The sequence below is a fragment of the Ranitomeya imitator genome, chromosome 5 (assembly GCF_032444005.1).
Source record: "Ranitomeya imitator isolate aRanImi1 chromosome 5, aRanImi1.pri, whole genome shotgun sequence".
Taxonomy (NCBI): domain Eukaryota; kingdom Metazoa; phylum Chordata; class Amphibia; order Anura; family Dendrobatidae; genus Ranitomeya; species Ranitomeya imitator.
The window spans coordinates 573,750,189-573,822,277 of NC_091286.1; the positions used below are offsets into that span (position 1 = coordinate 573,750,189).

Genomic DNA, 72,089 nt, shown 5'->3' on the forward strand with positions numbered 1-72,089 from the left:
GTAATACACAGGGCCTGTTTTTTCCTGCAGTCTCCCCCCCCCCCCAAAAAAAAAGGGAGCTTTAAATTACCACTAAGTAGATCTACGTGAGTTCTGTTTGGCGTAAATCTGCCAGCCACGTTCTGCCTTGTACATTGTGTGGTGTAATACACAGGGCCTGTTTTTTCCTTCAGTCTCCCCCCCACAAAAAAGGAGCTTTAAATTGCCACTTAGTGGATCTACGTGAGTTCTGTTTGGCGTATATCTGCCAGCCACGTTCTGCCTTGTACATTGTGTTGTGTAATACACAGGGCCTGTTTTTTCCTGCAGTCTCCCCCCCCAAAAAAAACCGGAGCTTTAAATTGCCACTAAGTGGATCTACGTGAGTTCTGTTTGGCGTATATCTGCCAGCCACGTTCTGCCTTGTACATTGTGTGGTCTAATACACAGGGCCTGTTTTTTCCTGCAGTCTCCCCCCCCAAAAAAAGGTAGCTTTAAATTGCCACTAAGTGCATCTACGTGAGTTCTGTTTGGCGTACATCTGTGTTATGATCTGGTGGCCTTGGAGCAGCATGAGACGTACTCTGGAGAAGGTGGTCCCTGTACTGACCGCAAACCCTGAACCTAGCAGCGCAACTAGAAGCAGTCGTGGGGGGTACCTAACACTCCCTAGACCCCTCGACACAGCCTAAGATCTAACTACCCCTAAAGACAGAAACAGGAAACCTATCTTGCCTCAGAGAAAATCCCCAAAGGATAGATAGCCCCCCACAAATATTGACTGTGAGAGGAGAGGGAAAAAACATACGCAGATATGAAATCAGATTTTAGCATAGGATTGGGGGATCCTCTGTCATTCTTCCTGGCAGATCCTCTCCAGTTCCGTCAGGTTGGATGGTGAATGTTGGTGGACAGCCATTTTCAGGTCTCTCCAGAGATGCTCAATTGGGCTTAAATCAGGGCTCTGGCTGGGGCAGTCAAGAATGGTCAAAGAGTTGTTCTGAAGCCACTATTTTGTTTTAGCTGTGTGCTTAGGGTCATTGTTGTGCTGGAAGGTGAACCTTAGGCCAAGTATGAGGTCCAAAGCACTCTGGAAGAGGTTTTCATCTAGGATATCTCTGTACTTGGCCGCATTCAAGTTTCCTTCAATGATAACCCGCCTCTTGTCCCTGCAGCTGAAAAACACTCCCATATCAGCTGAAAAACACCCCATGCTGCCACCACCATGTTTCACTGTTGGGATTGTATTGGGCAGGTGATGAGCAGTGCCTGGTTTTCTCCACACATACCACTTAGAATTATCACCAAAAAGGTCTATCTTTATCTCATCAGAAAAGAGAATCTTATTTCTCATAGTCTTGGAGTCCTTCATGTGTTTTTTAGCAAACTCTGTGCGGGCTTTCATATGTCTTGCACTGAGGAGAGGCTGGCTGCCATAAAGCCCAACTGGTGGAGGGCTGCAGTGACAGTTGACGTTGTGGAACTTTCTCCCATCTCCCTACTGCATCTCTGGAGCTCAGCCACAGTGATCTTGGTTCTTCTTTAGATCGCTCACCAAAGCTCTGCTCCCACGATTTCTCAGTTTAGCTGGACGGTCAGGTCTAGGAAGACTTATGGTGGTCCCAAACTTCTTCCATTTAAGGATTAGGAAGCTTGAATACTGCAGACATTTTGTTGTAACCATGGCCAGATCTGTGCCTTGCTACAATTCTGTCTCTGAGCTCCTTGGCCAGTTCCTTTGACCTCAAGATTCTCATTTGTTCTGACATGCACTGAGAGCAGTGAGGTCTTATTTAGACAGGTGTGCGCCTTTTCAAATCAAGTCCTATCAGTTTAATTAAACACAGCTGTCCTCCAATGAAGGCATAGAACCTTCTCAAGGAGGATCAAAAGGAAATGGACAGCATGTGACTTAAATATGAGTGTCTGACAAAGGGTCTGAATACTTATGACCATGTGATATTTCAGTTTTTCTTTTTTATTTAATAAGTAAACTTTTCTACATTTCTGTTTGTTTCAGTCAAGATGGATGGGCTGCAGAGTGTACATTAATGTGAGAAAATGAACTTTTTTTTAATTTACCAAATGGCTGCAATGAAACAAAGAGTGAAAAATTTTAATGGGTCTGAATACTTTCAGTACCCACTGTATATACAGTGGGGAGCCATGTCATCTGCTATTATAGGTGCACTGTGTTTTTTCTGTTCAAATAATTTTTATTATAACTTTGAAATTTAATATTAGCATGTGGAAATAATCATATAGTCAGCTCGCAAGGGAATAAGGGTAAGGAGAGGGAGGGAGGTAGGGGAGATGGGTTTGGGGAATGGTAACCTGTGATCATACTTATTCAAATAATTTTATTATATCTTTGAAATTTAATATTAGCATGTGGAGTCAGCTCACAAGGGAATAGGGGAAGGAGAGGGAAGGAGGTGGGGAGGGTTTGGGGAAAGGTAAGAACAACATTGTGGACACACTGTCCATTTTAAACAAAATTTGATAATGATTAACAATTTTTAACAGATTAACATATAGTAACATATAATAGCATGTAATAATAGCAAAGAGCATATAATAAGTCGTAATAACCTCACAGGTATGTAGAAGCCATCATCTTTCCTTTAATGCGATAGATTGGAGTTTACCTCAACCCATCTCTTCCATTTCCTATCATGTTTCGTATAATTATTTACTATTGCGAAGTTTTCTTCGTATGTCTTGTGTAAGTTAATTTGGTCTATAATTTCAGTAAAAGCCGGTAAAGTCGGATTCTTCCAATGGAAAGCTATGATTTGTTTGACCACAAGGCAGATATGGATGATAAGAGATCTCACATTTGTGTCTATTTTTTCCCAGTTCAGGGACAACAAGGCCATTGCAGGGGTAACTATAATATTACCTGTTAATAATTTGTTAATTAATTTTATGGCTTGCCTCCATAAGGGTTTTACCCGGGGGCATGACCAAAACACATGTAGCAAACTTCCACGCTCTCCACATTCTCTCCAGCATAATGGAGATCCTCCTGACGGCAGATGAGAAAGGCGAGCCGGAGTATAGTACCATCTTGTTATTATTATATAATAGGCCTCTTTCAGTGTCATAGTAACATAGTAACATAGTTAGTAAGGCCGAAAAAAGACATTTGTCCATCCAGTTCAGCCTATATTCCATCATAATAAATCCCCAGATCTACGTCCTTCTACAGAACCTAATTGTATGATACAATATTGTTCTGCTCCAGGAAGACATCCAGGCCTCTCTTGAACCCCTCGACTGAGTTCGCCATCACCACCTCCTCAGGCAAGCAATTCCAGATTCTCACTGCCCTAACAGTAAAGAATCCTCTTCTATGTTGGTGGAAAAACCTTCTCTCCTCCAGACGCAAAGAATGCCCCCTTGTGCCCGTCACCTTCCTTGGTATAAACAGATCCTCAGCGAGATATTTGTATTGTCCCCTTATATACTTATACATGGTTATTAGATCGCCCCTCAGTCGTCTTTTTTCTAGACTAAATAATCCTAATTTCGCTAATCTATCTGGGTATTGTAGTTCTCCCATCCCCTTTATTAATTTTGTTGCCCTCCTTTGTACTCTCTCTAGTTCCATTATATCCTTCCTGAGCACCGGTGCCCAAAACTGGACACAGTACTCCATGTGCGGTCTAACTAGGGATTTGTACAGAGGCAGTATAATGCTCTCATCATGTGTATCCAGACCTCTTTTAATGCACCCCATGATCCTGTGTGCCTTGGCAGCTGCTGCCTGGCACTGGCTGCTCCAGGTAAGTTTATCATTAACTAGGATCCCCAAGTCCTTCTCCCTGTCAGATTTACCCAGTGGTTTCCCATTCAGTGTGTAATGGTGACATTGATTCCTTCTTCCCATGTGTATAACCTTACATTTATCATTGTTAAACCTCATCTGCCACCTTTCAGCCCAAGTTTCCAACTTATCCAGATCCATCTGTAGCAGAATACTATCTTCTCTTGTATTAACTGCTTTACATAGTTTTGTATCATCTGCAAATATCGATATTTTACTGTGTAAACCTTCTACCAGATCATTAATGAATATGTTGAAGAGAACAGGTCCCAATACCGACCCCTGCGGTACCCCACTGGTCACAGCGACCCAGTTAGAGACTATACCATTTATAACCACCCTCTGCTTTCTATCACTAAGCCAGTTACTAACCCATTTACACACAATTTCCCCCAGACCAAGCATTCTCATTTTGTGTACCAACCTCTTGTGCGGCACGGTATCAAACGCTTTGGAAAAATCGAGATATACCACGTCCAATGACTCACCGTGGTCCAGCCTATAGCTTACCTCTTCATAAAAACTGATTAGATTGGTTTGACAGGAGCGATTTCTCATAAACCCATGCTGATATGGAGTTAAACAGTTATTCTCATTGAGATAATCCAGAATAACATCCCTCAGAAACCCTTCAAATATTTTACCAACAATAGAGGTTAGACTTACTGGCCTATAATTTCCAGGTTCACTTTTAGAGCCCTTTTTGAATATTGGCACCACATTTGCTATGCGCCAATCCTGCGGAACAGACCCTGTCGCTATAGAGTCCCTAAAAATAAGAAATAATGGTTTATCTATTACATTACTTAGTTCTCTTAGTACTCGTGGGTGTATGCCATCCGGACCCGGAGATTTATCTATTTTAATCTTATTTAGACGGTTTCGCACCTCTTCTTGGGTTAGATTGGTGACCCTTAATATAGGGTTTTCATTGTTTCTTGGGATTTCACCTAGCATTTCATTTTCCACCGTGAATACCGTGGAGAAGAAGGTGTTTAATATGTTAGCTTTTTCCTTGTCATCTACAACCATTCTTTCCTCACTATTTTTTAAGGGGCCTACATTTTCAGTTTTTATTCTTTTACCATTGATATAGTTGAAGAACAGTTTGGGATTAGTTTTACTCTCCTTAGCAATGTGCTTCTCTGTTTCCTTTTTGGCAGCTTTAATTAGTTTTTTAGATAAAGTATTTTTCTCCCTATAGTTTTTTAGAGCTTCAATGGTGCCATCCTGCTTTAGTAGTGCAAATACTTTCTTTTTACTGTTAATTGCCTGTCTTACTTCTTTGTTTAGCCACATTGGGTTTTTCCTATTTCTAGTCCTTTTATTCCCACAAGGTATAAACCGCTTACACTGCCTATTTAGGATGTTCTTAAACATTTCCCATTTATTATCTGCATTCTTATTTCTGAGGATATTGTCCCAGTCTACCAGATTAAGGGCATCTCTAAGCTGGTCAAACTTTGCCTTCCTAAAGTTCAGTGTTTTTGTGACTCCCTGACAAGTCCCCCTAGTGAAAGACAGGTGAAACTGTACAACATTGTGGTCGCTATTTCCTAGATGCCCGACCACCTGCAGATTTGTTATTCTGTCAGGTCTATTAGATAGTATTAGGTCTAAAAGTGCTGCTCCTCTGGTTGGATTCTGCACCAATTGTGAAAGATAATTTTTCTTGGTTATTAGCAGAAACCTGTTGCCTTTATGGGTTTCACAGGTTTCTGTTTCCCAGTTAATATCCGGGTAGTTAAAGTCCCCCATAACCAGGACCTCATTATGGGTTGCAGCTTCATCTATCTGCTTTAGAAGTAGACTTTCCATGGTTTCTGTTATATTTGGGGGTTTGTAACAGACCCCAATGAGAATTTTGTTACCATTTTTCCCTCCATGAATTTCGACCCATATGGACTCGACATCCTCATTTCCTTCGCTAATATCCTCCCTTAAAGTGGACTTCAGACAAGACTTTACATAGAGACAAACCCCTCCTCCTCTCCGATTTTTACGATCCTTTCTAAACAGACTGTAACCCTGTAAGTTAACTGCCCAGTCATAGCTTTCATCTAACCATGTCTCGGTTATTCCCACTATGTCAAAGTTACCTGTAGATATTTCTGCTTCTAGTTCTTCCATCTTGTTTGTCAGGCTTCTGGCGTTTGCGAGCATGCAGTTTAGAGGATTTTGTTTTGTTCCAATCTCCTCGCTGTGGATTGTTTTAGAAATGTTCTTACCTCCCTTCTGAGTATGTTTTCCTGGATCTTCTTTGTTCAAGTCTAATGTTTTTCTTCCCGTCCCCTCTTCTTCTAGTTTAACGCCCTCCTGATGAGTGTAGCGAGTCTTCTGGCGAATGTGTGTTTCCCAGGTTTGTTGAGGTGTAGTCCGTCTCTGGCGAGGAGTCCATCGTACAAGTAATTCACACCGTGGTCCAGGAATCCGAATCCTTGTTGTCTGCACCATCGTCTTAGCCAGTTGTTTGCATCAAGGATCCTGTTCCATCTCCTGGTGCCATGCCCGTCTACTGGAAGGATAGAAGAAAAAACTACCTGTGCATCCAGTTCCTTTACTTTCTTCCCCAACTCTTCAAAGTCTTTGCAGATTGTCGGTAGGTCCTTTCTTGCCGTGTCATTGGTGCCAACATGTATCAGAAGAAATGGGAGTTGAAGAGCTTTGGTATCCTATCGGTCACATCCTTGATCATCGCACCTGGAAGGCAGCATACATGCAGATGTCATGCAGATGTTTGATGCATAAGTAAAGTGGATTGCATTTTCCCACTGTTCTGGAGTGAACGTTACATTCAGATCCCCTTCCCATTTTATCATATGAGCTAACTTATTGAATTGTATGTCATTGTTAAACCACCGATATATTTGCTTGTTATTCCAAAATAAATTGTGTGTGGGATTTTTTAGTAAATTAATAGTTGCTTCAGATATTTTTGGTTTGTTTGTAATGAATTTTTGAACTTGGTCCTTTAGTACCATGTAAGGGAAAAAGGCTGAGGAGGGTATTTTAAATTTTTGTCTAATAGAGCTGAAGGTGAGAAATTTAACCCCATCATGAATATCATTTAATTTTTGAATCCCATTGTCTCTCCATATGGGGGAGGGATTAATATTTTGGGTAAGCATGATAATCTCTATAGGGGTATTTTGGAGGAGGATTTTCCTGTTGGAGCCTCTCTTTCGTTTGGACAATTTATTCCAGGCATATATAATGGGAGAAAAGATTGGGTGATGGGCGTATGCCTTATAAGGTCTGTTGATAATATGGTCAAAAACCAATTCTTTGGGAGATTTCCTATGGTTAAGTTCAATTTCAAGGTCAAGCCAATTCGGAGGATCTTCTTTCATGAACCAATACTGGCTTTGTGTTATTAAATTCGATAGATATAAAGCTGTAATGTTTGGTAAGCCTATGCCCCCAAATTCCTTGCATTTATATAGAATGTTTGTGGAAATGGGAGCCCTTTTTTTATTCCAAATAAACGTATTTATTGTTGATTGGAAGCTAGTCAGGTAGGAAGTGTTGATTTTTAGGGGAAATGTTCTCAGTATATAAGAGATTTTTGGGACAATAAAAATTTTAGTTGCCAATACTCTGCCCCACCATGAGAGGTCTTTTGTACCGAGGAAACCCAGGTCTTTGTTTATATTTTCCAAGAGTTTGTTCAAGTTTTTCTTCATTAATGTGTCTAAGTTTTTTGAAATGATTATACCTAGATAGTCTAGGTCTCCTTCCGACCAACTGAATGAAACTATGACCTCAGGTTAGCATCCTCAATAATCAGAACCTCCCACTCCCGTCTCCAAGACTTTACACGTGCTGCGCCGATTCTTTGGAATGCACTACCTAGGTTAATACGATTAATCCCCAATCCCCACAGTTTTAAGCGTGCCCTAAAAACTCATTTGTTCAGACTGGCCTACCGCCTCAATGCATTAACCTAACGATCCCTGTGTGGCCTATTTATAATAAAAAAAAAAAAAAAAAAAAAAAGGTTCCTCGCATCATGTTCTCATACACTTTATGCAGTATTAGCCCTCTGTGTCTGTACTGCTACATACTTAGGCAGGTAACTGGTTCATGCAGCTTTACATGAACACCTGAGCCTTACACTATAGCTGGTCCGAATAACTAAAGCAATTGTTACCATCCACCTCTCGTGTCTCCCCTTTTCCCCATAGTTTGTAAGCTTGCGAGCAGGGCCCTCACTCCTCCTGGTATCTGTTTTGAACTGTATTTCTGTTATGCTGTAATGTCTATTGTCTGTACAAGTCCCCTCTATAATTTGTAAAGCGCTGCGGAATATGTTGGCGCTATATAAATAAAATTATTAACTATATCTTTTATTTTCTTTGTTTCTAATTCCGTCAAGTAAAATGGCAATATTTTGCATTTATTTTCGTTTATCTTAAAAAGGGTAATAGTTGAAAAAAATTGAAGGGTTTTTTGTAGCTCCGAAACTGATTCATAGGGGTCCGTCAGGGTAAACATCATGTCGTCGGCAAAGAGCCCTATCTTATAATGGCGTGTTCGCGTTTGTAGACCTTTTATGGAATTATTTTGCCTAATTGATTGCGCTAGTGGTTCCATTGATAAAATAAAAAGCAGCGGAGATAAAGGGCACCCTTGTCTTGTACCATTTGAAATGTTAAATGGTGTAGAGGAGTAGTTGTTTGCATAAATTTTGGCTGTTGGTTTTGAATAGAGTGCCATTACGCTGTTGATATATTTTTCATTAAACCCAAATTTTTGAAGTACTGATGTTAAATAAAGCCAGTTTAATCGGTCAAAAGCCTTTTCGGCGTCTAGAGTAATAATTACAGATGGCACTTTAGAGGAATGAATCAATTTAATTGAGTTGATAAGTCTTCTAGTACCATCTGACGCTTGATGACCTGTTATAAAACCCATTTGGTCCCCATGAACCAATAACGGCAAATAGGATTTGAGCCTATTTGCAATTAGCTTGGAGTAAATTTTCAGATCTGTATTGATTAAGGAAATTGGCCTGTAATTATTAACAAGGGTTAAGTCCGAATTGTGTTTGGGAATTAAAATAATTGTCGATTCTAACATTTCTGCTGGGAATTTACCTGAGGAACTAGCTATATTAAAAAGGTTTTGTAGATGTGGGGAGAGTAATTTGGTGAAGGTTTTATAATATTCGTTTCCAAAACCATCAGGGCCTGGCGATTTAAAGTCCTTGAGTTGAAGAATGGTTCTTTCTATTTCTCCTAGGGAAAAAGGGGAGGTTAGGTTTTCTAAATCATCAAGGGTCAATTTTGGAAGGCTAATTGAGGTCAAGAAGTTTTCAATGTCAGAAACATTTGGAAGTGGGGTGGAGGGCTGGGAATGTAAATTATATAATTTGCTGTAATAATCTGCGAAGGAGTTGGCTATATCTTGGGGATGAGATACCGTTGTACCATTTTTTGTTTGTATTTTGGTGATCCTGTTTGCTTGTCTTATTTTTTTCATTCTATTAATCATGTAACGCGTTGGCTTATTAATTGAGGAATATTGCTTCATTTTGGAAATTTTGACCATGGTGTGGAATGATGAAAATATGATTTTCTTAAGCTCCTGCCTGAGGTTCAGTAGCTCTATTTTAATTTGAGTAGACGGGGGGTTTAAACTTAGTTGTTCGTTTTCTTTGTCTTTTATTTTATTTTGAATGTCTTCAATCTGAATTCTAAGCAACCTTTTCCTTTTTGCAGAGATTTGGATCATGATACCCCTCATGACTGCCTTATGGGCACACCAATGGGTGAAAGGGGATGTTTCAGTAGGTGAATTCTCTGTGAAATAATTTGTTAGTGATTTTTCTAATATTGATCTATGGTCAGGGTGGTGTAGTAGGTTAGCGTCACATTTCCATAGTGAATTTTTATTAACCGAGTGGCCAATTTGGATTTCTGCTGAAACTGGGGAGTGGTCCGAGAATGTTTTCCTTTCTATTGTGATTCTATAGATTTTAGGGAGCGTAAAAATGTCCGATAAGATTAAATCAATTCGTGACGCTGATTGATGAGGGTCAGAGAAATGGGTGTATTCAATTGAAGTGGTGTTTAGACACCGAAAGATGTCAAATAATTCATTTTGGTGTATCCAATTGTCTAAAGTATGTGGTCGGTATCTATTTGGGGTGGAGGAATCCATATTTGCATTTGGTACCAAATTAAAGTCTCCCAACCAAATCATGGCACCTCTCTTGATTGACATTATTTTTTATATTTACTTTGTTCAGAAAACCTATTTGACCTGTGTTGGGGGCGTAAATATTGATGATTGTGCAAATCTGGTTATTCAAGGAGCAAACAAGAATATGAAACCTCCCTTTAGCATCTTTGATCTCCTCTAGATTTTCAAATGAGATAGATCCTTTAATGATTGTGACCACACCGGCTTTCTTTTTTGTGTTGTCCGACTTGTAAATATGTGGGAAATTTTTATGCGAAAATTTTGGGTTGTCTGAGTGTTTAAATTTGGATTCCTGTAAACAAATTATATCGGCATGGCTTTTGGATAGTTCTCTCCAAAGGGTGTGTCTTTTGTGTGGACTATTTAAGCCTCTAACATTGTAAGATAATATCTTTAAACTCATTGTGTAGCAGCAAACCTGTGAGGATTAAGAAATCAATATACGTTAAGTAAGGGTACCGTCACACTATACGATTTACCTACGATCACAACCAGCGATATGACCTGGCCGTGATCGTAGGTAAATCGTAGTGTGGTCGCTGGGGAGCTGTCACACAGACAGCTCTCCAGCGACCAACGATGCCGAGGTCCCTGGGTAACCAGGGTAAACATCGGGTTACTAAGCGCAGGACCGCGCTTAGTTACCCGATGTTTACCCTGGTTACTAGCGTTAAACTAAAAAAAAACAAACAGCACATACTTACATTCTGGTGTCCGTCAGGTCCCTTGCAGTCTGGTTCCTGCACTCAGTGACTGCCGGCCGTAAAGTGAAAGTGAAAGCACAGCCGCTGTGCTCTGCTTTCACTTTACGGCCGGCAGTCACAGTGCGGGAAGCAGACGGCAAGGGACCTGATGGACACCAGAATGTAAGTATGTGCTGTTTGTTTTTTTTTAGTTTAACGCTTGTAACCAGGGTAAACATCGGGTAACTAAGCGCGGTCCTGCGCTTAGTTACCCGATGTTTACCCTGGTTACAAGCGAACGCATCGCTGGATCGCATCGCTAGATCGCTAGATCGGTGTCACACACACCGATCTAGCGATGACAGCGGGAGATCCAGCGATGAAAGAAAGTTCTAAACGATCTGCTACGACGTACGATTCTCAGCAGGATCCCTGATCGCTGCTGCGTGTCAGACACAGCGATATCGTAACGATATCGCTGGAACGTCACGAATCGTACCGTCGTAGCGATCGAAATGTTATAGTGTGACGGTACCCTAAGAGTAAGAACAATAAACAATAAACTGTAATGTCCACTTGAAGTGGTCCACTACGGTGAACCTGACTTCACCTGTTGGGGGAAAAGTTCGTGTTACTAGCTCCCAAGCAACACCTTCTTGGTTGTTGAACTTATACCCATGTAACATTAACAAGAATGACCAAAAATAGGTATTAGCTTCTTATCGGGATAGTTTCCCATTTAAGTAAACAATAAACTTGAACAAAAACTCTTCATGTTTTACCATCAGAGTCAAGGCGATCCTTATGTCGTGGTTGAAGAGGAATACTGATGGAGTGCAAGAAGTCTCTGCCTTCCTCTGGAGAATTAAGAACGATAAAGTTGCCTTTGCAGTTGACTATTAACTTGAGTGGGAATCCCCACTTATAGGAGATTTCATTGTCCCTGAGAGGTATGGTAATGCTTTGAAAAGTTTTCCTCCCTTCAATCGTTTCTTTGGAGAGGTCAGCATATATTTTTAGTTTTTCAAATGGCTCAGGGAAATGTTTATTTTCTCTAAAGTAATTTTGGATTCTTTCTTTTGTTTTGAAGAAGTGCACTCTCATGAGTGTGTCTCCGGGTAGGTCTTTAGGGATGGTGGGCGGTTTTCGCAGCCTATGTATTCTGTTAATTTCTAGCTCTTGCTCTGTTAGGGAGGGAATAATTTTCCTGAATAATTTTTTGGTAAATTCCTCCAGTTTGTTTGGGCCTATGGTCTCGGGGATGCCCCTAATTTTAATATTGTTTCTGCGATTTCGATCTTCTAAATCCGCTACTTTGAGCTTCAGCTTGTGCAACTCTTTTGTGATGTCTTTATTTATTTTAGAGGTTAGATCTGGCCTCTCTTCTATTTTTTTAATTCTGTCCTCAAACCCGTCCATCCTTTTGCTGAGGAGGGACAATGAGTCTTCTAGTAATTTATTTTGTTTATCAAATTTTTCATTCATACCATTTTCGAATTTGTCCATTTTCTCTGTCAATTTAGATATAAGAATCCCCACAGAATTCAGATCAAATCCCTGGGTATCGTCTATGTTTGGGTTGCTTATTTTTTGCTTGGATTTAGCTGGACTCAAGTTAGGAGAGGTTTCTGAGACCTCGTCAGATGAGTCATGTGGAGTAGTGTATTTTTCGGCTATAACCTCTGGAATTTTCCTCTTTAAAGAGGTAGATGAATCCATCTCTATAATAGTAGTGGGGGAGGATTGTTTTACTTCATTTTGGTTAGAGAGTTTTTCGTGGTCTGAATCTTCCTCATCTTTTAGTGGGGACCTGGACCTATTGGGACTTGTTTTAGTTATCAAGTCTTTTGATGTATTTCGCCCTACGCCTTTAAATTTTTGGGCTTTTTGAGAATTAGATAAGGCCATGTTTGAGAATTGGGGTTTGGCCGAGGATTTACTCATAATTATCCCCGATCCGTGCTCTAGAATTCAGATAGTAGTAACTAAGACAGTCACAGAATAGGGTAGGAGGGTTGCCCACACTCTAAATCTCCCAGCAAAGTTGGAGTTATATAGAATGATTTATATGTTGTCGTGGAAGAATTTTAGGGAGGATTAATCAGAATTCTCTACTGGTAACTCTGAAGTAAGAGACAAAGGCTTGCTTATTAGAATAACCCTAAGAATATAATTTAGGAGAGAGAAGGTACTATATAGGCAGGCAGTAGTTATGACTATGCAGAGATGCAGAGGGGTGTGTAAACTAATACTATTCACCTGGGTTTGATCCTACCAGAGAAATTAGGTTATAGCTCTTTTGCATTAAAAGCCCTTCAGGCTCCTAACTAGTCGTCAGCAGGATTAGTTGTGTTGTAGTCTCCTCTTCTTGCTAGTGGATCTGGCAGGGTCTTCAAAGCCAACGGCGTTCCGGACCGTCGGACTCCGTTAATCTCTCTACCCCCTGTGATGCAGCATCCAGCATAAGGTGGAACTCACCACCTCCAGAAATGGCGCTGAAGCAGTCCGGCCGACTGTCTAAGTCCTCAGCTTGTGTTGCCGCGTTGTCGTCCTCCGGTGCAGGGACTTTCCCAGCCAGGAGCTGGAACTTACCGCCGATTAGATTTGCAGCTGATCGGGTCCAGCTTGGGTTGTCCAGCGCAGCTTTAACAGGAGTCGGTCGTGTGTGTCGCCTGGTCCGCCGCTGGCCACCAATAAAATGGCGGCGTCTTCTGTTTTCTCCTATGATGCAAAGTCCAGGGGAGTGTTGGAGGTGGCGAGAAGCGCTGTCTGTCACTTCACCGGATCCTCCCTGAATCCTTAATTGTTCTTTTCTGCCTCCGCCTTTCAGACCGGGGAGGCTTGGTGCTGTATAGAGATGGGCAGGTAAATACTCCTATTGTGTCAGATGATGATTTTCTAAGATGGCACCCGGAGAGCTGGTACTTCTCTAATTAGCCGGGCCGGTGTCGGGGTGAAGGTAATAAACTCTGTGACCCGTTAATTTTGAGGGTTCTTCTGTTGTCAGGTGGGTTGTCACAGTACTTGGTGGACAAGTTGAGGAATCACAGTCAATTTAACAGGGAGAAAACCGGCAGGAAAAACAGCTGAGGATTCCTGTCACAAAGATTGACAGGCCTCAAAATGCTGACAGGAATTTCTCTCAGAAGAGACAATTAAGTCACAAATTTAGGCTCTCTGTTATCCTAGAGAGATACTGGGAACATATCCTCGATTATTTTTACCAAAGGATGCTGTTTTTCCACGGTTTGAGTTGATTTCAGACGATGTCACTCAGGAGCTTAGGCACCGCACACCTTACACCATTGCTGCCTAGGCCACGCCCCACACTGTGTTTTTTCAAGACCAAAGTCAGTGCAGCCGTCTACTAGGAAATTTTAGAGCACTTCATGCTTCCCTCTGCCAACTGTCATGATCCAGATTGGGGTTTGCTCTTGTTTCTCTTTCCCCGGCCTGTCATGGAGATGTTAATTTTTCCTTTTCTTTGGTTCTTAGGTGGCTATTCATTGGTGCTATTTTAGGTAGCCTTTGTCAGTGACAGTTCATGCTTCCAGGCTAGAGAAGCTGATCCGTATAAACCAGTGATCCTTCTGCCTCTGACTTCCCATGTGTGTGTCTGACCTGTTCCCTATCCCTGACTCGTGTACGTTTGGTGATTTCCCTGCAGTGCATGACTCGGTTTGAACTCTGAACGCCGTCTCCGGTTTTTCTGTCTCTGGTACTGCGTTCCCCGACTGGCTTTTGACCCTCTGGCTTGTACCTTAACTACTCTTTCCGTCTCACGTTTTTGATACCGGGCTCCTGTCTGGCTCTGACTTTTGGCTCGTCTCTGACCTTGTGCTTTGCTGTGACCTCTGGTACTTCATCTCCCTGACTTCGGCCTGTCTGACTACTCTGCTGCCTCCTGGTGGCAGCCTGCACTTCTGCACTGAAGTGCTACACAGTAAGTGCAACCCTTTTTCCGTAACATCGCCCCCTGGTGGTGGCTGAGCGCAACTGCTCCACAGTTGCATTACACCAACAAGCTTTTTGGAGATGGAAATTTCATTCTCCAGCGTGACTTGGCACCTGTCCACACTGCCAAAAGTACCAATACCTGGTGTAAAAATAACAGTATCACTGTGCTTGATTGGCCAGCAAACTCACCTGATCTATGGGGTATTGTCAAGAGGAAGATGAGAGACACTAGACCAAACAATAAAGACGAGCTGAAGGTTGCTATCAAAGCAATCTGGGCTTCCATAACACCTCAGCAGTGCCACAGGCTGATCCTTCTCCATGCCACACCGCATTGATGCAGTAATTGATGCAAAAGGAACCCCGAACAATTATTGAGTGCATTTACTGAACATACATTTCAGTAGGCCAACATTTCGGATTTTAAAATCATTTTTCAAACTAGGTGTTAAAAAGTATTCTATTTTACTGAGATAATGATAATAATAATATTGCTTGCGTTGAGAAACACGTGATGGTGTCTCCGTGGCTTTTCTACATGCATTTGCATATTTCCCATAAGGGATGGGGGCAGTGTTCTGAATCACTGCATTGAGAAACACGTGATGGTGTCTCCGCGGTGTTGGATGTTTTGATCTCCCCGAGGTCATTCACCCTTATGTTTACTATACCCAGGAGGCACGGTTGCAACTTGTGGGGGCTGGGGCATGCTAGAGTCCCTGTAAAAAGCCTCAGGCCACCAATCATGCGGGTTTGTCCTATCCATCTGGGGGACAGAGAGAGACACAACATCCAGAACATCTACAACAGTTGTGAGGACCTTATGAGAAGCTCAGCAGTAAGGTACTACAACACTGCGGCGCTAGAGGAAGGCTACTGATTTCCACCTGGATAAGGGGACTCTGGAGTTGCCTCCAAACCGGCCGGACTCTGCCTGCCCTGCGATCTTGTGCTCTGGACTGTGGATGCTGAACCCTTCAGTAAAAGGTAAAGAGACTGCAACCTTGTGTCCTCGTTCTTCACTGCGCCTTACACCATTCACCATCTACACTCTGGCAGCCCTGGGGACACACTTCACCTGTGGGAAGGTATACCATCTAGCTGCCATAACATCACCCCAGCGGACCCCTAAGCAGCGTCGGTCACCCTGACCGAATACCACATGTGGCGTAACGAACATTTCCCCTTTAAAGACCTTTCCCTTTTTACAACGGACCTCCCGAGGGCCACAGACCGGGTCAGCCACCAAAGGATCCGGTACCGAGTACCCCACTGCCCTACGGGGGCGCTCCAGCAGTGCAGATAATTTTTTTTTAGTTTACTGACAGAATCTGCGGGTTAAAAAAAATAGCAGTATGCACGATTTTCCTCTGGAAATCATTTGAGAGTGAACCATTCAAGTTTATAGGTGCCAGAAAAAAATCAGATGCTGTTCAGAGCCATTGTATAGTATTCGATTTTTACAAATACATTACAATTCTGTAACATGGGAAATTAAATGGTCTTGTAAATTATTTAAAGCTGCTGTTGCAAAAAAAAATTGACGCGGGTGCGAGCTTGTATACTTTGGCCAAAATATCGACCAATACGTCATATATTATGTATATGTTTTGCATGTTATTTTCAGGGCGCAGCCAAGCCCATAATTGTTGGCCTTGTAAGCTTATTGACTCGAGTATAAGCGGGGTATGTATTGTCCCCTCATCCCTATCCGGGTATGCGTGGTTCCCTCTTCCTGTCCTGCTCTGTGTGGCTCCCCCTGTTGTATGCATGGCTCCCCCAGTCCCCTCGTTGTATGCATGGCTCCACCCGTCCCATCTTGTATGCATGGCTCGGCTTCCCCTGTCCCATCCTTGTATGCATGGCTCCCCCTGTCCCATCCTTGTATGCATGGCTCTCCCATCCCATCTTGTATGCATGGCTTCCCCCCTCCCATCTTGTATGCATGGCTGGGCTCCCCCATCCTCCCCGTTATACTCACCCTCCTCAAGCAGTCGCTGAACATCCCTGCATCTCCATTGTCCTGGCACGACAGCTTCTTCCTGTGTTGAGGAAGGTGGTACCGCTCATTAAGGTAATGAATATGCGCTCCACGCCTATGGGAGTGGAGATGCGTGCATTTTCATTACCTTAATGAGCGGGACCACGTGACCGCTCAGCACAGGAAGTGCTGCCGCAGCGGGACAATGGAGGATGCAGGGATGTTCAGCGACGGTGCCAGAAGGGTGAGTATGATGTCACAGCCGTTGGCTCCTGCCGCTGCTCCCCTCCCCCACCCCTGCTGGCTTTCTGGACCATGACTTGTGTATAAGCCGAGGGGGGGCGCTTTAAGCACAAGAAAAGTGCCGAAAATCTCGGCTTGTACTATATACGGTAATTCTTTATGGATCCTGGTGCCAATTGTACATCATGTATTGCCACCATCTTTACTATATGGGTTTGCTGCATCTTGAGTACATTCGTTCTGAGACCTGGGTAAATACTGGGACCCTTTTATTGCTGTGTTAACACCATTACTCATTGCTATGTAAATAACATTTCTAGCCAGCCTTTTTTATTGTCTAAAGGATTACTGCATATTACAAGAAACTATTTTACATCTGTGGTGACGATATGTTAATTATTGCGTGACTTATGAAGGGGTGTTGTTGTGCACAGTGTGCTGATGAAGCTTACTGTGTTTTTTTAGAAAGGCAGAGATTTGCAAAGAGCCAGCTGTGATACACTCTTGAAAATTATGTAATTCACCAGAAATGTATCTAGGTTTTCTAGTACTCAATTAAATAATTTAGTTTGGTTGTTTGAGTAGTAGTCATGTAACCTATCATTTATATGTGATTTGCACTCTTAAAATCACGTGCCAACTAGTTGTTTTTCCTAATTCTCTCAATGTTCAATGAAAAACTGAGAGAAGCAGGAAGTAAAGCACAAAATATGAGCCACACACTGTCCCTCTTGTTATACATGCCCTCCACACTGCCCTTTCCTTTTCAAACTGGACCCCATCTTCACACTGTACTCTCACACTGTGTCACCCTATACTGCCCAGTCTCTATACTGTGCTCTCTCATCACACTCCTGCTCCTCAGCATACTGTCCCCTCCTTGATGTGGCCTCACACTGTCCCCTAATGCATCCCCATCTCCATACAACCCCCAAACACTACCCAGTCTCTATTCTGTGCCCAGTAACATTTTTCTCATCCCAAAAAGTCTTCTCACTCTATTTCTCTCAATAGTCAACTGACACATCCCCTACTCCCCATACTGTTTCCACACTCATTCCCCCTCACTACCCTTACTGTGTCTGCATCCATCCCCAATCCTCATACTGTCTCCATATCCATCCCCTTCACTCCTCCCACTGTATCCGCATACATTCCCTATTCACTCCCCATACTCTGTCCTCACCCATCCCCTCCTTGCTCCCAATACTGTGTCCTCAAATTTACCCCCCCATACTGTCCTTAACTTTTTCCACCCCTCCCCATACTGTGTCCACACCCATCCCACCTCGCTCTGCACACTATATCCTCAATTTTACTCCCCTCGTTCCCCATACTGTGTCCACACCCATCCCCCTCACTCGCCATACTGTCACCTCAAATTTCTTCCCCCATTTATGCCTCATACTGTGTCCATATACACTCCCCACACCCTGTCTCCCATACTATTCAAATTTCTCCCCCATTCTCCTAATTGCAATAAATCTTTGGTGTCTTCAGCTTACCACACCAAACCTGAAAGACCTGAGTACAATTGATCACTGGGAGCCATCACACTGCACCTTCTCTGAGCTGATTGCCAGCTTGATACCCAGTTTGGGGAACAGCCGAGTCCAACTACAATGGGCAGTAAAATGCAGCCACAGGGGTGACACCTCGGATCGCCTACAGTGCCTCCGTTCTGGCTGTCCTCGGGGCAAATGCCTTGTCATCCCCATTAGATATGTCCCTGCATTCATACCCATATTGGTGCAATAACATGATTAGTGGGATAATTAGTCTGGGGAAAGCACTGCCTCCACAACTAGTCATCCACTAATTAGCATATCACCACCAAAGATATAAAATATATTTTAGCATTATGCAGTAGTCCTTTAGACAATAAAAGGGGCTTGTTACGAAGTGTATGCACATAGCAATAAACACATGGTGGTGGTTTGGGGGACCTTGGTAAGCTATCAAGTATCTTTTAAATCCTAAGTGTTCTTCCATTGAAGGGGTAACCCCAATTATTAACCTGAATACCTCTGCCCCTTCTCTCCCAAATTAACCCCTGATTTTACCTGATATAACAAAAATGGCTATATTGCTAAATGTGCTTGATTTCTATTTGCTGTAGGAAATTAGGTGGCAAACTCCTGGATGATATCTCAGAGGTAAAGGTTCTAGCAACAGTATGTTGACAGATTTTTATTGCAATCAGATTCTGGGGCAGGGTTTTAGGAGCGACCAGAAGAGCTTTTGTGGGTATGGTCACTCCCATATCTCCAGTCCAGGCTTACCAGGTCCAATAAAAGGCAGCTGATCTGCCTTAGAGCTGCCTGTGTGTGTGGGAGCAAAAAAAGACCTCTAGTGCTGGCAGTCTCAGCCAGAAGCTTAGAGGGAAAGGACTATAATCTGAAAGTGTGGACCAGACCGCATTTCATGTGAATGTTATTAGCTGCCAGAGAGCGCGAAATCCCTACACTGTATTAGGCCCCTTTCACACATCAGTTTTTTGCTGTCAGTCACAATCCGTTGGCTCAACGGATCCGTCGCAGATTATGAAAAAATGATACGACGGATCTGTTTTTTCCATGTATCCGACTAGCAGATCTGGCTACTTTGATCCTAAAAGAAATCGGAGCATGCTCAGTTAAATAAAAAAGGAATCCGTCACCGAATTCCGTCATTTGATGGATCTGGCACCCATAGGCTTCCTCTCAAGAAAACGATGGACGGCGAAGAATCCATCCCTGTCCGTTTTTCAACGGACACAAAAAAGGTTACTTTGTCCATTGTCTCCGGCCGCCGGACAAACAATTTTCGATGCATTCGGCGAAAGACGGATGAAACATGAGGCCATCCGTTGCAATCAGTCGCTGATTCAAGTCTATGAGGAAAAAAAACAGATCCAGCGGCATCAGTCGCCGGATACGTTTTTTTCAAAATTCGACGGATTGCGACTGATAGCAAAAAAATGATGTGTGAAAGGGACCTTAAACATTAGCTTTCATTATTTGATGTAATTTGTACCATAAAATGACTATATTCAGATGATTTTTGCACTACATTATAAATAAAAACTATTAAATCATACAAATATCCATGAAAAAATTTATTTTTCATGCAATGAGCTCGGCCATAAGCGTCCTTACATCACAGTCCAAAATGTTAGTAGGTGTGCCTACAGTGCGTATTCTGTTCACTTCCTATTAGAAGATTCCCTGTCACATTTCACAATTACAGTTTATTCTTCTCCTTGCATGAGACACATCTGAAGGTCAGATTATTCATCATATTTCGTTTTATCTGTGATTTTCTGAATATTTGCTGCCGTTTATATATCTATATTCACATTTTGCTATAACTCTGAGTATCTTTATTTTGTTTCCTCTAAATCTCTTGTTGTACATCGAAACAACGATACCAATGAGGCTAAACTAAGTATTTCATATGAAATAAGCATAGACCAGAAACTATTTGCAACAAATTTGTATTGTAAAATCTAAGGCAAGAGTTACAGAGTGACGTATCACACTGCATAAAGATTGTGGTGTAACATTGTGACAATGCATCTAATGATTTCCATTGGTGCCACATTGCAATCTACCACGTACCACAACTGCAACTAAAAGTTGCCTATATTACACATTTTCTTTATTTTTTTTGTCAATAGTAGCAAGTGGCACACTACTAATTTGCCACAAACTTCAATGCAAGTCGTATTTGAGTTGCATATGCCTTGCCTCCGATTTAGCAGTTTTTGTTACAGAGAAATTGAAGCTCTAAAATGGTCATAAGAGAACAGGTTGTAGTCAAGTTGCAGAAATGTTTTTGGTTGTGCAAACTGCCTGAGATTTGACGTTGGATATACTGCTATAAACATCTATTTAGGATACACTAAGGGTCTGTTGTTTATACAGTCATGGCCAAAAGTGTTGGCTTCCTTTAAATTATTCCAGAAAATAAAGTATTTCTCCCAGAACATTATTGCAGTTACACATGTTTTGTTATATACTGAACATGTGTTTTTCATTTGTGTGTTTTGGAACAACACAAAAAAACTGATAAAAAAGGCAAATTGGACATAATTTCACATAAAACCCCCAAAATTGGCAAGATAAAATTGTTGGCACTTTCATCTTAATATTTGGTTGCACATCCTTTGGAATAAATAACTGCAATCAATTGCGTCCTATAACCATCAACAAGCTTCTTACGTCTCTCAACTAGAATTTTGAATTACTCTTCTCTGCTCCAGGTCTCTCATATTTGAAAGGTGCCTTCTCCCAACACCAATTTTAAGATCTTTCCACAGGTGTTCAATGAGATTTAGATCTGGACTCATTGTTGACCACTTCAGAACTCTCCACTGCTTTGTTTCCACTGTTTGTTTTTTAAATATTTTTGGGATCATTGTCCTTCTGGAAGACCTATGAGCTAGCATGCAAACCCAACTTTCTTACACCGGGCTCTACATTGCGACACGGTCAAGGCACCCAGTGCAAGAGGCAGCAAAACAACCCCAAAACATCTTTGAACCTCCACCATATTTCACTGTAGGTACCATGTTCTTTTCTTTATAGACCTCATTCTGTTTTTGTTTAACAGTAGAATGTTGTGCTTTACCAAAAATCTCTATCTTGGTCTCATCTGTCCAGAAGATTCTTTCCAAGAATGATTTTAGCTTACCAATGTACATTTTCATAAACTGCAGTCTAGCTTTTTTATGTCTCTGTGGGATCCTGCTGGGTCTCTTAACATAGTGTTTAATTTCATTCAAATGTCTGCAGATAGTTTACGCTAACACTGAAGCAAAACAGATATAGCACAAAAAGAGGATTTAGAGATCCTCCAAAAATTCAAAAATACTAGCAAAAGGCAGAGATGTTTACCTGCCCAGGCCTCCAAACAAATACACTATCAGGATGCAGTGGACCCATGTACCGTATTTTCCGCTTTGTAAGACGCACTTTATTTCCCCCAAATTTGGGGGGGAAATGGGGGTGCGTCTTACAAAGCAGATATACCACTTACAGGCTGGGATGAGGGGGTGTCTGCCGCCGCTGCGGCCCACCGCCGCCGCCCGCCACCGCCGCCGCCCGCCACCCCTGTCACCTCGCCCGCCACCGCTGCTGCCCCGGGTGATGCTGGAGGCTACGGTGCTGTGGGGGGCTCTGGCGACATTTTGTGAAAGACCAGAGCCCCCGGCACTTCTTCCATGCGTTCCTGTATGACTGACTCCGGGAAAATGGCCGCCGGAATCTCGGGAGATGAGATTTCAGCGCTGAGATCTCATCTCTCGAGATTCCAGCGGCCATTTTCCCGGAGTCAGTCATACAGGAACGCATGGAAGATCTCATCTCCTGAGATTCCGGCGGCCATTTTCCCAGAGTCAGTCATACAGGAACGCATGGAAGAAGTGCCGGAGGGCTCTGATCTTTCACAAAATGTTGCCAGAGCCCCCCGCAGCACCGGAGACAGCCCTGCAGCACCGGAGCCCCCCTGCAGACCCCCTCATCCCAGCCTGCAGCACAGGAGCCCCCTGCAGACCCCCTCATCCCAGCCTGCAGCACAGGAGCCTACTGCAGCACCGGAGCCCCCCTGCAGACCCCGTCATCCCAGCCTGCAGCACAGGAGCCCCCTGCAGCACAGAAGCCCCCCTGCAGATCCCCTCATCCCAGCCTGCAGCAATGCTCCACTCCTGCCTCCAGCAACGACCCTGGGACCCTGATCCACCACAGCCACAACCCCTGGTAAGTAATAAGACGCATGGATTATAAGACACCCCACCAATTTATTAAAAAAAGTTTTTTCCTATTTTTCTCCTCAAAATTTGGGGTGCGTCTTATAATCCGGACCGTCTTACAAAGCGAAAAATACGATAGTTAAGATAGCAGCAACAAATGTGCAAAATACCGATGAGGCAACCACTCACAGCCTACCAATCCCAATGGAGGAGGTGGTTGCTTTGTATATTATTGCACAAAGAAGACTTGTATGTGACGCTGTTCACACAATGGAAATGTACAGCATCCAGGTTAACAGCCTATTAGTGCCACCCATACTATTAGATCAGGCAGGCTGCCAGCACTATCCAGATGCATCCCATGTGAGCAGGCACCACAGTTTACAAGATTAAATGGGCCCAACTGCACCCTGAATAATAAAGTGCATCTTAACTACATGGGTCCACTGCATCCTGATAGTGTTTGGAGGCCTCTGACACTCATGCACCCGGAGACTGCAGGACAGCTTGAATTTCTTTGCAACTTGTTTGGGGCTGCTTACCACCATGTGGACTATACTGCTTTTCAACCTTTCATCAATTTTTCTGTGCTGTTCACGAACACGTCCAGGAAGACTAGCTACAGTGCCATGGGTTGTAAACTTCTTGATTTTATTGCGCACCGTGGACAAAGGAATATCAAGATCTCTGCAGATGGACTTGAAACTTGGAAATTGTTGATATTTTTAAACAATTTAGGGTCTCAATTTTAGTTCTTTTCTCCTCTTTCTGTTCTCCATGTTTAGTGTGGCACACACAGAAACACAATGCAAAAATTGAGTCAACTTCTCCCCTTAGTATCTGGCTTCCGGTGTGATTTTGATATTGCCACAGGTTACTTGCCACAGGTAAGTTTGAGCGAGCATCACATACTAGAAACAAAGTTGCTTACCCTGAATTTTGGAACAGTGCCCTGCCCATTTGTCTTTTTGTTTGGTGTAATAATGTCCAATTTGCATTTTTTTCCTCATTGTTTTGTGTTGTTCCAATAAACACAAAGGAAATGTGTATACCAAAACATGTAATTGCCAAATTTTTCTGGGAGAAATAATTAATTTTCTTGAAAAATTGCAAGGGTGCCAATACTTGTGGCCATGACTGTACATTACATAGGATACACTGAGACAGCTGTATATTCATAACATATCACTGAGACTATGCTATTTACATCACAAAGGAGACAATGAGACTGCTGTATACATCACAAAGGATACAATGAGACTTGGCTGTTTACATAACGTAGAATACACTGAGACTGCTGTATACATTTCGTAGGACTCACTGAGACTACTGTATACATTACATGGGATACATTGATGCTTCTGTGTACATCATATATGATACACTTAGACTACTGTATACATCACTTGGGATAAACTGAGACTGCTGTATACATCACATTTGATATAATAAGACTTGTTTTCATCACATAGGGTACACAGAGTCTGCTATATATCCATCACATATGATACCCTGAGACTGCTTTCTACATCACATAGTATACATTGAGACTGTGATGTTTACATTACATATGATACACTGAGATTTCTGTATATACATCACATAGGATACACTGAGACTGCAGTATCTATCACATAGGATACACAGAGATTGCTGTATATATATCACATAGATACACTGAGACTGCTGTTGATACATCACAAAGGATATTCTGAGACTGCTGTATAGATCGCATGGGATACACTGAAACTGCAGCAAACATCACATAGGATATACAGAGACTGCTGTATACATCACATAGGAGACACATATACTTCTTTATATATCACATAGGATAATATGAGATTTTGCGTTAAATATCATATATAATATCCTGAAACTGCTGTATATATCACATAAGATACACTGAGATTCTACTGCATATATCACATGAGATATTCTGAGACTCTGCTGCATATTCTTACATGACAAAAAGGAATGTGCATTACAAACTGTGGGAATTTTTTAAAAAAATCACAGACACTGTTTTTTTGCTGGTCATTATGAACAGCAGAAAGAACATCTGGGGCTAAGAAAGGCAGAGACAAGAGCACGTGAACCACTGTGGGTTAATGAACCATGGCCTAGATCAGGGGTCCCCAGCTCCAGGCCTCGAGGGCCGCCAACAGTGCAGGTTTTCAGGATTTCTTTAGTATTGCATCAGTGGTAATGTGATCATCTGCACAGGTGATGATTCCAACCCCTGTGCAGTACTAAGGAAATCCTGAAAACCTGCACTGTTGGCGGCCCTCGAGGCCTGGATTTGGGGACCACTGGCCTAGATGGACAGATAGCCAGTCAGGAACTGCTGCCTCTATGCCATAAATCAGCCGAAAAATGCAAGAAGCCAAAACAAATTGTGGATAGCAGCATGTAGTGGAATATAAGCTTCAAAGTAACACCTTGCCAAAGTGTTTTTGATCGAGAAAAATGTTTTTATTAAACCAAACCAAGGATAGCATTACATACAACAGTACATGTGGGCGAATGAATTTTGGTTTATGAAGTTTCTTTGGTGTGTTTTTCCTCAGTTGAGAATGTTGCAAAATAACCATTACTTACCTGTGGAGTCCCTCACCACTCTAGTCTCTGCTCTAGTCCCTGTCATCACAGCAGGACCTCCTGCCAGCCCTGTATACTTTTTTTTCTTGAGCTACCCACACAATCAGTGAAAAGGCTGAGATAGTAATACTATATAAATCTCTTCCTGACAAAGGATGAACTGTTTATTTCCTATGTCAGGTACAGGTGTATGGAGCAGGTTTGGGTGTTGAATCCTCTCCATACCTGGCAGCTGGGCTGAGTTTGGAAAACAAACAAATTCAGTTCCCCTGAGTAGAGATGAGCAGTGTTCGAGTCGAACTGTTCTCCAATTTCAAATTCGAGCTGTTTTGGGCAGTGTTCGAGTTGTTCGTCGAACTCAAACAATTTGCTTAAAATTCGTCTGTTCGAGTTTCTGTTCGATAACTGTTCGCTCACCAAAAGATCTGTGCTGAATATTGTTGAGCATTCCGATACTGCAAATATCGGGTATCGGCCGATATTCTCTGTATCAGAATTCCGATACCGAGTTCCGATACTTTTGCAATATCGGATACCGGAATCGGAAGTTCCCATAGTGCAATGATGCACTATAATGGAGTGTGGGCGGTGTGTGGGCGGAGACTGCATGTGGGTGTGTGCGGGCGGGGTCTGTGTGTGACCGCGGGGGTCTGTGCGTGCCTGCCGGGGGTCTGTGCGTGCCTGCCGGGGGTCTGTGCGGGCCTGCCGGGGCTCTGCGCGGGCCTGCAGGGGCTCTGTGCAGGCTGCCGGGGGTCTGTGCGGGCCTGCCGGGGCTCTGTGCGAGCCTGCCAGGGGTCTATGCGGGCTGCTGGGGCTCTGTGCGGGCTGCCAGGGCTCTGTGTGGGCCTGCCGGGGCTCTGTGCGGCCGGCCGGGGCTCTGTGCGTGTGTGCAGGCATCGTCCGATGAGACTACAAGTCCCATTGGACGATGCCTGCTACAGTGACAGTGATTGACACATTAGCCAATGATCGGACAGTAGTAGTCCCATCATCCGGCTAATGTGTTGAATGTAAAAAAAAATACTACATACATACTACACACATACTACATACTACATACATACTACATACTACATACATGCTACATATATACTACATACATGCTACATACATACTACATACTACATACATACTACATACATACTACATACTACATACATACTACATACATACTACATACTACATACTACATACATACTACATACTACATACATACTACATACATACTACATACACACTACATACTACGTACAAACTACCTACATACTAAATACATACTACATACAGTACATTCATACATTACATACAATACATACATACAGACATACAGTACATATAACATAGATTACATACTCACCATTACTTGTCATATTGATCCCCGAAGGCAGTGTCATCTGTAAAAAAGATTAAAATAACAAACAACCAATATACTCCCTGTCCGCAGAAATCCCCGAGTGTCCCACGACGATCTCCCATGGAGAACGGCAGCATCAGCTGATGTGACCGCTCTCCAGGGGCTCCAGGAATCCAATGACGGGAGGAAGGTATCCTTCCGCACTGTATTCCTCCGCCGCTGTAAAAAAATAGTCCCTAGTCTCACTTTTGGCAATGCTGTGTGAGAAATTTTCCCACACAGCAATTGCCATAAAGTGAGACATTGAACTATAGTAACCTCAGTGATGCACTGCAGGAGCCATTGTCTCCTGTCAGTGTGTCACTGAGGGTCCTATAGAGCAGTGGCATCACCCGATGTCACTGTTCTATAGGGGAGATCATCATGGGACACTCGTTATTAATTGGACTACGGCGGACAGGTAGTATACGGTTTATTATTTTACATTTTTTGCAGGTGCTGAAGTATGGTAAGTATGGTTAAGTGAAGAATATTAAAATACTTTTCTCCTAATGTGTGCGTGTTTTATTAACCCTTTATTACTATTGGATTTATAATGGATAGGCGTCTTATTGACGCCTCTCCGTTATTCACCCGGGTTAATGTCACCTTACAATAGCAAGGTGACATTAACCCCATATTACCCCATATCTCACTGCTACATGGGAGTGGGAAGAGAGGGGCTAAGTGCCAGAATTGGTGCATCTCACAGATGCGCCATTTCTGGGGTGGCTGCGGACTGGTATTTGTAGCCAGGGGGGCAAACAACCAATATACTCCCTGTCCGCAGAAATCCACGAGTGTCCCACGACGATCTCCCGTGGAGAACAGCAGCATCAGCTAATGTGACCGCTCTCCAGGGGCTCCAGGAATCCAATGACGGGAGGAAGGTATCTCACAGATGCACCATTTCTGGGGTGGCTGCGGACTGGTATTTGTAGCCAGGGGACCAATATCCATGGCCCCTCTCTAGGCTATGAATGTCAGCCCACAGCTGTCTGCGTAGCCTTTCTGGCTATAAAATATAAGGGGACCCCACATCATTTTTTTGGGGGGGTCCCCCTATTTTAATAGCTAGTAAAGGCTACGCAGACAGCTGCGGGCTGATATTCATAGCAGGCTACAAATATTGGCCCCCGGCTGTTGGCTTTCCCCCTCTGGTGCAGAAAATTGCGCGGGAGCCCACGCCTTTTTTTCCTTTTTTTTTTTTTAAATTCAACGCTCATTAAGGCCTCTTTCACACTTGCGTCGGTACGAGTCAGTCGCTATGCGTCGGGCCGACGTGCCGACGCACGTGAAATTTGTGCACGACGTGGGCAGCGGATGCAGTTTTTCAACGCATCCGCTGCCCATTCTGACGTCTGTGGAGGAGGGGGCGGAGTTTCTGCCACGCATGCGGCAAAAAAACGTTCACTTGAATGCTTTTTCGTGCCGACGGTCCGCCAAAACACGACGGATCCCTTGCACGACGGACGCGACGTGTGGCCATCCGTCGCGATCCGTCGCTAATACAAGTTTATGGGTAAAAAACGCATCCTGCGAGCACATTTGCAGGATCCGTTTTTTCCCAAAATGACAGATTGCGACGGATTGCTAAAAACGCAAGTGTGAAAGTAGCCTTAGAAACATCGGACTTTCTATTATATATCTATGGATATATCTATCTATAGATACAGTGGGGCAAAAAAGTATTTAGTCAGTCAGCAATAGTGCAAGTTCCACCACTTAAAAAGATGAGAGGCGTCTGTAATTTACATCATAGGTAGACCTCAACTATGGGAGACAAACTGAGAAAAAAAAATCCAGAAAATCATATTGTCTGTTTTTTTTATCATTTTTTTTTGCATATTATGGCGGAAAATAAGTATTTGGTCAGAAACAAACAATCAAGATTTCTGACTCTCACAGACCTGTAACTTCTTCTTTAAGAGTCTCCTCTTTCCTCCACTCATTACCTGTAGTAATGGCACCTGTTTAAACTTGTTATCAGTATAAAAAGACACCTGTGCACACCCTCAAACAGTCTGACTCCAAACTCCACTATGGTGAAGACCAAAGAGCTGTCAAAGGACACCAGAAACAAAATTGTAGCCCTGCACCAGGCTGGGAAGACTGAATCTGCAATAGCCAACCAGCTTGGAGTGAAGAAATCAACAGTGGGAGCAATAATTAGAAAATGGAAGACATACAAGACCACTGATAATCTCCCTCGATCTGGGGCTCCACGCAAAATCCCACCCCGTGGGGTCAGAATGATCACAAGAACGGTGAGCAAAAATCCCAGAACCACGCGGGGGGACCTAGTGAATGAACTGCAGAGAGCTGGGACCAATGTAACAAGGCCTACAATAAGTAACACACTACGCCACCATGGACTCAGATCCTGCAGTGCCAGACGTGTCCCACTGCTTAAGCCAGTACATGTCCGGGCCCGTCTGAAGTTTGCTAGAGAGCATTTGGATGATCCAGAGGAGTTTTGGGAGAATGTCCTATGGTCTGATGAAACCAAACTGGAACTTTTTGGTAGAAACACAACTTGTCGTGTTTGGAGGAAAAAGAATACTGAGTTGCATCCATCAAACACCATACCTACTGTAAAGCATGGTGGTGGAAACATCATGCTTTGGGGCTGTTTCTCTGCAACGGGGCCAGGACGACTGATCCGGGTACATGAAAGAATGAATGGGGCCATGTATCGTGAGATTTTGAGTGCAAACCTCCTTCCATCAGCAAGGGCATTGAAGATGAAACGTGGCTGGGTCTTTCAACATGACAATGATCCAAAGCACACCGCCAGGGCAATGAAGGAGTGGTTTCGTAAGAAGCATTTCAAGGTCCTGGAGTGGCCTAGCCAGTCTCCAGATCTCAACCCTATAGAAAACCTTTGGAGGGAGTTGAAAGTCCGTGTTGCCAAGCGAAAAGCCAAAAACATCACTGCTCTAGAGGAGATCTGCATGGAGGAATGGGCCAACATACCAACAACAGTGTGTGGCAACCTTGTGAAGACTTACAGAAAACGTTTGACCTCTGTCATTGCCAATAAAGGATATATTTCAAAGTATTGAGATGAAATTTTGTTTCTGACCAAATACTTATTTTCCACCATAATATGCAAATAAAATGTTAAAAAAACAGACAATGTGATTTTCTGGATTTTTTTTTCTCAGTTTGTCTCCCATAGTTGAGGTCTACCTATGATGTAAATTACAGACGCCTCTCATCTTTTTAAGTGGTGGAACTTGCACTATTGCTGACTGACTAAATACTTTTTTGCCCCACTGTATATTTATAGATAAATATATCTATAGATACATAGATGTATCTATCCATATATCTGGCTGCTTTCACACATCAGGTTTTCGCCGTTAGGCACAATCCGGCGAGTTTTGAAAAAAGCGGAACACAGTGAAATACTTCTGGAGCATAGTGCGCTGGCGCATGCACAGTAATGCTTTTCGGCTTTGCCCGCGGTAGGCAATACTGCAATACTGCAAGTAAGCATACTGCATGTGCGCCACCAAAGACTGCAGGCGCACGCGCCAACTATGGTGCACGCATACTCTTATGCACTAAACTATTACGGAAAAAAGGGACGGACGGGGTGGTGACATTATGATGATACGCCGCCCATATGACCGGTAACAACTCATTTTAATATCCCGCCAAATTGAGGTGACAGAGTCCTTTTAAATAATTATTAGGTGTAATTTTTATCTAAACTTAGCTTTAGGTATCACCCAGAACCAGAGTTTGAGGGCTTTACAACTGTCTGGCATCCAACTGAAACGGACAATGCTATGAATCAGCTGCCTACAGCTAATCAGCATTGTTGAGCAATGTCAGCAATTGTTCCAAGTGTATATAGTCTGCTGAGTACCAGCCACACAAAATAAACCACGTATCAAACTCTGTTCTTGACAGATGTCATCGGATGTATGGAGGGGGTTTATAGATCCTGGATAATTAATAACTAGATTGGCATCTTGACGATGACTTTGTCTCAACAGATGAACTTTATTTAATCAACAGGAAGCTCTGTGGCATCATGCTTCCCACACATTTTGCAGAAGCAAGAATTAAACCCACATAGCATGCAAATATTCGTGAGGTATTTCATAAGTTCTAGTTAAGTTTGCATGTTAAATCTACACAGAATCAGCCATCAGCAGACTTTCCTGTCTAAGTAAAGAGCTTATTTTTGGCACTGCACACAATGTTTAACAACTTCTAACTTTACTGTCTATCCTCACAGCGACTTCCCATGTCTGCAGGAAATTAAGTCATTCACGATTACAATTACAACAGGACATAACTTTACTAAACTGGTAGGTCTATATAGATATTATAGTCATTTTTGCCTTGAAATATAATTTTTAACAGTTTAATTTATTTGTCTGACTTTACATTATTGTCTGTGCATGTCAAATCTTAAGGCATCTGTTAAGACACACATAAGGCATGCCCCCACAGGCACTCTGACTAGTCAGCTTTAGGGTACTTTTTAATGCCTATTGTGACTGAGGTGTACGGCAGAGCAAGAAGGGACAACAGGCCGAGGGATGATTCAACAGATTTATTATCAAGAACGCTGGAACAACACATGCAGGTAGATCTACAGAGTCCACAATTAGTCCAACGGAACAGATTCAGGGGCACCTCCCGATAATCCTTGTGCCAGCTAACAAAGCAATAGTCTACACGAGTCCAAGGGATCCCAAAACAATCCCACGAACGACGAGATATGTCCTCAGCTCAAGTCTCGCCCCGTTCGCTTCCGCAGTCACAGATGGACATGGGGTCTTGCCTCAGCTAAGAATCCCCACTCCTTCTCCTTTAAGGATCAACTCACATCTGATCTCAAAATAAGAATGGATTGTCTGAGCTCCTGGGATCCGCCCATGAAGGGGGGTAGGGGTCACACCTTCTATTCAATGGTTGGGTCCACCAGAAGATTCTAGACTGGTGGGCTCCAAGTAGTCTATGTAGTATGTACATTTGACTAGCCACCTGCTGTGAGGAAGAATGGCTATTCTTTCACTAGTGATGTTGACAAAGCTTAATTACATTATAGCTTAGGGCTGCAAGTATTGGGGAAAGGAGACATATTGTTACAGGTGAACTCCCAGCACAAGAAAATGCATAAATTACAGCTAATAGAAACCAGAGAACAGTTACATACATCAAATGGCATATTATTCAAATACAGGACAGGGCAAAAGTACATATCATGACACCTATGGCTGTCACAATTTCCAAAGCAACCCAAGCAATCACATAGCCAGGGATGACTGGACAAATAGAGACCACTCCCTTTCTTATTGCCACTCTGTACACTGACCACAATGCAGAAAGGGTTAAAACTACGAATTTGTCTTCAATCCTATCTGTTGGTCCTGGAGAATGGCTGACTGTTAAAGCTATCATGTACATGTACGTGATTATAGTGGACTAGATGGTAGTTCGATTCTAACGCCTCGGGTATTCTAGAATATGTATGTAGTTTTTTTATGAAGTTTTCAGAATAATGCAATTTATACACAGAATTCGGCCGGCCGGGCGCAACCAATTAGCGAAGCGTGGTTCAAATTCCACGCCAATTCGCGGCCTTACTGCGCCTGTCGCTGATTGTTTGCGGCCGGCCGGGCTTGACCAATCAGTGAATCCAGGGCCGGCTCCAGGTTTTTGAGGGCCCCAGGGGAAAGAGTCTCAGTGGGCCCCCCTCTTTAACACATACCACGATTCATGATGCACAGATACAGCAGAGAAATATACTGCAGCCAAGTAGCATATAACACAGCCCACGTAGCAAATAACACAGCCCACTTAGCATATAGCACAGCCACATAGCATATAGCACAGGCCACGTAGTATATAGCACAGGCCATATAGTATATAGCACAGCCCACGTAGCATATAGCACAGCCCACGCAGTATATAGCACAGCCCACGCAGTGTATAACACGGCCCACGTAGTATATAGCACAGCCCACGCAGTGTATAACACAGTCCATGTAGTATATAGCATAGCCCACGTAGTATATAACACAGCCCACGCAGTGTATAATAGCCCATGTAGTATATAGCACAGCCCACGCAGTGTATAACACAGCCCACGCAGTATATAGCACAGCCCACGTAGAATATAACTCAGCCCACGTAGTATATGACACAGCCACGTAGTATATACCACAGCCACATAGTATATTGCCCAGCAATGTATATTGCACAGCCCACATAGTATATAACACAGCCATGTAACACAGCCATGTAGTATATAGCACAGCTCACGTAGTATATAGCACAGTTCACGCAGTATATAACACAGCCACGTAGTATATTGCCCAGCCACGTAATATATTGCACAGCTACGTAGTATATAGCACAGTTCACGTAGTATATAGCACAGCTCACGTAGTATTTAACACAGCCACGTAATATATTGCCCAGCCACGTAATATATTGCACAGCCCATGTAGTATATAGCACAAAGATGCAGTATATAAAACAGCCCACGTAGCAAATAACACAGCCCACTTAGCATATAGCACAGCCACATAGCATATAGCACAGGCCACGTAGTATATAGCACAGGCCATATAGTATATAGCACAGCCCACGTAGTATATAGCACAGCCCACGCAGTATATAGCACAGCCCACGTAGAATATAACTCAGCAAACGTAGTATATAACACAGCCACGTAGTATATACCACAGCCACATAGTATATTGCCCAGCAATGTATATTGCACAGCCCACATAGTATATAACACACCCATGTAACACAGCCATGTAGTATATAGCACAGCTCACGTAGTATATAGCACAGCTCACGCAGTATATAACACAGCCACGTAGTATATTGCCCAGCCACGTAATATATTGCACAGCTACGTAGTATATAGCACAGTTCACGTAGTATATAGCACAGCTCACGTAGTATATAGCACAGCTCATGTAGTATATAGCACAGCTCACGCAGTATTTAACACAGCCACGTAATATATTGCCCAGCCACGTAATATATTGCACAGCCCATGTAGTATATAGCACAAAGATGCAGTATATAAAACAGCTCATGCAGTATATAACACAGCCCACGTAGTATATAGCACAGCGATGTAGTATATAGCACAGCCCACACAGTATATAACACAGCCCACATAGTATATAACACAGCCCAGGTAGTATATAGCAATGTGGGCACCATATCCCTGTTAAAAAAAAGAATTAAAATAAAAAATAGTTATATACTCACCTTCCGGTGGCCCCCGGATCCAGGCGAGGCGTTTAGCAATGCTCCTCGTGACGCTCCAGTCCCAAGAATGCATTGCGGTCTCGCGAGATGATGACATAGCGGTCTCGCAATGCATGGCCCGGAGCGTCGCGAGGAGCGGGAAAGGCGCCGGAAGGTGAGTATATAATGATTTTTTATTTTTTTATTATTTTTAACATTAGATCTTTTTACTATTGATGCTGCATAGGCAGCATCAATAGTAAAAAGTTGGTCACACAGGGTTAATAGCAGTGTTAACGGACTGCGTTACACCGCGGCATAACGCGGTGTAACGCAGCCATTAACCCTGTGTGAGCGCTGACTGGAGGGTAGTATGGAGGGGGCACTGACAGAGAGTAGGAAGGGACGAATTCGCAGCCGGTCTGTGCCGGCCGTGACCAATCAGCGACGTGGGATTTCCGTGACAGACAGGTAAACAGACAGACAAACAGACGGAAGTGCCCCTTAGATGATTATATATACAGATGGACTTAAAGCAAGTACTCAATGTCAAACAGCAGCTGCAAAAGCAAACAAGATTTTATGGTGTATGAAAAAAGATAATATCCCATGATCATATTGTATTATTACCTCTTTATAAATCACTTGTGACACCACTTCTAGAATATGGGATCCAGTTTTGGGCTCCACATTTTGAAAAGGAAATTCAGAAGTTAGAGTCAAATCAAAGGTGGGCAACTAGATTATTACAAGGGATGGAAGGCCTCTGAAAGGGCTCACTCACACGAGTGATCAGATCAATTATGGTGTGATGAAACCGCACCTCACTCCCCCACCTGACGCCACTATTGCATTGGAGGGATCACGTGGTTCGGTCTCCTCTCTTGCACCAATGTAATGTTTGATACCCCCTGGGGACACATAAGGTCAGCTTGGCACAGTTTTACACAGATATTCCCCTGTACACACAGGACCAGGGAGGCCCAGGGATTGAGAAGATGTGGCCCACGCAGTCGCTGACGTGGCACCACACTCACTCACAACTCGGACAGGCTAAGAGGCCCTTTCACTAGCACTAGTGAAACAGAACCTTATCAACCCAGTAAGACTGCCACCAGTTTTATTATCTTATAATAATCTTTTATTTTTATATAGCAATAACATATTCCACAGCTCTTTACAGTGTGCACACATTATCATCGCTGTCCCCGATGGGGCTCACAATCTAATTTCCCTATCAGTATGTCTTTGGAATGTGAGAGGAAACCAGAGTACCCGGAGGAAACCCACGCAAAAACGGGGAGAACATACAAACTCCTTGCAGATGTTGTCCTTGGTGTGATCCTCATTAGATATAAGCCTAGTCCGTTAAAGGGATTATAATGGGCCAGAAACCAGCCCTGTATGATGGAAAGATAAAATCGAGAACACGCACATGTTGGTTCGTGGATCGAGATAAAAGAGCAGCCCAGGGGTTAAATTATATATTTCATTGCCTTAAGGGCACACTAGACAATACACTATATACACAATACATATACAATGGTCAGGTATGCACCTACAGGTGAAGTAGAAAAAATATAAGCAGATGATACAAAAGTCCGGCTTAATGTTTGAATGTTGGATGCTGGCAACCACATGGGAGGTGTGGGGCCAGCTATTTCTGCTTTCTTCCAACATGCTGCACAGCATGACCTCTCATGGCAGAGAACAATGGCCAACATCTTCGCATGTGCACTTAACCCCTTGGTCAGTGACACCCTTTCCCGCCCTCAGAGGGTTCTAGATTCCCTCCCACTTGCTCTGGCAGCTGAACTCCAAAACTTAGATGGATGATAACTTCTCTATGAAAGGTCATAGGGTTGTGGTTTTTCGGGCCTTCAGATCCGGCTGGAGGCCCATTTGTTGTGAATTCTGTTGTTGAGCTCCCTCCTGTGGTCGTGAATGGTACTTCGGCGAGTTCTGTCTATGGGCTCCCTCTGGTGGCTATGAGTGAAGCTGCGGCTTCTGAGGTTCCTTACACAGGTGACGTGGTTTATCCTTTGGTTGGCTGCTCTATTTAACTCCTCTCAGATTGTTACTCCATGCCAGCTGTCAATGTTTTTGCATTTGTTCAGTTCGCTCCTGGATCTCTCTGGTGACCTGCCTTCTCCTGCAGAAGCTAAGTTCCTGATAGTCATTATTTGTTCTTTGTTTTCTTGTCCAGCTGGTTATCATGATTTTGTCTTGCTAGCTGGAAGCTCTGGGATGCAGAGTGGTCCCTCCACACCGTGAGTCGGTGTGGAGGTCTTTTTTGCACACTCTGCGTGGTCTTTTGTAGGTTTTTGTGCTGATCGCAAAGTTACCTTTCCTATCCTCTGTCTATTTAGTAAGTCTGGCCTCCCTTTGCTGAAACCTGTTTCATTTCTGCGTTTGTGACTTTCATCTTTACTCACAGTCAATATATTTGGGGGGCTTCCTTTACCTTTGGGGAATTTCTCTGAGGCAAGGTAGGCTTTATTTTCAATCTCTAGGGCTAGATAGTTCTTAGGCTGTGATGAGGCGCCTAGGTCTGGTCAGGAGCGCTCCACGGCTATTCCTAGTGTGTGTGATAGGATTAGGGCTTGCGGTCAGCAGAGTTCCCACATCCCAGAGCTCGTCCTGTATGAGGTTTAACTATCAGGTCATTCCGGGTACTCCTAACCACCAGGTCATAACACTCATTATACCTGGAGACCAAACACGGCTTCGCTATCTGGCTTCTACTATCCGTTCAGTGAATCTCCTCACCCTGGTGTGCTAGAATGAATTGAGATCCTGGAAGGAGTTCGGCCTGTTTCAGAGATCTCAAATATGTAACTGGTGTGTGACTAGGATGTATGCTAATTGTATATTCTCCTGAAACCTCCTTATGAAATTCCCTCTGACTGGACAAAGCAGTTACACACGGTGGGCTCAGCAGGAGGTCATCTTGTACGATCTTGGATACTAGCTGATGTGGCTGAACCACCTGCTGAGCCAGGTGTCCTGTTACAGCTACACATGCTGAAGGATGATTGTAAACTTCCATTCATTTTCCCCATATTCTTCACATATGGTAATGACACGCTGATCAAAGTCTGATCCAAATTATTCACACTGTGATGGTTTTGGTAAGGGAGAGGGGCCTCAAACTATTCATGGAGCTTGGACCCTAAGTATCCTTGTCCCAGGGGCATTCTTGAAGGTAGAGAGGCCCAGGTCTCCAACCTTGCTATGCTCCTGTTAAACACTAATCTGTCCCCTCCTGCACCCCATGAGACATGGGGCAGAAATGTAAGGTAAGCAAGACACAAAGACAAAAAAGGGACAACAGAAAACCTCTATCATACTAAAGCACAAACCAACAATAGAGAGGAGGAGGATAGGGACAGGGAGGAATAAACTAATTGGAAATAGGGTCCAGGAGATAAACACAAATGTACTACAGCAAACTACAGATAACTACTATAACAACTCAACTCCAACCACTTAGCTTTAGCACTCAGCACAGGAATATGAGTCTTTCACTGGCAGGGACTAAACGCCCAAAGCCAGTATATATATAGAGGGAGTAAATTATAAGCAGTTGCAGCTGAGAACAACATAGAAAGAGTCCTTAGCCCTCTCAGCATCAAAGGAAAGGCAATCCATTTAAAATAGGACATGAATCACACCATCTCTAAAGAAGAGTGCAATTAATTACGAGATGTGACCGTCTAAGTCCAGGTATCTTAGGGGGACGTGACACCCTTGTGACAGAGTTGGATCAAAGTGTAATTTTACTGTGATCCGATTCTCTTGGCTGAATGAATCCAATCACAGGTGCAGAGAAAAAAGACAGATAACTTAATGTCTCCATCTTCTCCAATCTCTGTGCCCTCATAAATCAGACTGCATTCAAATGAGATCTGAATGCAGTCCAATGTTTTACATTTATAGATTTGAATGGTTGCATGTGATCTGATTTGCAGAGCCACTTGCAGCATGCTATGACTTTTTCCGCAGACCAAACCTGTCTGCAGAAAAAATAACAGATCTGCGCTGCTCCATTATATAAAATCGGTCCAAGTGCTATTCTATAAAACATCAGATAGCACTCGTCCAAGCTATACGCTTGTGTAAGCGAGCATATATGATGAAACGTTGAGCTTGTTTAGCTTAGAAAAAAAGACATAGAGGAGATCTCATTTATATGTATAAATAAATGTGTGGTCAATACAAAGGGCTGGCGCATGACTTATTCCTTCCAATAACCTTACAAAGGAGCAGGGGGCACTCATTATGATTGGAGGTAAGGCGATTCCGTCAATTAAATAGGAAAGGGTTCTTTACAGTTAGAGCAGTTAGAGTGTGGAATGCCCGACCACAGGAGGTGTTATGGCTGGCAATCAGGCAACACAGCGTGCAGTAATCAGCGCACATACAGAGATCTGGCAATAACCAAAAACAATAGGACGAGCTCTGAGACGTGGAATCTCTGTAGACTGCAGTACCTGATCTATCCTCACACAACTATAAGCAGCAGTGGATTGCGCCTATCAACTACCTATGCAACTCGGCACTGCCTGAGGAGCTGACTAGCCTGAAGATAGAAATACAAGCCTGACTTACCTCAGAGAAATACCCCAAAGGAATAGGCAGCCCCCCACATATAATGACTGTTAGCAAGATGAAAAGACAAACGTAGGAATGAAATAGATTCAGCAAAGTGAGGCCCGATATTCTAGACAGAGCGAGGATAGCAAAGAGAACTATGCAGTCTACAAAAAACCCTAAAACGAAAACCACGCAAAGGGGCAAAAAGACCCACCGTGCCGAACTAACAGCACGGCGGTGCACCCCTTTGCTTCTCAGAGCTTCCAGCAAAAGTTAATAGCAAGCTGGACAGAAAAAACAGAAAACAAACTAGAAGCACTTATCTAGCAGAGCAGCAGGCCCAAGGAAAGATGCAGTAGCTCAGATCCAACACTGGAACATTGACAAGGAGCAAGGAAGACAGACTCAGGTGGAGCTAAATAGCAAGGCAGCCAACGAGCTCACCAAAACACCTGAGGGAGGAAGCCCAGAGACTGCAATACCACTTGTGACCACAGAAGTGAACTCGGCCACAGAATTCACAACAGTACCCCCCCCTTGAGGAGGGGTCACCGAACCCTCACCAGAACCCCCAGGCCGACCAGGATGAGCCACATGAAAGGCACGAACAAGATCTGGGGCATGGACATCAGAGGCAAAAACCCAGGAATTATCTTCCTGAGCATAACCCTTCCATTTGACCAAATACTGGAGTTTCCGTCTAGAGACACGAGAATCCAAAATCTTCTCCACAATATACTCCAATTCCCCCTCCACCAAAACAGGGGCAGGAGGCTCCACAGATGGAACCATAGGTGCCACGTATCTCCTCAACAACGACCTATGGAATACATTATGTATGGAAAAGGAGTCTGGGAGGGTCAGACGAAAAGACACCGGATTGAGAATCTCAGAAATCCTATACGGACCAATAAAACGAGGTTTAAATTTAGGAGAGGAAACCTTCATAGGAATATGACGAGAAGATAACCAAACCAGATCCCCAACACGAAGTCGGGGTCCCACACGGCGTCTGCGATTAGCGAAAAGCTGAGCCTTCTCCTGGGACAAGGTCAAATTGTCCACTACCTGAGTCCAGATCTGCTGCAACCTGTCCACCACATAATCCACACCAGGACAGTCCGAAGACTCAACCTGTCCTGAAGAGAAACGAGGATGGAACCCAGAATTGCAGAAAAATGGAGAGACCAAGGTAGCCGAGCTGGCCCGATTATTAAGGGCGAACTCAGCCAACGGCAAAAATGACACCCAATCATCCTGGTCAGCGGAAACAAAACATCTCAGATATGTTTCCAAGGTCTGATTGGTTCGTTCGGTCTGGCCATTAGTCTGAGGATGGAAGGCCGAGGAAAAAGATAGGTCAATGCCCATCCTACCACAAAAGGCTCGCCAGAACCTCGAGACAAACTGGGAACCTCTGTCAGAAACAATATTCTCAGGAATGCCATGTAAACGAACCACATGCTGGAAGAACAAAGGCACCAAATCAGAGGAGGAAGGCAATTTAACCAAGGGCACCAGATGGACCATTTTAGAAAAGCGATCACAGACCACCCAAATGACCGACATTTTTTGAGAAACGGGAAGGTCAGAAATGAAATCCATCGAAATATGTGTCCAAGGCCTCTTCGGGACCGGCAAGGGCAAAAGCAACCCACTGGCACGTGAACAGCAGGGCTTAGCCCTAGCACAAATTCCACAGGACTGCACAAAAGCACGCACATCCCGTGACAGAGATGGCCACCAGAAGGATCTAGCAACCAACTCCCTGGTACCAAAGATTCCTGGATGACCGGCCAGCACCGAACAATGAAGTTCAGAGATAACTTTACTAGTCCACCTATCAGGGACGAACAGTTTCTCGGCCGGACAACGATCAGGTTTATTAGCCTGAAATTTCTGCAACACTCTCCGCAAATCAGGGGAGATGGCAGACACAATGACTCCTTCCTTGAGGATACTCGCCGGCTCAGATAACCCCGGAGAGTCGGGCACAAAACTCCTAGACAGAGCATCCGCCTTCACATTTTTAGAGCCCGGAAGGTATGAAATCACAAAATCAAAACGAGCAAAAAATAACGACCAACGGGCCTGTCTAGGATTCAAGCGCTTGGCAGACTCAAGATAAGTAAGGTTCTTATGATCAGTCAAAACCACCACGCGATGCTTAGCACCCTCAAGCCAATGACGCCACTCCTCGAATGCCCACTTCATGGCCAGCAACTCTCGGTTGCCCACATCATAATTACGCTCAGCAGCAGAAAATTTCCTGGAAAAGAAAGCACATGGTTTGAACACTGAGCAACCAGAACCTCTCTGTGACAAAACCGCCCCTGCACCAATCTCAGAAGCATCAACCTCGACCTGGAACGGAAGAGAAACATCAGGTTGACACAACACAGGGGCACAGCAAAAACGACACTTCAACTCCTGAAAAGCTTCCACGGCAGCAGAAGACCAATTAACCAAATCAGCACCCTTCTTGGTCAAATCGGTCAATGGTCTGGCAATGCTAGAAAAATTACAGATGAAGCGACGATAAAAATTAGCAAAGCCCAGGAATTTCTGCAGACTTTTTAGAGATGTCGGCTGAGTCCAATCCTGGATGGCCTGAACCTTAACCGGATCCATCTCGATAGTAGAAGGGGAAAAGATGAACCCCAAAAATGAAACTTTCTGCACACCGAAGAGACACTTTGATCCCTTCACGAACAAGGAATTAGCACGCAGTACCTGGAAAACCATTCTGACTTGCTTCACATGAGACTCCCAATCATCTGAGAAGATCAAAATGTCATCCAAGTAAACAATCAAGAATTTATCCAGATACTCACGGAAAATGTCATGCATAAAAGACTGAAAAACAGATGGAGCATTGGCAAGTCCGAACGGCATCACCAGATACTCAAAATGACCCTCGGGCGTATTAAATGCCGTTTTCCATTCATCTCCCTGCCTGATTCTCACCAGATTATACGCACCACGAAGATCAATCTTAGTAAACCAACTAGCCCCCTTAATCCGAGCAAACAAGTCAGAAATCAATGGCAAGGGATACTGAAACTTAACAGTGATCTTATTAAGAAGGCGGTAATCAATACACGGTCTTAGCGAACCATCCTTCTTGGCTACAAAAAAGAACCCTGCTCCCAATGGTGACGACGATGGGCGAATATGTCCCTTCTCCAGGGACTCCTTCACATAACTGCGCATAGCGGTGTGTTCAGGTACGGACAAATTAAATAAACGACCCTTAGGGAATTTACTACCAGGAGTCAAATCGATAGCACAATCACAATTCCTATGCGGAGGTAGGGCATCAGACTTGGACTCTTCAAATACATCCTGAAAGTCCGACAAGAACTCTGGGATGTCAGAAGGAATGGATGACGAAATAGACAAAAATGGAACATCACCATGTACTCCCTGACAACCCCAGCTGGTTACCGACATAGAGTTCCAATCCAATACTGGATTATGGGTTTGTAGCCATGGCAACCCCAACACGACCACATCATGCAAATTATGCAGTACCAAAAAGCGAATAACTTCCTGATGTGCAGGAGCCATGCACATGGTCAGCTGGGCCCAGTACTGAGGCTTATTCTTGGCCAAAGGTGTAGCATCAATTCCTCTCAACGGAATAGGACACCGCAAAGGCTCCAAGAAAAATCCACAACGTTTAGCATAATCCAAATCCATCAGATTCAGGGCAGCGCCTGAATCCACAAACGCCATGACAGAATATGATGACAAAGAGCACATTAAGGTAATGGACAAAAGGAATTTGGACTGTACAGTACCAATAACGGCAGAGCTATCGAACCGCCTAGTGCGTTTAGGACAATTAGAAATAGCATGAGTAGAATCACCACAATAAAAACACAGTCTGTTCAGACGTCTGTGTTCGTGCCGTTCTACTTTAGTCATAGTCCTGTCGCACTGCATAGGCTCAGGCTTACTCTCAGACAATACCGCCAGATGGTGCACAGATTTACGCTCGCGCAAGCGACGACCGATCTGAATGGCCAAGGACATAGACTCATTCAAACCAGCAGGCATAGGAAATCCCACCATTACATCCTTAAGAGCTTCAGAGAGACCCTTTCTGAACAAAGCCGCTAGTGCAGATTCATTCCACAGAGTGAGTACTGACCATTTCCTAAATTTCTGACAATATACTTCTACATCATCCTGACCCTGGCATAAAGCCAGCAGATTTTTCTCAGCTTGATCCACTGAATTAGGCTCATCGTAAAGCAATCCCAGCGCCTGGAAAAATGCATCAACATTACTCAATGCAGAATCTCCTGGTGCAAGAGAAAACGCCCAGTCCTGTGGGTCGCCGCGCAAAAAAGAAATAATAATCAAAACCTGTTGAATAGGATTACCAGAAGAATGAGGTTTCAAGGCCAAAAATAGCTTACAATTATTTCTGAAGCTCAAGAACTTAGTTCTGTCACCAAAAAACAAATCAGGAATCGGAATTCTTGGTTCTAGCATCGATTTCTGATCAATAGTATCTTGAATCTTTTGTACATTTACAACGAGATTATCAATTGAGGAGCACAGAGCCTGAATATCCATGTCCACAGCTGTGTCCTGAAGCACTCTAATGTCTAGGGGAAAAAAAAGACTGAAGACAGAGCTAAGGAAAAAAAATGATGTCAGGATTTCTTTTTTCCCTCTATTGGAAATCATTGGAGGGCTCCTTGTACTGTTATGGCTGGCAATCAGGCAACACAGCGTGCAGTAATCAGCGCACATACAGAGATCTGGCAATAACCAAAAACAATAGGACGAGCTCTGAGACGTGGAATCTCTGTAGACTGCAGTACCTGATCTATCCTCACACAACTATAAGCAGCAGTGGATTGCGCCTATCAACTACCTATGCAACTCGGCACTGCCTGAGGAGCTGACTAGCCTGAAGATAGAAATACAAGCCTGACTTACCTCAGAGAAATACCCCAAAGGAATTGGCAGCCCCCCACATATAATGACTGTTAGCAAGATGAAAAGACAAACGTAGGAATGAAATAGATTCAGCAAAGTGAGGCCCGATATTCTAGACAGAGCGAGGATAGCAAAGAAAACTATGCAGTCTACAAAAAACCCTAAAACGAAAACCACGCAAAGGGGCAAAAAGACCCACCGTGCCGAACTAACAGCACGGCGGTGCACCCCTTTGCTTCTCAGAGCTTCCAGCAAAAGTTAATAGCAAGCTGGACAGAAAAAACAGAAAACAAACTAGAAGCACTTATCTAGCAGAGCAGCAGGCCCAAGGAAAGATGCAGTAGCTCAGATCCAACACTGGAACATTGACAAGGAGCAAGGAAGACAGACTCAGGTGGAGCTAAATAGCAAGGCAGCCAACGAGCTCACCAAAACACCTGAGGGAGGAAGCCCAGAGACTGCAATACCACTTGTGACCACAGAAGTGAACTCGGCCACAGAATTCACAACAAGGAGGTAGTGATGGCAGACACTATAACAGCTTTATGGGATATTTTTCTCACAAAGGGTATTGTGGGTTATAAATAATCTAGTGATGAAATGATAAATATACATGATCTAGTGAATGTGTAAATGGTAGAGAAAGGGTGTATTTGATGGACCTAGGTTTTTTCCAACCTATATAACTATGTAAGTAATGTTGCTTCACATATTATTCTAGTATGTGAAAAATACAATGTCCAATGGGCCAAAATGCGGGCTTTGTCAATGTGTTGTAATAGATTAAAGAAGTTTCCTCTTTAAACAGCTTCTCTTCAAATTGGCAGTAAATAGACATTTTAGATGAAGAAACATGAAAATTGCAAAAATTATATGCAATAGAGACTAGATCATGTGTGAAAAGATTATAAGTTCTTTCATGTGTTTTCCAGGTTTTCCACAAAATGTCCAACGTTACCAGGATTGAACAATCAGTTCAACTGTTCCAGTTAGTCATTTACTTTCCAACATTCATCTTTGGCCTAATCTTTAACTTGATGGCCCTCTGGATGCTCGCTTTCAGAATTAAGAAGTGGATAGAAGCCACAATATATATGGCCACTCTCATCGGCTTTGATTCCTTGCTACTTGTAACACTTCCATTCAAAATAAACGCATATAGTGTTGGGGAGAGATGGACACTGGGAACTGGTGTCTGCACATTCCTGGAAAGCCTCTATTTTGTCAATATGTATGGTAGCATCTTCATATCATTGTGTATCTGTATAGATCGCTACATTGCCATACAATTCCCTTTATCCTCCAAAGTATGGAGGTCTCCTAAGAAGGCCACTGCCGTGTGCACTTTGGTGTGCATTATTGTGTGGGGAGGATCTAGTAGTTTTCTTTTTAAGCTTCGGAATAGCGATGATTTACATTGTTTCCATGGGTTTTCAGACACAACTTGGACGAACACTCATTTGGTTATTTTGCTTGAACTGATGTTTTTTCTTAGCGCTGCCCTCATTACTTTTTGCACAGGGCACATACTTCATACACTTAAGATGAAAAGCCAAGATGACCTCTCTTGTGCTTCACGAGGTCAAGAAAAGTCACGCAAGATACTTTTGGCCAACTTACTAACTTTCCTGTTCTCATTTGGACCCTTTCATTTGTCCTTATTGTTGTACTTCTTAGTTAAAAATGGGTTCATATCCCAAGTTTATACAAAGCCGTTGCGTATATTCATACAAGTCAGTCTTTGCACTGCTAATGCCAATTGTTTTTTGGATGGTGTATGTTATTACTGTGTTCTCAAAGAATTTTTAAAGACAGATAGGTGACTTATAGAGAAAATATTGCATTCTTTAACAAACTCAACTTAAAAATAAATAACAAAACTAAAAATCAAGACACAAACCACCACACCCATTCATCAGCAAGTAGGATCAGGACATGAACTACAGATTTTTTAGTCTCCTTCTTCCTGCCTTCCTTAGTTCCAGCTATCTGCATTAAGTTTTTCATGGGCAATATCAGAAGCCAATAACTTCAGTTCTTGAATTTTCATACAATCAAATGTTTAATTTGTTTTGTAAACCTCCAATCCTCATGGAATTGTGAACAGTTACAACAATAACAACTTGAGACAAAATCTCCAAGAAGCAAATAAAGGTGTAAGTCCTGGAGGAAAAATTAAGAGTGATGCAAGGAACTCATTAAAGGAACATAAAATATTAATGAGAACACACAGGGATAGCTGCCGGAAAACATATGGGTATTTGTGTTGCTGATTATTATGATTCATTAAAATGTATGTAATTGTCGAAAAATAAAAGTGTCATGTGGATGTTAATGGTAATGAGCAATTACAAATATGAAATTTATTATGTTGCTAAATCTGGATGATAATAAAATTAGCATTGTTTTTCTTACATCACAATTTTATCTAACACGTAAAATGAATAGGAAAACTGTGAAAATAGTAAAAATGAGGCCCTTTAAAAATAAACTGTTGAAAAATAGAAATGTCACACAATGTTTACAATTTATGGGAGTTCTTTTAATATTCAGTTATTCACATTTTTTATCATATGAGGTCAGTGAAGGCATGAATTGTATACAGCCAATGTCATGCAGTCAATTAATTCAATATACGGTATATACAACTCTGGCAAAAATTAAGAGACCACTGCAAAATTTTCAGTTTGTCAGATTTTTCTCTTTATAGGTAGATTTTTTAGTAAAATGTAAATTGTTCTTTTATTCTATAAACTACTGACAACATATCTCCGAAGTTCCAAGCAATAAATTTTGTATTTATTTTCTGAAAATGAGAAATGATCAAAATAACAAAAAAATGCATTGCTTGCAGACCTCAAATAATTAAAAAAAAAACAAGTTCATAATCATTTAGAAACAACAATACTAATGTTTTAACTCAGGAAGTTTTCAGAAATCAATATTTTGTGGAATAACAATGATTTTTAATCACAGCTTTCATGCGTCTTGGCATGCGTGCCACCAGTCTTTCACACTGCTTTTGGGTGACCTTATGCCACTTCTGGTACAAAAATATAAGCAGTTCTTTGTTTGATGGCTTGTGACTATCTTCCTCTTGATTATATTCCACAGGTTTTCAATGGGGTTCAGGTCTGGGGATTGGGCTGTCCATGACAGGGATTTGATGTGGTGGTCCTTCATCCACAGTTTGATTGACCTAGCTGTGTGGCATGACGCATTGTCCTGCTGGAAAAATCAGTCCTCAGAGCTGGGGAACATTGCCTGAGCAGAAGGAATCAACTATTTTTCCAGGATAACCTTGTATGCGGCTTGATTCATACTTCCTTCGCAAAGATTAACCTGCCCAATTCCAGCCTTGCTGAAGCATCCCCAGATCATCACTGATCCTCCACCAAATTTCACAGTGGGTGCAAGACACTGTAGCTTGTACGCCTCCTCTCCAAGTTTCTGTCTAACCATTAGACGACCAGGTGTGGGGCCGAGCTGAAAATTAGACTCAACAGAGAAGATTACCTTACTCCAGTCCTCTATGGTCCAATCCTTATGGAATTTGACAAACTTGAGCCTGGCTCTCCTTTGGTTCTCATTGCTGAAAGGCTTTTTTCTAGCTTTACATGACTTGAGCCCTGCCTCTAGGAGCCTGTTACGAACTGTTCTTGCCGTGCACTTCACCCCAGCTGCCATTTGCCATTCCTTTTGTAGGTCATTTGATGTCATCCTGCAGTTGCTGAGTGACATTCGAATAAGATGACGGTCAGCCCAGTCAGTGGAGAGTCGTTTTCGCCCTCTGCCGGTCTGTAGCTTTGTTGTCGCCAATGTCTGCTGCGTCACCTTGTTGTAATGGACTGCCATCTTACAAATTTTAAGGATGGAGGCAACATGACGCTCACTGTATCCCTCTGCTAGTAAGCAAAGAATTGAGCCCTCTTTTCCTCAGTCAAGACTTTTCTTATCAACACCTTAGGCTTGTTTAAAAGTTATTTTTTTCATTCCTATTAGTGATGAGCGAATATACTTGTTCCTCAAGATTTCCCCAGCACGCTCGGGTGTCCTCCAAGTATTTTTTAGTGCTCGGAGTTTTAGTTTTTAGCACCGCAGCTGAATGATTTACATCTGTTAGCCAGCATAAGTATATGTGGGGATTCCCTAGCAACCAGGCAACCCCCACATGTACTTATGCTGAATAACAGATGTAAATCATTCAGCTGCGGCGCTAAAAACTAAAACTCCAAGCACTAAAAAATACTCGGAGGACACCCGAGCGTGCTCGAGAAATCTCGAGTAACGAGTATATTCGCTCATCACTAATTCCTATTACTTTTGGGATATTACTAGCACTTGTTTTGCCTTCCAGCTTGCTCTATTGCAAGAAGATTGTGAACACTACAGTAGTGTTTTGATACTTTCCTTTGTTAAATAAGATTTGGTTCAGGTGATCACATAATCAGAAGCACATTAAGTAAAATGAGGTGTACTCTGGTTGGAATTCAACTGACACTGGAATGGAATGGCTGTCAGACAAGTAGAGAGGCTGATTTTTCTAAAACTGTGCAGTGGTCTTTTAATTTTTTCCAGAGCTATATATATATATATATATATATATATATGTATATATATATATATATATATATTGTGATGCCGCGATCGCTAGCGGGTTGGGGAATGCTCGCTTGACAACAGGATGAAGGCACACAGTCACATTTTCTTACTTAAAGTCCACGTGGTTTATTATTCACTCAGCATAAACCACTGTAAGCCATGTTACACATCACAGACCTTTCACATAGTTCATAGCACTTCACATTGAGTTGCAGTCTCTACACACACCTGACCTCACTCTGTCCATTTACCATGGGAGACCACACAGTTTATTAACTGACTGTTGTCAGTGCACACAGTTCCCCAACTATGGATTACCTTCCTGGAGCTCCTGCTCCATAACCTGACCTCCTGTCAGTGCTCTCTGCTGGGGAAGCTGCCGAACTGGGATCACCATCCCTGTGACCAGTGCACTCCCAACAGTCCAGATCCTCAGATGGATGATAACTTCCCCAACGCAGTGCCATCACAGACTTTGCACATACGGCCTCACTGTGTGCTGTTCAGGATGTCCGTCCCCACTTGGAACCGTCCAACACACAGGCCACCAGATTCAAGGCCTCACCATGTGCTCTTCAGGACATCCGTTCCCACTTCGGACCGTCCAACAGACAGGTCTTCCAGAACCTTACACACGAACTAATCAGGTCCATACATTCGCTCATGTGACCAGTCCTCAGTCACATTATATATCTGTAACCTCTCCCACAGGTGGGAGGTGTGTGTGGTTAGTCAGACCCGCCCAGCTCCCTGACTAACCCTGTAAGCCTCCCTTTAAAGTTACACAACAATACTTGTGGGACTACAGGTCCCAGAACAACATTATCGGCTTACAGCGCAGACTCCCTCTGCAACACATACCGGCCATTTACAATCATGTTGGACATTGTTTCAGAAACCCAGTTATGCCTTCATGCATATCCTGAGGAGCCCATGCGGCGCCCCTACCTGTAACAGGGGTCACTGCATCACAATATATATATATATATATATATATATATATATATATATATATATATATATATATATATATATAACCAATGTCATTAAAGGGAGTCTGTCACCCGAAAAATTGCAATTTGCCTGCATAAACATTTATATAGGGCATCTAGCCAACATTTAAATCATACTGGGCAAGTATAGCTTAATTTAATATTTAACCCCTTCCCGACCTGTGACACAGCGTATGCGTCATGAAAGTCGGTGCCAATCCGACCTGTGACGCATATGCTGTGTCACAGAAAGATCGCGTCCCTGCAGATCGGGTGAAAGGGTTAACTCCCATTTCACCCGATCTGCAGGGACAGGGGGAGTGGTAGTTTAGCCCAGGGGGGGTGGCTTCACCCCCCCCGTGGCTACGATCGCTCTGATTGGCTGTTGAAAGTGAAACTGCCAATCAGAGCGATTTGTAATATTTCACCTAAAAAACTGGTGAAATATTACAATCCAGCCATGGCCGATGCTGCAATATCATCGGCCATGGCTGGAAACACTTATGTGCACCCACCCCACCCCACCGATCTCCCCCCCAGCCCTCCAATCTGTGGTCCGCTCCCCTCCGTCCTGTGCTCCGCTTCCCCGTCCTCCTGTCCTCTCCCCCCGTGCTCCAATCACACCCCCGTGCTCCAATCAAACCCCCCCACACTCCGATCCCCCCCGCACAGCGATCCCCCCCCACGCACAGTGATCCCCCCCATGCTCCGATCCACCCCCCCGCACAGCGATCCCCCACCCCGTGCTCCAATCCACCCCCCCGTGTTCCGATCCACCCCCCCATGCTCCGACGCCCCCCCCCCCCCGTGCCCTGATCTCCCCCCCTTATACTTACCGAGCCTCCCGGTGTCCGTCCGTCCGTCTTCTTTCCTGGGCGCCGCCATCTTCCAAAATGGCGGGCGCATGTGCAGTGCGCCCGCCGAATCTGCCGGCCGGCAGATTCGTTCCAGAGTGAATTTTGATCAGTGAGATTATCAGTGAGGTTATATCTCAGTGATCAAAATAAAAAAAATAGTAAATGACCCCCCCCCTTTGTCACCCCTATAGGTAGGGACAATAAAAAAAATAAAGAATTTTTTTTTCCACTAAGGTTGGGGTAAGAACTAGGGTTAGGGTTAGGGGTAGGGTTAGGGGTAGGGTTAGGGTTAGGGGTAGGGGTAAGGTTAGGGTTAGGGTTAGGGGTAGGGTTAGGGATAGGGTTAGGGATAGGGTTAGGGTTCGGGATGTGCACACGTATTCTGGTCCTCTGCGGATTTTTCCGCAGAGGATTTGATAAATCCGCAGTGCTAAACCGCTGTGGATTTACCGCGGTTTTTCTGTGCATTTCACTGCGGTTTTACAACTGCGATTTTCTATTGGAGCAGTTGTAAAACCGCTGCAGAATCCGCAGAAAGAAGTGACATGCTGCGGAATGTAAACCACTGCGTTTCTGTGCAGTTTTTCTGCAGCATGTGTACAGCGATTTTTGTTTCCCATAGGTTTACATTGAACTGTAAACTCATGGGAAACTGCTGCGGATCCGCAGCGTTTTCCGCAGCGTGTGCACATACCTTTAGAATTAGGCCATGTGCACACGGTGCGGATTTGGCTGAGGATTCGCAGCAGTGTTCCATCAGGTTTACAGTACCATGTAAACATATGGAAAACCAAATCCGCTGTGCCCATGGTGCGGAAAATACCGCGCAGGAACGCTGCGTTGTAATTTCCGCAGCATGTCAATTCTTTGTGCGGATTCCGCAGCGTTTTACACCTGTTCCTCAATAGGAATCCACAGGTGAAATCCGCACAAAAAACACTGCCAATCTGCGGTAAATCCGCAGGTAAAACGCAGTGCCTTTTACCTGCGGATTTTTCAAAAATGGTGCTGAAAAATCTCATACGAATCCGCAACGTGGGCACATAGCCTTAGGGTTAGGGTTGGGTTGGAATTAGGGTTGTGGTTAGGGGTGTGTTGGGGTTAGGGTTGTGATTAGGGTTACGGCTACATTTGGGATAAGGTTTAGGGGTGTGGGGGGGTTAGTGTTGGAGTTAGAATTGAGGGGATTCCACTGTTTAGGCACATCAGGGGGTCTCCAAACGCAACATGGCGCCACCATTGATTCCAGCCAATCTTGTATTCAAAAAGTCAAATGGTGCTCCCTCACTTCCGAGCCCTGACGTGTGCCCAAACAGTGGTTTACCCCCACATATGGGGTACCAGCATACTCAGGACAAACTGCGCAACAAATATTGGGGTCCAATTTCTCCTGTTACCCTTGAGAAAATAAAAAATTGCTTGCTAAAACATCATTTTTGAGGAAAGAAAAATGATTTTTTATTTTCACGGCTCTGCGTTGTAAACGTCTGTGAAGCACTTGGGTGTTAAAAGTGCTCACCACATATCTAGATAAGTTCATTGGGGGGTCTAGTTTCCAAAATGGGGTCACTTGTGGGGGGTTTCTACTGTTTAGGCACACCAGGGGCTCTGCAAACGCAACGTGACGTCCGCAGACCATTCCATCAAAGTCTGCATTTCAAAAGTCACTACTTCCCTTCTGAGCCCCGACGTGTGCCCAAACAGTGGTTTACCCCCACACATGGGGTATCTGCGTACTCAGGAGAAACTGGACAACAACTTTTGAGGTCCAATTTCTCCTGTAACCCTTGGGAAAATAAAAAATTCTGGGCTAAAAAATTATTTTTGAGGAAAGAAAACGTATTTATTATTTTCACGGCTCTGCGTTATAAACTTCTGTGAAGCACTTGGGGGTTGAAAGTGCTCACCACATATCTAGATAATTTCATTTCGGGGTCTAGTTTCCAAAATGGGGTCACTTGTGGAGGGTTTCTACTGTTTAGTCACATCAGGGGCTCTGCAAACGCAACGTGACGCCCGTAGAGCATTCCATCAAAGTCTGTATTTCAAAACGTCACTACTAGTGTTGAGCATTCCGATACCGCAAGTATCGGGTATCGGCCGATACTTGCGGTATCAGAATTCCGATACCGAGATCCGATATTTTTGTGGTATCGGGTATCGGTATCGGAGGTGTAAAATAAAGAATTACAATAAAAAATATTGTTATATTCACCTCTCCGGCGGCCCCTGGAACATCACCGCGAGTCACCGGCGTCCGGCAGGCTTCTTTGTTCAAAATGAGCGCCTTTAGGACCTGCGGAATGACGTCGCGGCTTCTGATTGGTCGCGTGCCGCCCATGTGACCGCCACGCGACCAATCAGAAGCCGCGACGTCATTCCTCAGATAAATTCCTAGAATGAGCGCCTTTAGGACCTGTGGAATGACGTCGCGGCTTCTGATTGGTCGCGTGGCGGTCACATGGGCGGCACGCGACCAATCAGAAGCCGCGACGTCATTCCGCAGGTCCTAAAGGCGCTCATTTTGAACAAAGAAGCCTGCCGGACGCCGGTTCCTCGCGGTGATGTTCCAGGGGCCGCCAGAGAGGTGAATATAACAATATTTTTTATTTTAATTCTTTATTTTACACCTCACTATGGATCCCAGGGCCTGAAGGAGAGTTTCCTCTCCTTCAGACCCTGGGATCCATCAGGATACCTTCTGATACTTGGTGTCCCATTGACTTGTATTGGTATCGGATATCGGTATCGGCGATATCCGATACTTTTCGGGTATCGGCCGATACTATCCGATACCGATACTTTCAAGTATCGGACGGTATCGCTCAACACTAGTCACTACTTCACTTCCGAGCCCCGGCAAGTGCCCAAATAGTAGTTTACCCCCACATATGGGGTATCACCGTACTCAAGAGAAACTGGACAACAAATATTGGGGTCAAATTTCTCCTGTTACCCTTGGGAAAATTAAAAAATTCTGGGCTAAAAAATTATTTTTGAGGAAAGAAAACGTATTTATTATTTTCACTGCTCTGTGTTATGAACTTCTGTGAAGCACTTGGGGGTTCAAAGTGCTCACCTCACATCTAGATAAGTTCCTTTCGGGGTCTAGTTTCCAAAATGGGGTCACTTGTGGGGGGTTTCTACTGTTTAGCCACATCAGGGGCTCTGCAAACGCAACGTGACGCCCGCAGAGCATTCCATCAAAGTCTGCATTTCAAAACGTCACTACTTCACTTCCGAGCCCCAGCATGTGCCTAAACAATGGTTTACCCCCACATATGGGGTATCAGCGTACTCAGGAGAAACTGGACAACAACTTTTGGGGTCAAATTTCTCCTGTTACCCTTGGGAAAATAAAAAATTGCGGGCTAAAAAATCATTTTTGAGAAAAGAAATTTTTTATTTTATTTTCATGGCTCTGCGTTATAAACATCTGTGAAGCACTTGAGGGTTCAAAGTGCTCACCACACATCTAGATTAGTTCCTTTGGGGATCTAGTTTCCAAAATGGGGTCATTTGTGGGGGATCTCCAATGTTTAGGCACACAGGGGCTCTCCAAACGCGACATGGTGTCCGCTAATGATAGGAGCTAATTTTCCATTTAAAAAGCCAAATGTCATGCCTTCCCTTCTGAGCCCTGCTGTGCGCCCAAACAGTGGTTTACCCCCACATATGGGGTATCTGCGTACTCAGGACAAACTGGACAACAACATTTGTGGTCCAATTTCTCCTATTACCATTGGCAAAATAGGAAATTCCAGGCTAAAAAATCATTTTTGAGAAAAGAAAAATTATTTTTTATTTTCATGGCTCTGCATTATAAACTTCTGTGAAGCACCTGGGGGTTTAAAGTGCTCAGTATGCATCTAGATAAGTTCCTTGGGGGGTCTAGTTTCCAAAATGGGGTCACTTGTGGGGGAGCTCCAATGCATAGGCACACAGGGGTCTCCAAATGCGACATGGTGTCCGCTAACAATTGGAGCTAATTTTCCATTCAAAAAGTCAAAAGGCGCGCCTTCCCTTCCGAGCCCTGCCGTGTGCCCAAACAGTGGTTTACCCCCACATATGAGGTATCGGCGTACTCAGGAGAAATTGCCCAACAAATTTTAGGATCCATTTTATCCTGTTGTCCATGTGAAAATGAAAAAATTGAGGCTAAAAGAATTTTTTTGTGAAAAAAAAGTACTTTTTCATTTTTACGGATCAATTTGTGAAGCACCTGGGGGTTGAAAGTGCTCACTATGCATCTAGATAAGTTCCTTGGGGGTCTAGTTTCCAAAATGGGGTCACTTGTGGGGGAGCTCCAATGCATAGGCACACAGGGGCTCTCCAAATGCGACATGGTGTCCGCTAACAATTGGAGCTAATTTTCCATTCAAAAAGTCAAAAGGTGCGCCTTCCCTTCCGAGCCCTGCCGGGTGCCCAAACAGTGGTTTACCCCCACATATGAGGTATCGGCGTACTCGGGAGAAGTTGCTCAACAAATTTTACGATCAATTTTATCCTATTGCCCATGTAAAAATGAAAAAACTGAGGCGAAAATAAATTTTTTGTGAAAAAAAAGTACTTTTTCATTTTTACGGATCAATTTGTGAAGCACCTGAGGGTTTAAAGTGCTCACTAGGCATCTAGATAAGTTCCTTGGGGGGTCCAGTTTCCAAAATGGGGTCACTTGTGGGCGAGCTCCAATGTTTAGGCACACAGGGTCTCTCCAAACGTGACATGGTGTCCGCTAACGATGGAGATAATTTTTCATTCAAAAAGTCAAATGGCGCTCCTTCCCTTCTGAGCCTTACCATGTGCCCAAACAGTGGTTTACCCCCACATGTGAGGTATCGGTATACTCAGGAGAAATTGCCCAACAAATTTTAGGATCCATTTTATCCTGTTGTCCATGTGAAAATGAAAAAATTGAGGCTAAAAGAATTTTTTTGTGAAAAAAAAAGTACTTTTTCATTCTTACGGATCAATTTGTGAAGCACCTGGGGGTTTAAAGGGCTCACTATGCATCTAGATAAGTTTCTTGGGGCGTCTAGTTTCCAAAATGGGGTCACTTGTGGGGGAGCTCCAATTTTTAGGCACACGGGGGCTCTCCAAATGTGACATGGTGTCCGCTAAAGAGTGCAGCCAATTTTTCATTCAAAAAGTCAAATGGCGCTCCTTCCCTTCCAAGCCCTGCCGTGCGCCCAAACAGTGGTTTACCCCCACATATGAGGTATCAGCGTACTCAGGACAAATTGGACAACAATTTCGTTGTTCAGTTTCTCCTTTTACCATTGGGAAAATAAAAAAATTGTTGCTGAAAAATCATTTTTGTGACTAAAAAGTTAAATGTTCATTTTTTCCTTCCATGTTGCTTCTGCTGCTGTGAAGAACCTGAAGGGTTAATAAACTTCTTGAATGTGGTTTTGTGCACCTTGAGGGGTGCAGTTTTTAGAATGGTGTCACTTTTGGGTATTTTCCGCCATATAGACCCCTCAAACTGACTTCAAATGTGAGGTGGTCCCTAAAAAAATGGTTTTGTAAATTTCGTTGTAAAAATGAGAAATCGCTGGTGAAATTTTAACCCTTATAACTTCCTAGCAAAAAAAAATTTTGTTTCCAAAATGGTGCTGATGTAAAGTAGACGTGTGGGAAATGTTATTTATTAACTATTTTGTGTCACATAACTCTCTGGTTTAACAGAATAAAAATTCAAAATGTGAAAATTGCAAAATTTTCAAAATTTTCGCCAAATTTCCGTTTTTATCACAAATAAACACAGAATTTATTGACCTAAATTTACCACTAACATGAAGCCCAATATGTCTCGAAAAAACAGTCTCAGAACCGCTAGGATCCATTGAAGCGTTCCTGAGTTATTACCTTATAAAGGGACACTAGTCAGAATTGCAAAAAACGGCAAGGTATTTAAGGTCAAAATAGGCTGGGTCATGAAAGGGTTAATTAAAATTCAACTTTAACTTGATATGCAAAAGAGAGTGTGTAAGAGGGTGTGCAGCAAAGGATGAGATTTCCCAGCGCTGTTTGGCATTTATGTCCAGAGACTGCCACCAGCTGTCCCATCAGAACCCTGCGGAACCAACAGGAAGAGGAAAAGTTTATGGCGGAATGATCCAGATGGAGCATCGGGTCATGTGGCCTTGATGACGCAGTTCCTCGGCATAAAAGGTCAGAGTAGCAATACGCAAAGTGATTTTGCTCCAACCAGTGAGATAAGCAGGGCATATGTGCAGGAGGACACTTCGGCCAAGATCCCGGAACAAGCAAGTAGGCCTGAACCAGTGTGTCACGGTGTGCCCGTGAGCAGGGTCCAGACAACGGCGGTCAAGGTCTGGTCAAGGTCTGTGAACCAGACCACACCAAACAAGGGGCCGAGGTTCAGATCGTTAAGACCTGAGAACCAGTCTGCACCGGTCAAGACCTGTGACCCAGCCCTCATTCATCCAGGTCTGATAGATGAGCATTGAAGGTTAAGCATCGAAGACGTCCTTGGCGGTGAAGCGGAGGTACCAGTGAGCTGGACCCTTACTTCCAGCATTAATGTACCATACAGGGCAAATTCTGGGATAGTGCAGCACACGAGACAAGGACTAGTCTGAATCCCTCTTCTGGAACCAGGGCAGCAAGCTGTCCAGGAGATATGTGGTTTATAAAAACCAAACTTTTTCCGAGAGAATGGCAATCTGTTCAACATTTACAAACAGGTTTGAAGGATAAAGTCCAACGGGTTGTCATCTTTCACACAGGTACCAGATACAACTTTAGCCCTGATTCTCGCTATAGGTGGCATTTTCCCCTTTCTGGCTTTCCTGGCCCTTGGGGATCTTCCTCACCTCTAGCAACATTTCTGGATTGCGATACCTTCCACCACATGTAGTCTGAGTCCATCTTTCTATCTAGCTTCGCAAACTGAGTGTGCCACTGGTCCCCAACATCCATCTCAAGTTTGCCCTTGGCCATTAGACGGAATCACATGAAGGGTATTTACGGCAATCTGCTGTCCTGAATATTACCTTAGCAGCCTACTATCCCTGCTGCATATGCACTCCTGCCTTCCCATTAACTGCCTGTCACTTCCTGCCTTGGTTTCACTCAGTTTCCCCCATCCAATCTGGGTTGGTCACTAGAGTTAACCCTTTGCCAGATAACTGCAGCCCATGGGGATATTCTACCTGTACCATATACAAGTACATAAACATATTTAACCCTTGGGGGTCTGGAAGCAATCCATGAGCTACCACCATCATTATGGCTCCATACAGAATGGGCATGATATAGTACTCTGCTTCATACAGAATGGACCCATATATTGCTCCATACATAATGGGCCCCATATGTTGCTCCATACATAATGGACCCCATATAATGCTCCATACAGAATCGGCCCCATATAATGCTCCATACAGACTGGGCCCCATATTTTGCTCCATGCAGAATGGTTCTTATATTTTGCTCGGTACAGAACGGAGCCTATATATTGTTCCATACATAATGGGCCCCATATGTTGCTCCATACATAATGGACCCCTTATAATGCTCCATACAGAATGAGCCTTTATATATTGCTTCATACAGAATGGACCCATATATTGCTCCATACATAATGGCCCCCATATGTTGCTCCATACAGAATGGACCCCATATAATGCTCCATACAGAATGGGCCCCTGTTATGACCTAGTGGTCAGGACAATAATGGACCTGGTGGATAAGAGCACACGGAATGACCTGATAGTTACTGATAATATAGGACGAGCTCTGGGACGTGGGAACTCTGCTGACCGCAATCCCTAATCCTATCAACCACACTAGAAATAGCCGTGGATTGCGCCTAATGCTCCCTATGCAACTCGGCACAGCCTAAGAAACTAGCTAGCCCTGAAGATAGAAAAATAAAGCCTACCTTGCCTCAGAGAAATTCCCCAAAGGAAAAGGCAGCCCCCCACATATCATGACTGTGAGTAAAGATGAAAATACAAACACAGAGATGAAATAGATTTAGCAAAGTGAGGCCCGACTTACTGAACAGACCGAGGATAGGAAAGGTTACTTTGCGGTCAGCACAAAAACCTACAAAAAGACCACGCAGAGGGCGCAAAAAGACCCTCCGCACCGACTCACGGTGCGGAGGCGCTCCCTCTGCGTCCCAGAGCTTCCAGCAAGCAAGAGAACAATCCAAATAGCAAGCTGGACAGAAAAATAGCAAACCAGAGAAAAACAAGCAGTCACTTAGCTTCTGCTAGGAAGACTGGTCACAAGAACGATCCAGGAGAGAACTAGACCAATACTGGAACATTGACAGGTGGCATGGAGCAAAGATCTAAGTGGAGTTAAATAGAGCAGCCAGCTAACGAATTAACCTCGTCACCTGAGGAAGGAAACTCAGAAACACCCACAGCCACCAGAGAAAGTCCATGGACAGAACCAGCCGAAGTACCATTCATGACCACAGGAGGGAGCCCGACAACAGAACTCACAACAGTACCCCCCCCTTGAGGAGGGGTCACCGAACCCTCACCAGAGCCCCCAGGCCAACCAGGACGAGCCAAATGAAAGGCACGAACCAGATCGGCAGCATGAACATCAGAGGCAAAAACCCAGGAATTATCTTCCTGACTATAACCCTTCCACTTGACCAGGTACTGGAGTTTTCGTCTCGAAATACGAGAATCCAAAATCTTCTCCACCACATACTCCAACTCCCCCTCAACCAACACCGGGGCAGGAGGATCAACGGATGGAACCACAGGCGCCACGTATCTCCGCAACAATGACCTATGGAACACATTATGGATGGCAAAAGAAGTAGGAAGGGCCAAACGAAATGACACAGGATTGATAACCACAGAAATCTTATACGGACCAATGAAACGAGGCTTAAACTTAGGAGAGGAAACCTTCATAGGAAGGTAACGAGACGACAACCAAACCAAATCCCCAACACGAAGTCGGGGACCCACACAACGTCGGCGGTTAGCGAAACGTTGAGCCTTCTCCTGGGACAATGTCAAATTGTCCACCACATGAGTCCAAATCTGCTGCAACCTATCCACCACAGTATCTACACCAGGACAGTCCGAAGACTCAACCTGCCCTGAAGAGAAACGCGGATGGAAACCAGAATTGCAGAAAAACGGCGAAACCAAAGTAGCCGAGCTGGCCCGATTATTAAGGGCGAACTCAGCCAACGGCAAAAAGGACACCCAATCATCCTGATCAGCAGAAACAAAGCATCTCAGATATGTTTCCAAAGTCTGATTAGTTCGTTCGGTTTGGCCATTTGTCTGAGGATGGAAAGCCGAGGAAAAAGACAAATCAATGCCCATCCTAGCACAAAAAGATCACCAAAACCTCGAAACAAACTGGGAACCTCTGTCAGAAACGATGTTTTCCGGGATACCATGTAAACGAACCACATGCTGGAAAAATAGTGGCACCAAATCAGAGGAGGAAGGCAATTTAGACAAGGGTACCAAATGGACCATCTTAGAAAAGCGATCATAAACCACCCAAATGACCGACATCTTTTGAGAGACGGGGAGATCCGAAATAAAATCCATAGAAATATGCGTCCAGGGCCTCTTCGGGACCGGCAAGGGCAAAAGCAACCCACTGGCACGAGAACAGCAGGGCTTAGCCCGAGCACAAGTCCCACAGGACTGCACAAAAGAACGCACATCCCGTGACAAAGACGGCCACCAAAAGGATCTAGCCACCAAATCTCTGGTACCAAAGATTCCAGGATGCCCAGCCAACACTGAACAATGAATCTCAGACATAACTCTACTAGTCCATCTATCAGGGACAAACAGTTTCTCTGCTGAGCAACGGTCAGGTCTATCAGCCTGAAATTTTTGCAGCACCCGCCGCAAATCAGGGAAGATGGCAGACAAAATTACCCCCTCTTTGAGAATACCCGCCGGCTCAGGAACACCCGGAGAGTCAGGCACAAAACTCCTTGACAGGGCATCAGCCTTCACATTCTTAGAGCCCGGAAGGTACGAAACCACAAAATCAAAACGGGAGAAAAATAACGACCATCGAGCCTGTCTCGGATTCAACCGTTTGGCAGACTCAAGATAAGTCAAATTCTTGTGATCTGTCAAGACCACCACGCGATGCTTGGCTCCTTCAAGCCAATGACGCCACTCCTCGAATGCCCACTTCATGGCCAACAACTCTCGATTACCAATATCATAATTATGTTCAGCAGGCGAAAACTTTCTAGAAAAGAAAGCACATGGCTTCATCACCGAGCCATCAGAACTTCTTTGCGACAAAACAGCCCCAGCTCCAATCTCAGAAGCATCAACCTCAACCTGAAACGGGAGCGAAACATCTGGCTGGCACAACACAGGGGCAGAAGAAAAACGACGCTTCAACTCCTGAAAAGCCTCTACAGCTGCAGAAGACCAATTGACCACATCAGCACCCTTCTTGGTCAAATCAGTCAACGGTTTAGCAACACTAGAAAAATTAGCAATGAAGCGCCGATAAAAATTAGCAAAGCCCAGGAACTTTTGCAGGCTCTTCACTGATGTCGGCTGAGTCCAATCGTAAATGGCTTGGACTTTAACAGGGTCCATCTCGATAGTAGAAGGGGAAAAAATGAACCCCAAAAATGAAACCTTCTGAACTCCAAAGAGACACTTTGACCCCTTCACAAACAAGGAATTTGCACGAAGGACCTGGAACACCATTCTGACCTGCTTCACATGAGACTCCCAATCATCCGAAAAGACCAAAATGTCATCCAAATATACAATCAGGAATTTATCCAGGTACTCTCGGAAGATGTCATGCATAAAGGACTGAAATACTGATGGAGTATTGGAAAGTCCGAATGGCATAACCAGGTACTCAAAATGGCCCTCGGGCGTATTAAATGCTGTTTTCCATTCATCGCCTTGTTTAATACGCACAAGATTATACGCACCTCGAAGATCTATCTTGGTGAACCAACTAGCCCCTTTAATACGAGCAAACAAATCAGACAGCAACGGCAAAGGATACTGAAATTTGACTGTAATTTTATTGAGAAGGCGGTAATCAATACAAGGTCTCAAAGAGCCATCCTTCTTGGCCACAAAAAAGAACCCTGCTCCCAATGGTGACGACGACGGGCGAATATGACCCTTATCCAAGGATTCCTTTATATAACTCCGCATAGCGGCGTGTTCTGGCACAGATAAATTGAACAATCGGCCCTTAGGAAACTTACTACCAGGAATCAAATTAATTGCACAATCGCAATCCCTATGAGGAGGTAGGGCACTGGCTTTGGGCTCATCAAATACATCCCGATAATCCGACAAAAACTCTGGAACTTCAGAAGGAGTGGAAGACGAAATAGACAAAAATGGAACATCACCATGTACCCCCTGGCAACCCCAGCTGGACACAGACATAGATTTCCAGTCCAATACTGGATTATGGTGAGTGAAAAGACGTGGGCACTGCTACTCAGGTGCTCGGGTAGGTTCCCAAACCCTGTGCATATAGATAAAAAGAACCCGGCACTCAACTTTAAGTCAAACTTGTGATTTTTATTTTGTAGTACGTAAAACGTTTCGGCCTGGTCTGGCCTTCGTCAGTTACGTACTGAGAGGTGTCTGGATAAATGGAGGAGTGCTTCTATGAGCATAATGAGCTCCAGGGAGATCCCTTGAACAATGTAAGTCCCTGGGCAGAGCCGCGACTGCAGACGATACTGCAGGCTGGATAGGAGATGGGTCAGGACGCGGGCATTCGGGCATGCTCATCCGACAGCGGTGGACACCGCGTCCTGACCCATCTCCTATCCAGCCTGCAGTATCGTCTGCAGTCGCGGCTCTGCCCAGGGACTCCATTTATCCAGACACCTCTCAGTACGTAACTGACGAAGGCCAGACCAGGCCGAAACGTTTTACGTACTACAAAATAAAAATCACAAGCTTGACTTAAAGTTGAGTGCCGGGTTCTTTTTATCAATACTGGATTATGAACCTGTAGCCATGGCAACCCCAAAACGACCACATCATGCAGATTATGCAGCACCAGAAAGCGGATATCCTCCTGATGTGCAGGAGCCATGCACATGGTCAATTGGGTCCAGTACTGAGGTTTATTCTTGGCCAAAGGCGTAGCATCAATTCCTCTCAATGGAATAGGATACTGCAAGGGCTCCAAGAAAAAACCACAGCGCCTAGCATACTCCAAGTCCATCAAATTCAGGGCAGCGCCTGAATCCACAAATGCCATAACAGAATAGGATGACAGAGAGCAAATCAGAGTAACGGACAATAGAAATTTAGACTGTACAGTACCAATGGTGTCAGACCTAGCGAACCGCTTAGTGCGCTTAGGACAATTGGAGATAGCATGAGTGGCATCACCACAGTAAAAACATAGCCCATTCCAACGTCTGTGTTCTTGCCATTCAGCTCTGGTCAAAGTCCTATCACATTGCATAGGCTCAGGCCCATGCTCAGATAGTACCGCCAAATGGTGCACAGCTTTACGCTCACGCAAGCGCCGATCGATCTGAATGGCCAAGGACATAGACTCATTTAGACCAGCAGGCATGGGAAACCCTACCATGACATCCTTAAGGGCTTCAGAGAGACCCTTTCTGAAGATTGCTGCCAGGGCACACTCATTCCACTGAGTGAGCACAGACCACTTTCTAAACTTCAGACAATATATCTCCGCTTCATCCTGACCCTGACACAGAGCCAGCAAGATTTTCTCTGCCTGATCCACTGAATTCGGTTCGTCATTAAGCAATCCAAGCCACAGGAAAAACGCATCAACATCACGCAATGCCGGATCTCCTGGCGCAAGGGAAAATGCCTAGTCTTGAGGGTCACCGCGCAAAAAAGAAATAATGATCTTTACTTGTTGAACAGGGTCACCTGAGGAGCGAGGTTTCAAGGCAAGAAACAATTTACAATTATTTTTGAAATTCAAGAACTTAGATCTATCACCCAAAAACAAATCAGGAATTGGAATCCTAGGCTCTGACATCGGATTCTGAACCACAAAATCTTGAATGTTTTGTACACTTATAGTGAGATTATCCATCAAAGAGGACAGACCTTGAATGTCCATGTCTACACCTGTGTTCTGAACCACCCAGATGTAAAGGGGAAAAGAGAGACAAAACACACTACAAAGAAAAAAATGGTCTCAGAACTTCTCTTATCCCTCTATTGAGATGCATTAGTACTTTGGGCCACCTGTACTGTTATGACCTAGTGGTCAGGACAATAATGGACCTGGTGGATAAGAGCACACGGAATGACCTGATAGTTACTGATAATATAGGACGAGCTCTAGGACGTGGGAACTCTGCTGACCGCAATCCCTAATCCTATCAACCACACTAGAAATAGCCGTGGATTGCGCCTAATGCTCCCTATGCAACTCGGCACAGCCTAAGAAACTAGCTAGCCCTGAAGATAGAAAAATAAAGCCTACCTTGCCTCAGAGAAATTCCCCAAAGGAAAAGGCAGCCCCCCACATATAATGACTGTGAGTAAAGATGAAAATACAAACACAGAGATGAAATAGATTTAGCAAAGTGAGGCCCGACTTACTGAACAGACCGAGGATAGGAAAGGTTACTTTGCGGTCAGCACAAAAACCTACAAAAAGACCACGCAGAGGGCGCAAAAAGACCCTCCGCACCGACTCACGGTGCGGAGGCGCTCCCTCTGCGTCCCAGAGCTTCCAGCAAGCAAGAGAACAATCCAAATAGCAAGCTGGACAGAAAAATAGCAAACCAGAGAAAAACAAGCAGTCACTTAGCTTCTGCTAGGAAGACTGGTCACAAGAACGATCCAGGAGAGAACTAGACCAATACTGGAACATTGACAGGTGGCATGGAGCAAAGATCTAAGTGGAGTTAAATAGAGCAGCCAGCTAACGAATTAACCTCGTCACCTGAGGAAGGAAACTCAGAAACACTCACAGCCACCAGAGAAAGTCCATGGACAGAACCAGCCGAAGTACCATTCATGACCACAGGAGGGAGCCCGACAACAGAACTCACAACAGGCCCCATATATTGCTTTATACAGAACGAGCCCGATATATTGCTGCATACAGAATGGGCTCCATATAATACTCCAAACAGAATGGGCTTTAAATATTGTTCCATACAGAATGGGGCCCATATAATGCTTCATACAGAATCGACCCCATATAATGCTCCATATAGAAGGGGCCCCATATATTGCTCCATACAGAATGGGCCCCATATATTGCTTTATACAGAACAGGCCCCATATAATACTCCATACAGAATGGGCCTTTATATATTGCTTCATACAGAATGGACCCATATATTGCTCCATACATAATGGCCCCCATATGTTGCTCCATACAGAATGGACCCCATATAATGCTCCATACAGAATGGGCCCCATATATTGCTTTATACACAACGGGCCCCATATAATTCTCCATACAGAATGGGCCTATATATATTGCTTCATAGAGAATGGACCCATATATTACTCCATACATAATGGACAAAAAAACAAAAACCAAATGTCATTCAAGGTCCAGAAAATCAAGAAAAAAAAGAAAAAACCTTTTTTCTAATTGATCATATCGTTAAAACTTATTTTTTATTAAATCACTTTAAAAACAATCAACATACAGACAACCGTGTTGAACTAATATTTCCCTCACACTGTGAATCCTAATTACCACTGCCTATCAGCGGAGGTTGGCACCCCATAATTATCTCGAGATTGACGCCCCCGCTCCTCGGTGGCTGTCTCTAAGGCTCCTGTCTATCGCCTATAAGAGGTGAACAACAGGTGAATCATCATTCGTTCATGACAGGAAAAATGAAAATGGACAGTACTTGCCGAATAGTATATTGCAGTCTTTAGACAGAGTGCAAAGAAGTGAATAACAAAATGATAAAGTGCATAAGTGCATAACATACAAAGTACCTCACTACAACTATTCCCTGCTGATGTAAAACAGCCTGCCTAGCTGCGGGGGTTGGCACCCTACTGTTCAGCGGATATGGCGCCCCCGCTAAACGATGGGTCACCCTAAAAAAGATCCCTAAAATTTAGCTTATAGACCCCAGGGATATCAAATTGTGGCCTTGACCTTGGTGAGAAGCAGGCTGGTTTTAACTCAAGAGTGTGAACACACAGTATAGATAGCTAGCTGGTGTCACATATTTTGCTCCATACAGAATGGTTCTTATATATTGCTTCATACATAATGGGCCCCATATGTTGCTCCATAAATAATGGGCCCCATATAATGCTCCATACAGAATGGTCCCCATATAGTTTTCCATACAGAATGGGCCCCATATATTGTGTCATGCAGAATGGGCCCCATATATTGCTTTATACAGAACGGGCCCCATATATTGCTCCATACAGAATGGGCTTCATATAATGCTCCATACAGAATGGACACCACATAATGCACATTAAAAAATGAAATACTCACCACTTCTTGCTGGCCGCAAGTCCGGACTCCACTTCCAGCTCTCTGCACTGTGACTGCTCTGAGCAGAGGGCGCACTGTAGTGATGTCATCGTGCCCTCTACCCTGAGATGTCACAGAGTCAGGAGACTTGAAAGACACTGGAGCTTTTCAAGTACAGGGAGAGGTAAGTATTGCAAGTTGCAGGGCCCTGAGCAAGCGAGGGGCCCACTCATGGGTGTTGGAACTGGGCTCCCCTGACTCATGAGCCCATAGTGTGCCAGTGTGCGAGTGAACCCCCCTGCTTGGTCAGGGCCCTGGAGATTTGGGTACACACTCCGCGGGTGTGCAATCTTCTCAAGTGTCTGCTGACAAATCTAATATCAAATGGATGAGTTAATATGGCCGCTGGAATGCAGAACCCATAATCTGCATTGACCAGATACAGGGAAGTATGCTTGGGTGGGTTGATGCCCCACAGGAGGAACGAGTGTCACCACAGTCTAGGTTTTGCGTTTGGTAGACTGTGCATGTCCAGCCTTCCAGGAAGTATGGGGGTGGTCTGGACTATTTGGGTGTGGCTGCTGCAGCCAGCATCATTTTCTCGGGTGGAGGCTTTTACATGTTTTCACCAGTCACAGAATCACTTATTTCAATCCACATTTGTCTCTTCACTTTCCATGTCGTTCTATACCATGCCTCAGCATTCCGCTTACTTATCAGCACACCTTTCCATTCCTCTTCATTTAGTCTTCCTCCACGGGTTTGAGATCCCACCAGTTTCAGGAGGACTTTTGCATTTTTCACATATTTTTTCCCTTCTCTTTCTGCCACTAGGTCCTGTGCTGTAACCTGGCCAGGCCTAGACTGATTGGTGCCCATGCTACAGGATGAATCCTAAATGCAGGACTTCCACTTTTCCTAGGACGGTTTCTTTTCCCGGGCTCCTCCGGTTTCTACTACACCTGAAACTTTCTGAAACTTTATGTAACTTTCTGTTGTCCACTTCCTGCAACAATGTTCCTTACGGATTCAGAACTGTTATCCTAGCGTAGCGTGTATATTTAACCTAAATACTTTCCGCTCTGGGAACATGAGTGAAAGAGATGTATATCCTGTCTGAGTTCTAGGGAAGGGTGTTTCAACCACCTTTGTGACATGTCAGCCCTCCTTTGAATTGCAGAGTTCGAGGGCTTGTACACAGAGAGGGCACATCAAATAGGACAGTGGAGGGCTAGTACAAGCCTACTTCCCTTCCTTTCTGTCACCACTGCAACTCTGATTCTAAACCTCAAGTTTGGCCAGATAGGCGCCTGGAGGGCATTGGAGAAGATCTAAAGGAAAGTGTATACACTTCTAACATGAACAGCAAAGGAATTGTATCTATGTATGGCACAGGCTTCTTGCACATAGAGACCCAGAAGTAATAAGAAAGTTTGTTCAAAAACAATTTGCAGATAGTATTAGACCGGGGTCAGGCCTAACGTATAAAAATACGCTCCGTTTTTTACAGCCGAGATACGCAGAAAAGTTCCTGAACAGTGATCCGTATGTCATCCGTTGGCAAGGTGTGGCTGCGTATTTTGCGCATGTAAACCTCCATATGCATGCAGATAATGGAACTGAATATGCAAGTAATGAGGCACAAAGCATTTTAAGGAAAAATGGAATCATGTTTCAGACCACTGTACCATACAACCCTAAACAAAATGGTGTAGTGAAAAGAAGGAGCCGGACACTTTGTGAAAGTGGAAGAACTATACTTTTGAAGCAGATTTTTCAACAGCATATTGGGGTTGTAACCGGAGTGGTGGAACCACTGTGATGTGATCCAAGGAGAGCCTAGAGGAGTGTAACTAGATGAGCACCTGATTATACACTAAAGCCCCTGATGGTGGGGTTAGACTTGGCTCTTGATGGACACCAGGTTCTACTCCAGGACAGACTTCGGATGCACGGCAGCAGACCCACAAGGGACACATAGCTGGAATGGTCTTGTAGGAGAGAACAGTTGGTGCAGGCAGGCACAGCAAGAGAACATGAATTACAGATGCAGATGGGTAAGGCTGGTATTCAGGTAAGCACTGGCAGGTGCAGGCAGGTTCGGTTGGTATACAGATAAGCACTAGCAGGTGTGGGCAGATCCAGTGGGTATACAGATAGGAAACCATCTAACTTGAAGGAAGCAGAGCAGTTTTGCCTTGAGGAATTCACAAAACTCCCAGTGGCAAGATGTGAAAAGTTCATAGAGACTTATCCAAAGCAATTTACAGCTGTAATTTCAGCTGAAGGAGGCTGTACAAACTATTGACTTTAGAGAGGTGAATACGTTTGTTCTATTTGCTGATTGCTTCACACTAAAAAGAAAGCCAAATGTTCACAGTTGTAGACATGTTCTTTACATGATTTGATGCAAACCCTCAAAAAAAACAGTGAAATTCCAGGTTGTGAGGTAGCAAACCATGCAAAATGGCAGGGGGTGAATACTTTTGCACCCCACTGTAAGTGATCGTAAATCGACAAGTGTGCAATCCTCGAATTTGCCTGAAATAGGCTGGGCAAGTACTTCGGCAAGCTGGAAAGACCCCAAGGCAAATGCCACCTGCAGGTAATTTGACCTTTGAAATGGTGTATCATTTGTGTGTGTCCGTGGAGTATAAACAGAGCAATGTGCAATTGAATAGGCAGTGCATGTTTACAAATGTGTTTGCATACTTGACTCACCTACAGTGAAGTGAGCAATCCTCCAATGTGCCTGAAATCGGCTGGGCAAGGAGTTCGGCAAGGTGGAAAGCCCCCAAGGCAAATGTTAGGATTTGTTTGTGATGTCTGTAGGCAGCTTTGTGGTAGTGTGCTTTGGGGTAGTGTGGTGCCATCTACAGGTCATTTATCCTTACTGCAGGTTCATGAAAATTAATGTTTAGACTGTATTTTGTGATCATATCGTGGATGTGTGGTTTGTTTGGCTATTTTTTTTTTCTGAAGTGAGCAAGTTTACCTTTCAAATGGTGTATCATTTGTGTGTGTGGGTGCAGTATGAACGGAGATACAAAGTAATCCCCGAAAAAGAGTGTTTAGAAATAATATAGAAGGATTACTGTATATATTGCAACAACTACTATTTACTACTTTTTAATAGTCAATTTAAATTAATGTCCCAAATCACCAAATGGCACTTCTAAATAGTAGAAACAACTCAAAAGGGGCAGTAAAGTATACCACCACCTAAATGAAGTGAACCATCAATATAAAATGAATTATCTTTTGTTGAAAAATTAAAAATTGATATAAAAGCCATATATCCATTATTCAAGAAATATACCCCATGGAGGGCAAAACTGACAGATAGGATTCAATTATGTTTGTTCATCCAATTAATCTGTTGTGGGATCCAGAGTATACATAAACAAATCAATCCACCAAGTGCTGAAGCATCTCTTATTTATATACATGTCTACTCCTACTATATCCCAATACAAATATATCCCAATAAAAATATTTAGGACAGCATATGCTTCAAATATAAAGGGTAAAATAACCCTTTAACAAAGATTTGCATTGCAAATGTATAAGTGACATTACCTCTTTGGTTGGGAAATACAATGTGATGTCCGTGATCTGCCAGTGACCCTCCGCACCTCGACGCGCATTTTGCCCTTTTTGCTTCTTCCGGGGGCGTGCCTAGATAGATTATGGGGGTGCTTATATACTATAATTTGGCCAATAAGCGTGCCGGAAAAATTAAATACATTAAATCATATCGCCAGTCTAAAAAGGACTCCATGGTGCATGTGCCCGACATAATGCCCCGGAAATAGAATCAATCTCTTCCGGACATGCGCCAGGTGGACCGCATGGTGAGACGCATAGAGGTTCTGTAGATGGCACTGTCGGAAGAGCACGGAGCAGTGACAGAATGCGCATGCGCACCGCCCATAGACTGGATTTACAAGTGTACAAATAACCGTATGCCTTAGAGAAGTGATAAAGATAATTACAACGCAAAGTGAGCCGTGAGTGACGAACAAGTGAATAAATACCAATATTTGATCAAATTATTAACTATATCAATTTATTGAGAAAAGTGGATGGGTGCTAATACATTATAAGTTGACTGCATTGATCTATTACTGACATAGTACCAAATATAGTGATAATTAATAATAAACACCCAGACTATGATTTACTAAATAACGGATTTTATTAAAGTGACATGTGCAAAAAATGATCATTGTGTAGCCTTTAATATTGGAGGGACTGAAGATGGAAATAAAGTGTCCTAGTGCAAACAAGCGATGATATAGAGATAAATACAAAAGTGCAATATTATACATACATAATATACAAAAAAGTAAATAACAACCCAATGTTAATAAGTATTAAATAATATACGTGAATATGAATAATGTATATAATAATAAATATAATATCATGTTAAATATCCATAATAATGACAATGACAATAATAACAAATTCTTCTTTCCCCTTCCAAAACAGGTCACAGTCCACAGCACAACCAAACGGAAGGACACACGAACCCGAAGAGCCAGCAGCCAGAAAAACCCCAGGTAAGTATAGACTGAAATAAACGAATAACCAAAATAAATATATGAAATACATTAATGTTTAATAATAAGAATTAAAACATTTAAAAAAAAATGCCCTAACCTATAAAAATACCTCCCTAAGACAAAAATAGATACCTGATGAACTATACAAGAATGGCCGAAATGAAACATATATACCCTAAAGAAAGGCTGAAAAACCCAGGTTTTCTTTTAGCCCATTGGGGCTCAAAGTCCCCAGTCAAAAGATCCACCTACTTTCAACTTGTGCGAGGATCGTAGCCAAGTCCCCACCCCGAAATCCCAAGCTGACCTGATCTATGGCTCTAATAATCAGGCCCTAGCATTGCAGTTATGGTATAATTTAAAATGCCTAGGGAGAGGTTTTAATGAGGAGACTTCATTATAATTTTTTGCTGTCTCAATATCTCTAATGTGCTCCCTGGTTCTTACCTTCAACTCTCTAGTAGTGGGGCCCACGTATACTTTTCCACAGAGGCATTGTGCGTGATAAATAGCCCCTTGGGAATTACATGCTTCCTGATGTTGAAAAGTCGAGATCCATCATGGTTGGGAAAAGTTGTAGATTTAACCCCTTCCTGATCTCCGCCGTAATATTACAGCTGAGGTCGGGTCCCCTGCTTTGATGTGGGCTCCGGCGGTGAGCTTGCATCAAAGCCGGGACATGTCAGCTGTTTTGAACAGCTGACATGTGCCTGCAATAGCGGCAGGTGAAATCGCAATTCACCCGCTGCTATTAACTAGTTAAATGCCGCTGTCAAATGCTGACAACGGCATTTAACGGGTGCTTCCGGCTTGAGACCTCGATGGCTACTGATGCCGGCCTGCTGTGAGCGCCACCCTGTGGTCGGCGCTCATAGCAAGCCTGCAATTAAGCTACATAGCAGCGATCTGATGTAGCTGAGCCGATCCAGTTGTGCCAGCTTCTTGCCTCCCATGGAGGCTATTGAAGCATGGCAAAAGTTAAAAAAAAAGTAAAAAAAAATATGAAAAAAATAAAAAAGTTTAAATCACCCCCCTTTCACCTTATTCAAAATAAAACAATAAAAAAAATCAAACCTACACATATTTGGTATCGCCATGTTCACAAAAAAAGCCAAACAAAAAGCAAGCGTGGGATTGCACTTTTTTGCAATTTCACCGCACTTGGAATTATTTTCCTGTTTTCTAGTACACGACATGCTAAAACCAATGATGTTGTTCAAAAGTGCAACTTATCCTGCAAAAAACAAGCCCTCACATGGCCCTATTGACGGAAAAATAAAAAAGTTCTGGCTCTGGGAAGGAGGGGAGCGAAAAACGAGAACGCAAAAACGGAAAAGGGCAAGGTCTTGAAGGGGTTAATATAATTTAGGCAGCCTTTACACAGGCCACAGTGGTAGAAACGTGGCGCTCCTGGTTCTGACCTAGTTTTAGTTTAAAAATGACTATTGACTAAAACATCTTTTAAATTCCCAGACCTTTTGGCCACAAAAGACGGCTGTTTCTCAAAGCTGTCATCATTTGAACATATTCTTTTGACACAAAGGAATTGTCCCACGGAGATTCCACGGATTGTTGAAATGGGATGAGTAGAATCTGCTGATAGAAATGAGTTGGTGGTTTTCTAAAAACATCCGTATTCAGCCTACCATTAGATCCTACAGTCAACTTTATATCCAGAATCTTACCTTGCGCAGGCGTGTACTATGGAGGACAAAGAATGAACTTCAATCCAATATTGCAGCCAGCATGCAGCCAGCGGGTAAGGAAAGGGTGAATCAAACACCCGAAAACTCCGCCTCTATGGCTGAAAATTGTTCCCTCCAAATTCAGGTGACAGAGTCCCTTTAAATTAGCTTTGGTACCACCTAATTGCCATTTAAAGATCTTGTTCGAATCATAATCATCTATATCTCGCTGATATTTTTTGAGTTTCTCCTGACTATTTTTTTCTTCCCATTTCAAAATATCCTTTTCAAGATCTTTGGTCCATTTATTAAATTGATCACTCGACATGTCCTTAGCCAGAGATTTAGATATGCTTTCCAAATCCTTATCAATACTCAATAAAGGTGCTGTTTTATTAGCAATCAAAATTTGTATAAATTCAAAAGAACATTTTGATGCTGCAGATGTCCATCTTGTTATAAGATCTTGCTCCCCCAACTCATACGTAGGATACAATTGAATCCTCAGTCTTTTAGGGACTATTTTTTTCTCCAAATAATTTTCAA

General features: G+C 43.6%; 1 protein-coding gene across 1 annotated transcript; it reads left to right on the forward strand.

Annotated features, from left to right (window-relative positions):
* Positions 1-20,084: 20,084 nt before the first annotated feature.
* LOC138680887 (G-protein coupled receptor 55-like) lies at positions 20,085-45,724 on the forward strand. Its single transcript, XM_069768106.1, has 3 exons — positions 20,085-20,138; positions 30,854-30,926; positions 44,322-45,724. Exon 3 carries the CDS (start codon positions 44,334-44,336, stop codon positions 45,210-45,212), a length of 879 nt encoding a protein of 292 aa, XP_069624207.1. The 5' UTR covers positions 20,085-20,138; positions 30,854-30,926; positions 44,322-44,333; the 3' UTR covers positions 45,213-45,724.
* Positions 45,725-72,089: the final 26,365 nt, after the last annotated feature.

Excerpts from the sequence above, each read along its gene's own strand:
- LOC138680887 (XM_069768106.1), top strand. The coding sequence starts at position 44,334 with ATGTCCAACGTTACCAGGATTGAACAATCAGTTCAACTGTTCCAGTTA.